Source organism: Brugia malayi, assembly GCF_000002995.4.
Source record: "Brugia malayi strain FR3 genome assembly, contig: Bm_v4_Chr4_scaffold_001, whole genome shotgun sequence".
NCBI classification, from domain to species: domain Eukaryota; kingdom Metazoa; phylum Nematoda; class Chromadorea; order Rhabditida; family Onchocercidae; genus Brugia; species Brugia malayi.
Genome location: NW_025062478.1, coordinates 13,163,116 through 13,235,204, shown reverse-complemented (window position 1 = coordinate 13,235,204; position 72,089 = coordinate 13,163,116). Strand labels below are relative to the sequence as shown.

General features: G+C 20.9%; 3 protein-coding genes and 1 further gene across 6 annotated transcripts; 3 read left to right on the top strand and 1 right to left on the bottom strand.

The window, feature by feature from the left end:
• Nucleotides 1–20,911: 20,911 nt before the first annotated feature.
• On the top strand, nucleotides 20,912–21,478 carry Bm13016 (putative 33.0 kDa protein EEED8.11 in chromosome II precursor, putative; the record flags this gene model as incomplete). The annotated part of the gene is made up of 2 exons (XM_001895988.1): nucleotides 20,912–20,998; nucleotides 21,338–21,478. The coding sequence occupies 2 exons, from the start codon at nucleotides 20,912–20,914 to the stop codon at nucleotides 21,476–21,478; spliced, it is 228 nt and encodes a 75-aa protein (XP_001896023.1).
• A 9,098-nt stretch (nucleotides 21,479–30,576) lies between these two features.
• Nucleotides 30,577–32,088, top strand: Bm17854 (Uncharacterized protein; the record flags this gene model as incomplete). Its single annotated transcript, XM_043082603.1, has 2 exons — nucleotides 30,577–30,643; nucleotides 32,033–32,088. 2 exons carry the CDS (start codon nucleotides 30,577–30,579, stop codon nucleotides 32,086–32,088), a joined length of 123 nt encoding a protein of 40 aa, XP_042938537.1.
• Nucleotides 32,089–35,891: 3,803 nt separating this feature from the next.
• On the bottom strand, nucleotides 35,892–65,921 carry Bma-kcnl-1 (Uncharacterized protein; the record flags this gene model as incomplete). 3 transcript variants are annotated; one of them, XM_043082600.1, is made up of 17 exons in its annotated part: nucleotides 35,892–36,314; nucleotides 36,805–36,964; nucleotides 37,369–37,517; nucleotides 37,826–37,890; nucleotides 38,247–38,265; nucleotides 38,668–38,725; nucleotides 38,995–39,152; nucleotides 39,544–39,695; nucleotides 40,530–40,644; nucleotides 41,201–41,290; nucleotides 41,560–41,719; nucleotides 48,241–48,367; nucleotides 53,126–53,252; nucleotides 54,758–54,860; nucleotides 55,988–56,089; nucleotides 65,237–65,315; nucleotides 65,735–65,921. In XM_043082600.1, 17 exons carry the CDS (start codon nucleotides 65,919–65,921, stop codon nucleotides 35,892–35,894), a joined length of 2,274 nt encoding a protein of 757 aa, XP_042938534.1. The 3 variants fall into 3 exon arrangements, with proteins under 3 accessions (XP_042938534.1, XP_042938535.1, XP_042938536.1); XM_043082601.1 differs by having other exon boundaries at nucleotides 65,237–65,312; XM_043082602.1 differs by lacking the exons at nucleotides 65,237–65,315; nucleotides 65,735–65,921 and having other exon boundaries at nucleotides 55,988–56,067.
• Nucleotides 65,922–71,445: 5,524 nt separating this feature from the next.
• On the top strand, nucleotides 71,446–71,519 carry Bm15702. Its single transcript, XR_006228027.1, has one exon. The product of XR_006228027.1 is annotated as a pre-microRNA Bm15702 (primary transcript).
• Nucleotides 71,520–72,089: the final 570 nt, after the last annotated feature.

Here is a 72,089-nt window from a genome sequence, read left to right as displayed (position 1 = left end):
CATAAAGGTAATTACTTTTCCCTTTTAAAAACAATATAGAAATTATTAAATAAATTATTTAAAATATTAAAAATGCAAAAAAATAAGGTTAAATTAAATTTTAATTTTCCACCCTATAATAATTCAAATAATTAATGAACTATTTAAATTTAAAAAAGTATCGAAAATAAATAAATATCACATTTCTGTTCGACTTTTATATTAAAATATGTAAACGAAAATTCGGGCAAAAAAAGAAAAAAGTATATCTAAATTTTCACAAATTTTTCCTGCTAAAATAATATATAATTTTTTAAATAAATTATTTAAATTATTAAAATTGAAAGGAAAAAAAAAAGCGAAAAATTAGTTAATAACTAATAGTATTATATATTTACAAATGATAATATATTCATAATAATCTTTTAATTTAATCACTATAACAATAATAATAATTATTTTTTTTTTTGGTATATTGTAAAAAAAATGAAAAATAAACTTTAAAAATGACAAAATTAATTAATTAATTATCATATGAAAAGTGTGTTACTATAAATGAAATAAAAATGAAATGAAAGCAAAGAAAGAATAAAATCAAAGTACCAAGCGATGTTAGTTACTACTGATAGCATCAGTGAAAATTTCATTTTATAATGTTTATGATAGCGATAATGATTGATTGATTGATTGATTGATCGATTGATTGCTTTCGCTATTTCATTCAGATAATAAATTTTCTTTCAAAAAGACAAAAGGAAAAAATAATAGTAATAAAAGAATAATTTAATTTAAATTTTAAATCTGAAACATTTTAATTTATTTATGCAAATTTTTGAAATCAACAAATTAAAAAATGAATGGATTAATTTATGATAATAAAAATTTTAAATTGAATAAATTATTATTTTTAATAATATATAAGATTTCAGTTTATGTAGCAAAAAAAAAATTTCATAAAATTATTAAAAAAATTTTTTTAAAATATATTTTATTTTATGCATAGAAATTATACCATTTAAAATCGATTATATTTGAGATTTTATTTGAATTATGCATTGTACTAATGATTTCATAGCATTTATAGCATTAGAATTGTTTAAAATACCAAAGATCAATTTGATAATTTATTTTCAGTTCATTGCAATTTAAATATTTGTTAAAAAAGTTTACAAAAGTTTATATATAAATTTTTGTAAAGTGGCTTACATTAGCAAATTATATAAATGTTTAACTTTTATCATATCAAAGTCATATAATTAAAAAGTTAATTAAAAAAAAAAAAAGAAAAAAAACTGTTCCAACAATTGGAATTATTGATAATATGTTGGAAGTATATAAATGATATTTCTACAAATAACCATTTCTAATCAAAATTATTTTTTTTTTAAAAAAAATAATAGCAAATTATTTTTCATATTTCTCCACATTTATACATTTATAGCTAAAATTTTGTTGTAAATTCTTTAAATTTTTAAAATTAAAAATTTACAAACATTTTTACTTTTTTTTTAAAAATAAATTTAAAAAAAAAAATTATGTCGATTTTAAACATAATTTCATTTTATTTCTCTCAATGAATTAATTTTCATTATCTCATAAAATATTTTCTAATGCATAATTTTATTGCAATATTTTAAAGATGGAAAAAAAAAATTTTTTTTTTTCAATTTTAATTATGAAATCTTTTATTCTTTTTTTTTTTTTTTTTTAAAAAAAATAAAGAATTAAAAAAAAAAAGAAATGCGGAAAAAATTTTATAAAAAACATTAAAAAATCTATCTTTGAAAGGATTGCAATGAAAATGTACAAAAATTTGCAATTATTAATTAATTAAAATTTTTCTAACACTCTTACAAGTATAATTCTATTCATTCATAGATTCCATTTCTTCTTTTTTAAAAAATAAAAAAAATAAAAACAAAGTAATAATCCATTTCTGTCTCACATTATCATTGAAATTAATAAGCATAATTTAAATTAAAAACAAAATGTGTTCAAAACGAAATTGAAATAATAATTTAATTGAATTAGAAATACATATAATATCAATTTTATACTAACTACTATCTCACTTCCAATCCATCAACACTAATAGCAAATATTTAATATATAACAATTTGCATTAGCAAATGCTATTAGAGAATTTGAAATATTGCTTTTAAATAAAATGAATGAAATTTGCATTAATAATATAGAAATTGTATTTTTATATATGCTAATTATTGAATATAATATTAGAATAACTTAATGACTTAATATAATTAATTAAAATAACTAATATTATTAGAGATTCTCACATTACTCTAATAATATTAGAATAAATTAGTAAATAAAAAACAAGTATAGTAGTCAATAATTTAAAATTTAATTGTTAATATTACTAGTAAGTCCAGTGATAAAGAAAAAAAAAAGAGATTTTTGTCTAAAGAGAGATTTTTATTTTTTGAGGGAGAGACAGGGAGGGAGAGAGGGAGAGAGGGAAGGAGAAAAAAGCCTATTCAGATTTATGATAAGTAAATTAAAACTAATTGTATTCTATCAATATCAATATTTTATCAATATTTATTATCATTTATGAAAAATTAGTACTCAATTTTAATTTAATTTTTACGTAAACAAAAAAAAAAATATAAATTCTTTTTTTTTTTCCTTTTTCAAAATATTATCACTTAATTTTATTTTTATCTAAGATTTATTGATTAATTGCTATAAAATAATAGTTAAATCATATAATCAATAATGTATACATGAATATACATAAAAAGAAAAAAATTAAATAATAAACAAATAAGTATTTATTTCCTTTTTTTAATAATTAATTTAATTCCGTTTGCATAAAACATAATTAAATTTATTTATAATTTTCTTTATATCTTTAATTAAAAAATAAAAAAAAGGAAAAAATAATAGAAATATAAAAAATAAGAAGAAAGAGAGTATAATAATAATAATAATACAATATTTGAAATGAAATACTTAATAGTAAAAGCTAACAATAATATTTAAATATTTGAAATGAAATATTTAATAGTAAAAGCTAACAATAATAGAATATTTGAAATGAAATACTTAATAGTAAAAGCTAACAATAATACTTGAATATTTGAAATGAAATAGTTAATAGTAAAAGTCTTATAACAGAATTTATCAAGTGAGATGAAATGATAAGCATACAAATAAATGTCATTTTTGTGCTATCAAAATGATAAGTGATGACGGATAGATCTAACAGAGAGGTGTAATAAATCGTTTCCATTTGCTTTTTACATTAAAATATACTTTTGAAAATGATGATTTTATATGAAATGAAATGAAATTTAATAGAAGAAAAAAAAATTTTTATTTATTGTATTTTTTCATTTTTTTGATAGCTATTAAAATTATCTTTATGATATAATGAATATATTTAATACATTAAAATGTAAATTATTTTGATATCACTCATTTGATTGAATTTATTTATTAAATTTTATAAAATTTAAAATTTCATATTTCTCCCTTTTTTCTTCGTTTTATTTTTGTTTTATTTTTCCTAGTGTATATGGCAAAAAAAAAAGATTAAATAAAAAACATTTATGTTAATTGTATAAATGATTGAAATATTCAATGATAATTTATATAAAATTTTCAACAATTTTAAAATTGCATTTTTTCCTTTTTTTAATATACACATTAATATTTAATTTATATTTATTTATTTATTTACATCACTAGTTAGGAATGACTGCCACATTCTCAAAGATAGATTAAATGAAAATTTGATAAATTTGAAGTTTCAATTATTCTCACATTTTTAAATATATCTAAAATTTATTTATATGTTTCAAAAATCTTTAGCATAAATACTAAAAAAGATAAAAAAGGTAAATCTGTACCGATAAGAAAAAAAAATAAATTAGCATTATAATAGTGAGACTCTTTCCCCTTTTTTTTGATTATTACTGAATGATTTTTCAAGAATGAAAAAAAAATGGAAAAAAGAGAAAAGAATAGAGAAATGGATAATAGAAAAGGTAGAGAAAGACTAAAAAAAAAGAGAAGGAAAAAAAATGGAAAAAAATTTCCGATTCTTTGACATTTAAATAAATGATATAATATATATATTCTAAGTGTGTTTGTTTTATTTGTTCAAGCAAAATGAATGAAATGAAAAAGAATGGAATAAAATAAAATGAAATGAAAATGGAAATAAAATGAAATGGAATAAAATAAAATGAAATGAAAATGGAAATGAATAGAGAACAAAAGAAAAATTTATACAATAAAAATAAATGAAAGAAGGAAGGAAAAAAATAATTATTATTTCATTTCATAGTTTTATTAATTATACTTATAACTGTTATTTGAGAAAATTTATTAAGCTAATGCTATTCGACAAATTTTATTATAATTATCTTAAAATTTCTACATTATTATTCATTTCCTTCTCATATAAAAGTATTAAACTATTTCAAATTATTAAATTATTTTTTTCTAATTTATTTATCAAATTTAACATAAACAATAATTATAACAGTAATAAACAATAATAAAATGATTAATTTTTCGATTATAATTAACAAGCATATGTTATTGATTGGATATTTAAGTTCTGTGTGTAATTTAGTTTTGCTAGCATAAATATAAATAAGTAATTAAGTAAGTCTAATAATTAATTTAGACCACCATCATAATAATTAATAATTCTGAACAATCAATTATTAGCTTTTTTGTTTTTCTCTTTTTGCAAAATTATATTCGAATTATACAAATAATTATCTGCACTAGTTTAAATGATACAAGTAATTATAATTTCTGCTCATAGTTATAATTATAAATAAAATCTATCACTGTTATTATCATTATCATCATCACTATCATCATCATTATCACTATAAATATTTTCAAATTACAATAATTTATTTGCAAGCAAGCATAAAATGCAAAAAGGATGATAAGAATATCTGTTATATGCAAAATGATAGAGCAATTCATCAATTCTTGCTACTAAATTCAAATATTCAAAAAATTATATTATTTATAAATTTAGCAATGATTAAATAAATCGTTAAGTTATTTAGTAAGTGATAATTTTTAATAATTTAATTTTAGCTTAGGAAAAATAAAATTTTTTTTTTTTGAATTGATTAAATAAGTAATATTAACAAGTATTATTTTACAGCTGAGCATCTGATTATAAATTTTTAAATCATAATTAATCATTTTTACAAATGACTAATTGATTAATTAAAAATGTTTTAGGCTAAAATTTTCATAACCCTATTAATTACATCCAAAATGATAATTTTAAAGTTCAAAATGATTAAACATAAATTAAATATTTCATTTAAGTATCATTGGAATTTGTAAAATGAGAGGAAAAAAAAACGAGGAAAAAATAAAATGAAGAAATGAGAAATGTAAATGGGTGAGTGGAAAAATTACAATTTTTTTTTTTTTTTCAGTGAGATGAAAAATTTTGACGAGTAAACCAGTTTTGCTTTAAAATTTCTTTCTAAAAAAAAAAAAAAACATACATTTATTGTTCGAGAATATTAAAGGTAGCATTTAGTGTTGTCCGAATTATTATTATTATTTTTAGTGCAGCAGAAACTGGCAAATAAATTTTTGATTACTGTATGATTAATTTTAAGTATAAAAAAAAAGCAAAGTAAGCATTGATAAAGTTTATGAAAAGAAAAAATTGCAAAAACTATAAAAAAAAAAAAGTAAAATAAGCAAATTATAAAAATTTTTTCTCTGAGATTATTTCCTCATTTTACTTTTTATGAAATATTTACCATTATTTTGTGTATTATATTATATTATTAATTGCAAATTTAATTCAAATATTAATGAAAAGAAACTTTTGAAAAAAAAAATAAATAAACAAAAAATTGAGATAAAAATAAAAAAGAAAAAAAATAACTAATATAAATAGTAAACAATCATTGGATGTCGAATATATTTAATATGATTCAGATTGTGGGTCAACCAAAAGGTCAAGGTTATTGCGTAATACAAGGATTATTATTATCATCGTCCATTCATTTATTTATTATCATTATAACTGCATCCATTTGCTAATTAAATAATGATGAATTTGATGATAGTAATGAGAATAAATAATGAATCGTAGAATTCATTTTTAAAATAATAGCGATAAATGATAATAATAATAATAATAATAATAATAATAATAATAATAATAATAATAATAACATGCCGACAAATCTATATTTACCAGCACTGGTAATTGTAATCGTTTGAATGATAACAAACGATAATCACTTTAGTCATTAGCAAAACGATATCAGTAGTTAGACTGATACTAAATATGATAAAAATTCCATACACAAATACATTTAATTCATATATGTATTAATAAATAAATATATACTTTGGCCGTCCAAATAATATGTTAACGATTTTACTGATAATAGCAATGTTGATGATAATAAAGGAAATAATGATAACAGTTAGCTATATTTATAAAGTGAAGAATTAATTAAATGCAGGCAAACAATTACTTTATTGATCTGTGACTCTTATTCTGTGCAAGAATTTGATGAATAATGTCTCGAGATTTTGATTTAACTTGTTAATTATTAATAATTAATAATGCTACATAAATAATAACAATAACAATAGTGATAATAATAATAGCAATAATAATAATAATCATAATAATAATAATAATAATAATAATAATAATAAATAAAATAAATGAATAAATGCTTAGCAAATTCATTTTTTGACACACATTATTTATCCATCTAATAAATTGCTTAAATTAAGTAAAAATCGAGAAATGCAAATGATAGTGAGAGAGAGAGAGAGGGAGAGAGAGAGAGAAGAAGAGAAAGAGGGAACTATTAAGAGAGAGAAAAAAAAAGCAAAAACTGACATTTTAACCTGAAATAAGAATGCTGACATGCTGCTTCAATTATTTGTAAACTAAAAAATTTCTAACTAAACAGCTGTATGTCTCTCTTTTCTAAAAAGTTAAAAAAATTTGAAAACTTCCATCTCTCTCTCTTTTTTTCTTTTCTCTCTTTTCATCTTTTCATCTTTTCTATCCATCTGAATTTATAAGCAAAAAAAAAATAGTTACTTCATGATTAGCTCATTAGCTCACTAGCTTATTAGCTCATTAGCTCATTAGCTCTAAACTATTGTCAATAAGGTAATGTGTTTAGCCAAGAAAAGAAAAAAAAAAAACTTTTACTTTTTTTTTTCAAATAGTAGTTAATAGAATATTTACAGGAATTTCTCTCTCATTTTTTTTCTTATTTTATTTTCTTGTTTTTATCTGATATAATATTTTTAAAATATTGAAAAAAATTAGTGTAGTTTGATTGATAATTTTAGTAGCATAAAAGAAATTAAGAAAATAAAACAGCATTAAAATTTATTCTCGCATAATAGTAAAAGTAAAATTTGAGATTTAACATTATATATATTTTAAAAGAATATAATCAAATGCTAGTTTATATTTTAAATATATTATATTGAATAGAAATGAAAAGAAAAAAGAGAGAAGAGAAGAAATGAAAGAAATTTCTGTAAATAATTATTATTTGAAAAATTTTAAATGAAACTTTTTTCCCATATTTATATCAAATAAAAATAACGAAAGAAAAAAAAAAAAAAAAAAAAACGTAGTATGTTTGTTAACAAATAATGAAAACTAATAAATGGATGTAAATTTGGAATAAAATTATGCAACTGTAAAATATCTATAATTAAAATAAATATACACAAAGAAGAATATATATATAATATTTCGAATTTTTTAAAGTTTTCAAAAAAGAAATAAAAATTTTTAAAAACGATTCCTTTTACAAAAAAAAAAAAAAAAAAATGGTACATAGTAATTAAATGTATTATATAATAATACCTACAATATTTTTTTAGACTTATTTTTTCAATTTGATAGTTTTAAATTTTCTTCCTTCTCATTCACTTACCTGTGCAATATAAAAATTTAAATTCACCATATTTTTTCAATTTTAAAATATTTTTGAAAGCTTTTTTTGCTAACTTGTTAGCTATTTATTTCAATCGTATGCAAAAATTACTTCTTTTTCATAAATTAAGCAAAATATTTGTAAATTTAATTATTTGTTTTTTCAATGTTTATTTTTATCCTTCTTTCACTATTATAACAGATATGTAAACAAGTTTAATGATAAACTAAATAAGTTTAATAGTAAACAAGTTTAAAATTTAAATATCAAATAAGTTTAAAGTAAATAAGTTTAATGATAAGATTTAATGAAGTAAAATTTTAATGATAAAATTATCGCTTTCAAGTCGAATATAATTACAATATTTAAAATAATATTGGACAAAAAAAAAAATAAGAAACTTTCTAAACGTTTTTAAAAAGAACTGATGAACTTTTCATTAAACATTTAATTAATTATATTTACAAAGTGAAAAAACAAGGAATTTTGTCTCTTTTTTTTTGAAAAAAAAAAAAAAAGAAAAATTAGGTAATGTAATTAATGTATAAAATATTTTAAAGAAAAAAAAAAAAAGAAACGATGAAAAGGCATAAAATTTTTGTATGAAATATGAAAGAGAAAAGGTGGTAAAAAGAAAAAAAAAGGAAACGAAATGATACTGAAATAATGGTATCATCAAATGTAAATGGATCACTGCGATAATTATTTCAGCTTTTTTTTTTTTTTTTACAAACAAAAAATGTAAATATAATATTTTGCTTTTTTTTTTCTTTTTATATTAATAAGAAAAAAAAAAGAGATAAATAAGAATAGTAAAAATTTCAAAAAAAAAGTTATATTTATATAATTTTCCTCATTTTAAAATATTATATTAAAATTTTGAAATAAATTTATAATTTTCTATTTTGTTTTTTTTTTTTCTTTAAAAAATATCGAAAAGAAAAATAAAAAAAAAAAAAAAAAGGAAAATGACTAAATTTTTTTTTTTTAAAAAAAAATAATTTTCTTTTTCTACTAAAAATATTATTTCATTTTGCATGTGAAAAAGAAAGAAAACATAAATATTTTATTGAAATTGTTGTAAATATATACATATTTTTTTAAGAAAAAAACTTTTTAAAAATATCAAAGAAAAAAAAAATTGATAAAGCACTGTTAAAAAATAAAGTTAATCATTTCGTCTTTTTTTGTTGTTCCGGAAAACTTATTTTAATAGATGATATTATCAGTTATAAGCTTCACTTATATGCTAATATCAGCTAAATGAATTATTTCATTTTTATTTTAAGATAAAATGAAGCGAAAAATAGTGTGAAAAATAGTGAGAATTTATTTATTGAAAAATAGTGAGAATTTATTTATTTAACAGATGGTTTTCCTCTCAATGATTCATTTGAGGAGACAAAAAAAAAAAAAAAAAGTAAATCTGATGCTTGAAACATTTAAAAAAAAAAAGAGAAAAAGCTGAAATATTTTGTAAATGAAATAATACTGATTCAGCTAGTTGAATGATAAATGAATGAAAGAAAATAAAAAAGTAAGTAAAAATTTGTTTATTTTATTATTTTTTGTTGTTCTTTTTTTATGAAATGAAAAGAAAAACAAATTAATGAATTAACTGAAATAATTAAATAATGAAATGAGTAAACAATAAAGGATGTAATTATATAAATAATTAAGCAAATGTTTTAAGTAATAATTAAATGATTACGCAAAAAACAGCAGAAAGAAAATACCTTTTTGTATATTAATTAATGAATAATTCAATTCATTATTCGATAAATTATTTTCTTTAATTTTATTTAATTTCATATTGTATACTAATTGCTGATAAAATTAAATGCATTGCAAAATTCAAAAATTTTTTTCACTTTCTTATCACTGTGGCATCCTTATTATATCAATTATTGTATTTGTAGATGTTATAATAAAAAAAAAAAAAAAAAAAATGAAAAATGAAAATTGTAAATTATTTATTTTGCTAAAATTAAAATAATTTACTTATTGTATAAATTTGATAAATCTCATTGCTCTATTTTATATCTATCAGACATTTTTAAAAAATATTTTCAATTAAAAATCGATAACACTTGATAAAATATGTAGAAAGTTGATACTATCGATTTATTATTATTGATTATTATAATTAATATCAATTATTTCTATAAATATTGATCATTTTGTTCTTTTTTTTTTCTTTCTTTTTTCTTCTGTTCTTTTTTTTTTGTTAAATTTTAATTTCTTTCTTTTCAATATTTTTTAATAAATTAAAATTTTGAGGAAATATTGACGGAAAAAAAGCAAAAGAAAAACAAAATTAATTAATGTATTTTTTGTTAGACTAAAATGTATATCTTTTATTGTGATCAAAAGGAAAAAGAGAAATTAAAATTTAACAAAAAAAAAAAAAAAAAAAAAACAAGAAAAAAAAGCTTTTAAATAAACTAATTAGCAATGATTTGATGTTTTTTTTTTTTTAAATTTAAATTATTATAAACAAATCAAGAAATTATCATCGTATTCTTAAGTATTTGTTAATTATCTTAAATGTTTAATAAACTATTAAAGTTTATTAAGCGGAATATTTTGATGACAAACATTCTAAATTATTTCTTCTTTTCACTTCTAATAAGCATCAAATATAATTTTATTTATGCTATAATTAATGCTTAATTACCTAGTAATAATGTTTTTATTTCTTTGCTTTAAAAAAAAAAAAAAAATTACCTAACAATTATTTCAATTCATTTCAGTCAACAATCATAAATTCTCTCTTTTTTTTTAAAAAAGAAAATTATTTAAATGAAAAATAATTTATTTCTTAAAAATATAATACATCGAATTTGATTGACTATTTATTAAAGTTAAAAGTAGCAATAATGCTAGTAAATATAATTTGTTATGAATTTAAAATAAGTCAAAAGATATACTAAATACTGATTGATGATAAGGAAAGAAATTAGAACAGAAAGGAATGAAAAAAAGAAAAATTAAAAATTGGAAATAAATAAATGAAATGAATTGAATTGAAAAAAGGAAATGGTTAATCTTTTATTCTTTTTTTCCTTTCTTTTATAATTTTCATTTCATTTTTTATCATTTAAAAATAGCATAACGTCATTGAGATATTATTAATGCATTTCTCTTCATTAGTCATCAAATTCAATTTTGCAGCATAGAATAATAAAAAAAAAGAAAAAGAATCGAATTAAAATTTAGCAAAGTTAATTTATTAAAAAAAAGAAATGGGTAATGAATAGAAGGAAAGTTGAAATAGAAAATATGATTAATTATTATGCAAAATATTGTACATAAATATTTTTTTTTATGTAAATAATATAAATATGGGATTGTAAAAGTTTTGAAAAAACTGTAATGAATCTTTAATAATCTTTCCTTCCTTTCTTCTTTTTTCATTTTTAATTATTTCTTTTTGAAATTAAAAAAAAAAAAAAAAGAATAATCGATCATTTGACAAGACTCGTGGTAATTCTTTTAATTTAAATTTATATTTATTCCATTTTTCTATTTTTTTCTTTTTTTTTCAACTAAAATATTTCTAAAGAAAAAAAAAATGAAAAATTTTCAATAAGAATTTCTGATTTTTATCTAAAATAAAAAAAAAAAAGCAAAAAATTAAAAAAAAAAAAAAAAAACATAAGTGCAATTTATTTTTCCCTAAAACTTCTTTACATATAAATAGATTTTTCACCTTTTTTATTTTCAAAAGTGATGTTAAGTGAAAAATAAAATGAACAAATAAATGGAAATTCAATTAAACAAAAAATCTCTAATTTTCTTGATCAATGATGTTAAGTTATCAACAAAATGCAATTTTTAGTTTGTAATTTACAAACGAAATAATTATTATTATTACTGTTATTATTATTATTATCACTATTACTGCCATCATCATTATTACTTATTATCATTATTGATGTTGTTGTTATTACTATTATTATTACTGTTATTACTATCATTGTTGTTATTACTGTTATTAATATTACTATTATTATTATTATTATTATTATTATTATTATTATTATTATTATTATTATTATTATTATTATTATTGCTGCTGCTGCTGCCATCATTATTATCACTATTTTTATTATTATTGTTAATTAGCAAAATATAAAATTGGCATGTAAATAAATTTTTTAAAAATTAAAATTAAAAACACTACGAGTAATTTTAGCGCAAATAATAAGAATTTAGGAATAGTTGATTTCATTTAAAAATATCAAATAATTGTATGAAATATATAATTTATCAAAAGATTTTTTTTTTTTCTTCAAATATTCCATTCCTATCTTTTTCGCTACTCATTACTATCTCTTTCTTATGAAAAGATTGATAATCCGATTTTCGTATAAATCCGGAAAAAAGGAAATTTTAACAGCGAAAAATTTTGAATTAAACAAATAATCTTTGAACTTTTGTTATAAAATGGTTATCTAATAATTGCTATCCAACAATCTCATTTATTTCAATTCTTTCATTTCTATTCAATTATAACTCAAAATTTTACTTCATAAAAATGCTATCGATTTTGTGCATTTATTCATTTCAATAATTCTTACTAATTAAATTTCAAAAATGAAATGAAATGAAATGGAATAAAATGGAATGCAATTGGAATTTTTAAGCAAAAAAAGAAAAAAAAAAGAGAAAAAGACTTAATCTATGTCCAATGCATTTTACAAACAATTTTGACCTAATTTCTTTTCTTTTTTTTTCTTAGTAAAGATGAAATTTAGCAACCTTGTCCTAAATGATAATCATATTTTCATTTGGCAAATGAAAAGTGAAAAAAATTTTTCAAATCAAATTAACAAATATTTATTCAAATACAAAGTTAAATGATATATTTTTCATTAATTTTTTATTTTTTGTTACCTGGTTAATAAAAGTAAACTTAATGAAATTTTATTATTCATCATAAAATTTCAAAAATTTTTTTTGCGAAAAATAAGAGAATAAATGCTTTTATTAGCATAAAATTTATGAATATAAAATAAGAAATGATTTATTTTGAGATCAGTTTAGATATTGTTAATTATATAATAATAATAATAAAATATTGTTAATTATATTCACTTATTCAATTACTAAAAAATTGCTCCAATTAAATGAATTATGGTTTTTGAATTTGTCCCTTTCCTTTCTTTTAAATTTATAACTAATTTAATAAAATAAGAAAATTATTGCATAATGTATGCAAGATGTAAATATACATGCACTTTATTGATATTCTTTACAATTTAACTATCAATTTCGATATATTAATTAATTAATTTAATATTATCAGTTAAAACTTTAATCATACTCAATCACTATTATTAATTATCACATCAAATAAAATAGTATTTAACAAATTTCGTATATAAAAAATTCAAAAAAATTGAATAGATTTAAAATTAAGAGAATTTTATTGAAAAAGTAAACTATTTATCAAGTGAAAAAAAAAAAAAAAGAAGAAACAGGGTAAATTCATAGGATAGTGCATTTTAAAGATCAATAATGATTAATTAATATGCCATCTTATTTTATTTGTTACCATTTCAAATTTTATTTTATTTTTTTTTCAAGAAAAAAAGAAAATGAAAAAATTTCATTAAAAAATTTGAAACTACCTATTAATTTTTCTAATTGAAGCAAGTTTTAAAATATATTTATGCAATCATTTCATTAAATTTATCAATCAAAGATTTAAATAAAGCAGAAAAAAGTTTAGTTTAAAAATTCAACAAGATATCAATAAAAAAACGCTCCAAAATGAAAATAAAAATCAATAAAAAAAAAGGAAGAATAGAGGTCCTTATTTTAATATTTATGAATTCAAAAATGACACCAATATTGCATCACTTTTTCAAAATCATAATATCATCAGTGTTAATAGAAATTTTCAAAATTCAAATTTAAGTATTATATTAACCCGAAAAAACAAAAAGTATTTTTCCAATAGTAACTTAAAATTTAGTTTGCAAAAAACAAAATAAAATCATCCATTTTTTTTTTTTATAATCAATTTAGTCATACATAATTTATTGTTTGATGAATAAAATTTACTAAGTCTTGGACTGAAAATATACGACTAAAAATGGAATATTCCATTTAACAAAAGTTTTAGTTTAATTAAACAAATTGCTTCTTTTACTTTTTAAACCTTTTTTTTTTTAGTTTGAAATATAAGATTAGTTAGCTAGAATTAATTAAGAATTTTTAATTATTATTATCAAATGGAAAATATGAAATATTTTTTTCAAGCATTTTCTAGATTATTATAAATAAAGCGATCAAATTGATCAAATTTTTGAAGATGCAAATAAATCTACCAATTTTGCTCAAATAATAATTGCTGCTCAAATAATAATATGATCAAATAATAATTGCTGCTTATTTGTTTATTATTTCTTTTATTATTACTTTTTAATTTTTTTTTTTGCTTGAAATTCTTAAATTTTTACACATTTATAGCAATTCCAAATTTAGTTCAACAATATTTCGGAAACCGAATAGCTTTGACGTTTTCTGTTATTATGGCTAGGTGCTGAGATTATTGTTATGAATAATCTAATAATATAATAATAATAATAATAATAATTTAGCAATTAATAACAGCAATAATAATGATAATATTTACTAATCACAATTACAATAAAAATAAAGATGATTAAAAGATAATAGTAATTAGATATATAACATCCTATAATTTGCAACTTCTCAAGAAAACGACTTAAAACATAAAACGATTTTAATTAATATCTCCTGATTATACTGTTTAAACAAGAAATATTAATTAAGTGGAATGAATGATAATTCTCGACTGATAATATCAAATCGATTGCTTACCAATAAGTGAAGTGAAAGAATGCAATAAAATAAGCCTTAGCAAATTATTTCATTTTTCCAACTGACAATAGTAATTAACAAACGATTCCATCTAATTAGTTTTTTTTTTTTTTTTTTTTTTTTTTTTTTTTAAATTTACAGAAAGAAAAAGATTAAAAAAATAAAAAAAAAGCAATTAGCTTAATTAATTAAACTAAAACTTTTGTAATGAGTATAATACGGTAAATTTTTTAAAAAAATATATATTTAAAATTTATACCTTTTGCATAGCAAAGGAAAAAAAAAGCAAAATTTCCATAATCTAAATCAATTTGAAATTGGTTACACAAGTAATGACTGCGACAAGTGCAATAAATAGAAATTATTCTGATCATCGATGATGACGACGGTGATGATGACAGTAATGATGATAATGATGATAATAATGACTTTGATGATGATGACAATGATGCTAGTGACATGATGATGATAATGACGTTGATTATGATAATGATGATGATAATAACAATAACATTGATGATGCATTATGCTGATAATATGATGATGATAATAATAATAGTGGCGTCGATGATGATAATGATGATGTTGGTGACATGATGACGATAATAATGACGCTGATAATGTATCATATGATGGTGATGATAATAGTGATAATAACAATGATGATAGTGGTAATGATAGCGATGCACTGTTTGCATAAAACGAACTGCATGAACACATTGTATTCGGTCATGGATTTGATGAATATTTGCAACAAATCATTCATTTACACTTATACACCCATATGTATCTCTTATTTATCAATAATTTATAAAAAAAAAAAAAAAAAAAAAAAACAAAAAAAATAATATAAATTTGAGTTTGAAATTGTTTAAATAATAACTGTTGTTCAAATAATTTCAATCATTCCTAACTAAAATTGTTGATTATTAATTATAGTGTAAATTAAAATTCTTTTCAATCAATTAAAAAGACGATTTTTTTTTGTTTTATTGATAAATGTATATACTACACTGTTTATATTTCACTATTTAATATCCGTATTTACAAAAAAGAGTTAAAATGAATTGATAATAAAATAATTGAGGACAATCAGAGAGGAAATGTTGAATGAAGGATGAAAAGGAAAAGAGGAAGAAAAAAAGGAGGAGCAAAAAGAGATGAAAGAGGAGGAGGAGAAGGAGGTGGAGGAAGAAGAGGAGGAAGAGGTGAATGAAAAAGAGGAAAGGTGAAATGAAGAAGGGAGGAAGAGGAAAGGTGAAATGAAGAAGGGAGGAAGAGGAAAGGTGAAATGAAGAAGGGAGGAAGAGGAAAGGTGAAATGAAGAAGGGAGGAAGAGGAAAGGTGAAATGAAGAAGGGAGGAAGAGGAGGAAGAGGTGAAGGAATCTTGTCGAGTGACTACTATTTACTAAATGGATGGGGATGCCTTATTGAAAAAAATATAAACATCTGGTGTAAAGGGAAAAAGTATTATTATTATTTCTTTCTTTGATATTTTCTCTTAAAAATTTCATTCGGTAATGACCTTTTCAGATTATATATAATAAATAATTTGCAGAAATAAAAATTTAAATTTACTCTTTTTTTTTTATGTATTAGAAAAATTAGCTTAACGTAAATGAGAATTAATAAAGAATAGCACCTGATAAGTTAGTAATGAGAAAAATTAGCACCAATTAAATTTAACTCTATTAAAAATAAAATAATTACCGATTACATAGTCGAGAAAATTTTTTTAAATTTTCATTTAAAAGAAAAGAGGAAAAAAAAAACATTCTTCTATAGTAATAGGAATGAAAAAGTTTTAGAAATATAAGAAAAAAAAATTTTTTTTAGAACTACATTTGAAAAAAAAAAAACAATTTAACAATTTTCCTAACAAAAAAAAAATTCAAAGAACTTTATTGTTGATCTTTCCATTATATGAGAAAAAAATTTTAGGGAAAAAAATTTGAAAAATTTTTTTTACTAAAAAATTTTCAAATAAAAAGCAAAGTTTTTTTTCAAAAAAAAAAAAAAAAAAAACACTTAAAAAAAAATTAATTCCATCTCATGTGGAGTTTTTCTTTTTTTTTCTACACATTTAATTTATCGATCAAAATTTTAATTTAATTTTGATATCATAAAAATCCACTCTAAAACTTGAATAACTTAAATTTACACCTATTACACTAGTGGATGAAAAAAATAATATATCCATTATCCTAAAATAAATTATCCAATTTATATCTGTTAAATAAAATCCTGTATATTTTAAAATTGTAATTATAATAAATATCTAATGATACTTTCGTATTAAACATTTAACGATTATTTTATTTTACATAAATGATTTTCAAATGTTAATTTACTATAACAAACAGAAATGTGAAGCAAAAATAAACAAACAAAATAAAATAAATAAATTACTAAGTAATTTATCAGTGAGAATGGAAGAGTAAAAAAAAAAGTAATAGAAATTATTGCTTTTTTTAATTTAAAGCAAAAAAGAAAAAAAATTCTCTCTAAGAGCTAAATTACTTAAAGTATGTAAATATTAGCTAAGAGTTGAAAAACTAAATAAATTAATTAAAGAAGAGATAATAACTTTATTAATTAAATTTTTGATTGCAAAAAAAAAAAAAAAAGAAAAATTCATTGACATATAATACTAAAATATCAAATAAATAAATAATAAAATTTGTAATGAAAAAAAAAAAAACGAAAATTTCTTTTTTCTTTTGAAATCTTTTAAAACTAACCAAATTATTGATGAAAATTTATTTGAATTATTAAAATTATTTTATTTTGAATTTTTTTTCTTTTATTCCAACGTTTTTTTTTTTTTAAATTGTTGTCATGTCAACCTAAAAAAAAAGAAAAAAAGATCCATCAAGATGAAACAGTTGGCCTTTTGAATATTGTTGAGGGAACATTGTAGTTTTATTTCTCACGGCAATAAATTTGACTGTCAATTTGCTATAATATATAGATTTGGTTAAGTACCGGTTTGAACAGGATTTTCTCCTTTTCCGGAATTATTTCAATATGAATTTTCTGTTAATTTTAATTTTTAAATGATAATAAGTTAAGTGCAATATGTCAATTTATATGCTAATTATTTATATTAATTAATAGTTAGCTAATAAATTTTCAAGTTAATACTTAATATAATAAATTTATCTAAAACATAGCAAAAAAAAAAATTAATTGCATACTTGAAAAAAAAGAAAAAAAAAACTATTTGAAATTTAATTAATTTCAAAAATGCTAATGCTTTAAATTTAATAATTTATTGAATAGATTATTAATTGTTTTTAAAAGTTATTGCAATGCTCATTTTTCATTCTTTTCTTCATTCATTCCATATTAATTTGTTCAATTAGTGAATGCAATTTGTTGACTAAATCAAAAATGATAATCAAAGAAATGTAAAATTTATTTAATTAATTATTGAGTATTTAGTTAAATTAATGTGAAAAAAAATTTTTCTTTTTGAAAAACTTATATAAAACAAAAGATTTGTGCAAAGTTTTCTAAATTTATGTGCTTACTTTTCTTTTTTTTCCTTTCAAAAATGTTAATTAATTAAATCATCACCTGTCCTTTTGAAAGAGGTAAAGAGGGTACCCTTTACCTCTTTCTTTCTTCTTTTTTGATCTTTTGAAAAATATCACTCAATTTTTTGGAAATTCGAAATGACTGACAAAAATACATTCAACATTTTTCATTTCTCATCTTCTTTCTTTTTTATAAATAAGCAAAAATTTTTAATCATCAAAAATTCTCAAAAATCAAGCAAGCATTTATGATTTTTTCATTTTATTTTTTTCAAAAATTATTTCTAATTTTTTTCATACAAAAAAAAAATTACAATTAATACAAAAAAAAAAAAAAAAAAATTGTAGAATGAAAAATGAATGAAATGAAAAGGAAGAAATATTGGAGACACAATGACAGAAAATGATATTAAAATAATTTTTATTTCATTTCTAAGCAATACTTGCATGTTTTTTTTTTTTTGTTTTCATTAAAAAAGAAAAAAAAAATTTAACCATTATTTATGACTTTTAAAAACAGAAAATGCAATTATTGCTTAAAAATTTATTTGAAAATCATTGATTTGATTTGATTTGATTGACTGATTGAATGTTACTTTAAATTTTAATAAATAAATGGCAATGTATAAAAATTAATTGCATTATTCCAAAAATAAAAGTAAATCTGTATAATTAAAATTAACATTTAAAGGCACAAATAATTAAATTCTAAAATAAAAAAAAAAAATTTAAGTAACATTCAAACAATCCTAACTTACTATCATTGTTAGATAATTTATTTAGTAAAGAATTTAATGTATTAAGAGGAATTGCAAAATTATATACTCATATACTAATAAATAAAATTATACATATTTTGATGTAAAATAAGTTTATCGGTTGAATTCTACTTGAAAAAAAAAAGAGAGGATGAATAAGTAAATAATCAAAATCAAAATTAACATTTAAGACTAGCAAATATTCTGAAAAAAAAAAAACAAAATTGAACTAACATTCAAGCAATCCCAATTTATTACTGTTAATTTGTTTAGTAAAAAATTTAATGTAAAAATAATTCATTTAGTAAAATATAAGTAAATAAGAAATGAAAATTGTTGCATAAATAAAAACTGAACAAATCCTTCCCTTCAATAATAATACAAAATTAGAGGAAAAACTATCGAAAAACAAATTTAATAAATCAATCAATGAACGAATCAAATGAATAAATCCATTTTTTTTTTATCGTTTCGAATAAACATTGAAGGATTGTTAAATTCTTTTTTGGTTTATAATTAAATTATTGGTAATCATGTTAATTAGTAAATTAAATTAATTAGTAAACTGAATTATTAGCAACTATGTTAATTAGCAAATTAAATTATTAGTAATCATGGTCTAAGACAATGAAATAATACAAATAGTTAATAAATTTTAGTATCTTTTATTTAAATTAAATGAATGTGACGTTTAGATAAAGCATACATAGTTTTTCAAGAAAAAAAAATAAAAAAAAAACTTTTTTGTCACAATTTAAAAAAGGTGAAACCGAATGAATCAGCGTAAAAAGTAACTCAAAATTTTACTATTAAATTTAGTAATTTATTCAGATTTTTTTTTTCAGGGAAAAAATTACAATTGGTGAAATTTAATGCAAATTGTTTACCAAATATCTTGAAGTGCATCAGAGTTTGTTTAGCATTTAATTTAGCTAATACTTTAAAAGCATTCTGTAGTAATACCTTGTAATAAGTTAAATTCAATATCAAAGATATCATAATTAATTCGATGAGTAATTCTTAATTTTCTCAATCAATCAACTAATAAATCTTAATGAATGAAATAATAATAGAGAAATTAGTAAGAATAGAAAAGGAAAAAATGTTTAATTAATTTAGTATTATTTTAAAGTTAGCATTTCATAATCAATAATTCAATTACTACCTCAATTTCCAGCCTTTTTTTTTTTTTTTTCAGTTAAATATTAATAATATCTATCTCATCTAAGTATATTTTTTCTTAACATATTTGTCAGACTAAAACCAATAAGCAGTTTTATTCGAAATAGAAAAAATATTGATAACAAATTATTATTATTTTTTTAATATTTCAAAAGTTTCATGCATTTTACTTCATTTATGCTTATGTTAGCTGTTGATAAAATATAGCTTCTTTCTACCTGGTTTTTTCTTTTCTACTTAACATTTTCAAATATGGTAAATGACAATTAACAAAGTTTACAGTTATAGAAATTCCTTTTTTCTTGCCTTGGAAAATTTTGAAAAAAAAAAGAACTAATACATAACTTTCACAATTCAAAAATTCAAATTTTCCACATATACTTACGCGATTTGGTACGAATGTAAACAAACATTTGTTTAAAAGAAAAGTTATAATTAAAAAACTACTTCAGGTAGAATGTTTTCCGTAGAATTTTACCTCTTTGTAAGAGGTAAAAAGTGAAAATAACATTTTGTAATAATGGCAATGAGAACTTCGTAATAAAAAATAAAATAAAATAAATTTAAATATTGCTCTAATTCCTTTTTTTTCTGCTTATTAAAGAAAATATTGCTGATTTCTTTTTTCTTTTTTTTAACTTAGAAATTATGGATGAATGCAAGGGTCAGAGATATAAAAATAGCAAAGATCAAAGGTTAAAAAATAATTTCCAGAAGAAAATTTGCATTGCAAAGGTTTGTCAGAAATTAATTTAGTAAGTAGGATGAAATTATCATTTGCTGTTATAGCATTACGTTGCTTACGGTTACGTTACTTACGCTAACACATAAAATTAGCATTACTATTCTAAAATAAGCTAGCAATGAAGAGATGATATTAAAAATTAAATATTCATTAAACTCTTACAAACAATCAATTTTTGAATTTACTGAAAATTTATTAGAAATAATTTCTGAGTATTTGCTACTTTAATTTTTAGGATGAAATTTGATATGAATAAAAAGAAATTCGATACAAATGATATATTTAAAATACTATTTTAGACTAAAAAAGGACAGTAAGACTAAAAAAAGATAGTAACAACAACAATAACAACAACGACAACAACAACAACAACAACAACAACAACAACAACAACAGCAACAACCACAACGATAACAACGACGATAACAACAACAATAACAGCAATAAGAATAACAAATAACAGCTCTTAGCCACAGATAACTGCTAACGGAAATTGTTTAGTTATTTAAAAGAGAGAAATAAATTTGCTGCGTCAAAGAAAAAAAAAAGAAAAGGAAATTAGAATTATCGATTGCATGATAAATGTTAACGTACCAATTTTATTTGCTAAAAATAATTCTTATTTTATCTTTTTGTTCCGCAAAAAATTTTTAACAATTTTCAATAAAATTTTTTTCAAATGAGCTTAAACTAAGACTAAAAATCGTAAATGATGAAAAAAAATTCTTTTTTGAGAACGAAAGAAAAGTGATAAATTCAATTACTAAATTATATACAAAATCAAAAGAGAAAAAAAAATTTACTAATTTTAGGAGAAATTTTCAACATAAATTTTGTTTAGGACAAAAAAGAAAAAAAAAATTATTAGATATTATTTTTTGATAAAAAATAAAAACTCAAAATTTGAAAATAAAATTTTTAAATAGCAAATTAATAATTTTTATAATTTTCTAATTAACAAATATTTTTATTCTTTTCATATAAAATATAATTATAAGAAAACTTTCTGCAAATGTAAAACTTTTCATTACGGTAAAACAGAATATTTAGACAAATATTCGGGAAAATTTTCACGAAAATCGATTTTATCACAGCGAAAATCTCAAAAGAAACAGAAACCTTTCATTATCTATTCGATGTGAAATATTTTGGTAATTTGTTTATTCGATTAACACACCAATTCACTACAATAATACATGAAAAGGTGACGGAGAGAGAGAGAGGGAGAGACGGAGGGATAGAGAGAGAGAGAGAGAGAGGGACAGAGAGGGAGAGGGAAAGGTAGAAAGAGGAGGAAGGGACAGTTATAGGATATGATTGAGATATAAAAGAGAAGCCGTCGTTCTGCTACTATTGCTAATATTGCTGCTACTGCTATTACTGCTACTATTTACTACTACTGCTGCTGCTAATGCTACACTGATACTACTACTGCTGCTGCCATTGCTGCTGCAGCGCTGCATTATCACTAATATTGGCGCTATCGGATCAATTTTTCGTTACAAATGCTAATTGTGGTGCTCACATACATACATTTTCAAGCAAACGATCTCCGGTCTTTGGCATTTTTCCTTTAATCGCAAGTGTCTTCCATTCTTTTCCTTTTCCCTCTCTCTCCTTTTTTCCTTCCTTCTTTCTACTTCCTTCCCTTCTTCGTCCTATCTCTCCTTCTCCCTTCCAAACATACAATTTTTTTGCGTCATCGACCTCAGTCCTTTCTTTTCCGGTTAAATAAGGAATGGAAGGAAAGTTGGGGGAGAAAAGCGGAAAAAAGAAAAAAGATTCGGGTGAATGGTCACATAAACGTAAACAAAAGAATTAATGACTTCTGCTAAGCTCATTGGCCAACAGTATCACCATGACATTTCATTGTTAGCCAACAACAGTATCACCATGACATTTCATTGTTAGCCAACAACAGTATCACCATGACATTTCATTGTTAGCCAACAACAGTATCACCATGACATTTCATTGTTAGCCAACAACAGTATCACTGTGACATTTCATTGTTAGCCAACAACAGTATCACCATGACATTTCATTGTTAGCCAACAACAGTATCACTGTGACATTTCATTGTTAGCCAACAACAGTATCACCATGACATTTCATTGTTAGCCAACAACAGTATCACTGTGACATTTCATTGTTAGCCAACAACAGTATCACTGTGACATTTCATTGTTAGCCAACAACAGTATCACCATGACATTTCATTGTTAGCCAACAACAGTATCACTGTGACATTTCATTGTTAGCCAACAACAGTATCACTGTGACATTTCATTGTTAGCCAACAACAGTATCACCATGACATTTCATTGTTAGCCAACAACAGTATCACTGTGACATTTCATTGTTAGCCAACAACAGTATCACTGTGACATTTCATTGTTAGCCAACAACAGTATCACTGTGACATTTCATTGTTAGCCAACAACAGTATCACCATGACATTTCATTGTTAGCCAACAACAGTATCACCATGACATTTCATTGTTAGCCAACAACAGTATCACTGTGACATTTCATTGTTAGCCAACAACAGTATCACAGTATCACCATGACATTTCATTGTTAGCCAACAACAGTATCACTGTGACATTTCATTGTTAGCCAACAACAGTATCACTGTGACATTTCATTGTTAGCCAACAACAGTATCACTGTGACATTTCATTGTTAGCCAACAACAGTATCACTGTGACATTTCATTGTTAGCCAACAACAGTATCACTGTGACATTTCATTGTTAGCCAACAACAGTATCACTGTGACATTTCATTGTTAGCCAACAACAGTATCACTGTGACATTTCATTGTTAGCCAACAACAGTATCACTGTGACATTTCATGTTAGCCAACAACAGTATCACTGTGACATTTCATTGTTAGCCAACAACAGTATCACTGTGACATTTCATTGTTAGCCAACAACAGTATCACCATGACATTTCATTGTTAGCCAACAACAGTATCACCATGACATTTCATTGTTAGCCAACAACAGTATCACCATTTCATTGTTAGCCAACAACAGTATCACTGTGACATTGTTAGCCAACAACAGTATCACCATGACATTTCATTGTTAGCCAACAACAGTATCACCATGACATTTCATTGTTAGCCAACAACAGTATCACCATGACATTTCATTGTTAGCCAACAACAGTATCACTGTGACATTTCATTGTTAGCCAACAACAGTATCACTGTGACATTCATTGTTAGCCAACAACAGTATCCATGACATTTCATTGTTAGCCAACAACAGTATCACCTGTGACATTTCATTGTTAGCCAACAACAGTATCACCCATGACATTTCATTGTTAGCCAACAACAGTATCACCATGTGACATTTCATTGTTAGCCAACAACAGTATCACCATGACATTTCATTGTTAGCCAACAACAGTATCACCATTGACATTTCATTGTTAGCCAACAACAGTATCCACCTATGACATTTCATTGTTAGCCAACAACAGTATCACATGACATTTCATTGTTAGCCAACAACAGTATCACTGTGACATTTCATTGTTAGCCAACAACAGTATCACCATGACATTTCATTGTTAGCCAACAACAGTATCACCATGACATTTCATTGTTAGCCAACAACAGTATCACCATGACATTTCATTGTTAGCCAACAACAGTATCACTGCCATGACATTTCATTGTTAGCCAACAACAGTATCACTGTGACGACATTTCATTGTTAGCCAACAACAGTATCACCATGACATTTCATTGTTAGCCAACAACAGTATCAACCATGTGACATTTCATTGTTAGCCAACAACAGTATCACCATGACATTTCATTGTTAGCCAACAACAGTATCATCACAGTGACATTTCATTGTTAGCCAACAACAGTATCACTGTGACATTTCATTGTTAGCCAACAACAGTATCACCATGACATTTCATTGTTAGCCAACAACAGTATCACTGTGACATTTCATTGTTAGCCAACAACAGTTATCACCATGACATTTCATTGTTAGCCAACAAACAGTATCACCATGACATTTCATTGTTAGCCAACAACAGTATCACCATGACATTTCATTGTTAGCCAACAACAGTATCACCATGACATTTCATTGTTAGCCAACAACAGTATCACCATGACATTTCATTGTTAGCCAACAACAGTATCACCATGACATTTCATTGTTAGCCAACAACAGTATCACCATGACATTTCATTGTTAGCCAAAAACAGTATCACCATGACATTTCATTGTTAGCCAACAACAGTATCACCATGACATTTCATTTGTTAGCCAACAACAGTATCACCATGACATTTCATTGTTAGCCAACAACAGTATCACTGTGACATTTCATTGTTAGCAACAACAGTATCACCATGACATTTCATTGTTAGCCAACAACAGTATCACCATGACATTTTCATTGTTAGCCAACAACAGTATCACCATGACATTTCATTGTTAGCCAACAACAGTAATCACCATGACATTTCATTGTTAAGCCAACAACAGTATCACCATGACATTTCATTGTTAGCCAACAACAGTATCACCATGACATTTCATTGTTAGCCAACAACAGTATCACCATGACATTTCATTGTTAGCCAACAACAGTATCACCATGACATTTCATTGTTAGCCAACAACAACAGTATCACCATGACATTTCATTGTTAGCCAACAACAGTATCACCAATGACATTTCATTTGTTAGCCAACAACAGTATCACCATGACATTTCATTGTTAGCCAACAACAGTATCACCATGGACATTTCATTGTTAAGCCAACAACAGTATCACCATGACATTTCATTGTTATAGCCAACAACAGTATCACCATGACATTTCATTGTTAGCCAACAACAGTATCACTGTGACATTTCATTGTTAGCCAACAACAGTATCACCATGACATTTCATTGTTAGCCAACACAGTATCACCATGACATTTCATTGTTAGCCAACAACAGTATCACCATGACATTTCATTGTTAGCCAACAACAGTATCACCATGACATTTCATTGTTAGCCAACAACAGTATCACCATGACATTTCATTGTTAGCCAACAACAGTATCACCATGACATTTCATTGTTAGCCAACAACAGTATCACTGTGACATTTCATTGTTAGCCAACAACAGTATCACTGTGACATTTCATTGTTAGCCAACAACAGTATCACCATGACATTTCATTGTTAGCCAACAACAGTATCACCATGACATTTCATTGTTAGCCAACAACAGTATCACCATGACATTTCATTGTTAGCCAACAACAGTATCACCATGACATTTCATTGTTAGCCAACAACAGTATCACTGTGACATTTCATTGTTAGCCAACAACAGTATCACCATGACATTTCATTGTTAGCCAACAACAGTATCACCATGACATTTCATTGTTAGCCAACAACAGTATCACCATGACATTTCATTGTTAGCCAACAACAGTATCACTGTGACATTTCATTGTTAGCCAACAACAGTATCACTGTGACATTTCATTGTTAGCCAACAACAGTATCACCATGACATTTCATTGTTAGCCAACAACAGTATCACTATATATCGGCCAAGGGTATCATCTTGTAATCCAGAAATTGAACTGAAGCAAAACTAATATCATTTCTATAATAATAACATCTACATAACATGTAAAACTACCAATCTTATTTTCCATATTTTAAAATAAAAAAAGAGAAAGAGAGCAAATGTATCATTTGAAAAAAAAAAAAAAAAAAAAAAAAGAAAAGAAAACATAAATATTGCATTTTTTACAAAATTTTACCTGTGAATACGAAATGTAGTAGTAATAAAAATTTTGTTTTTTTTGGACAAAAAGTAACACACAAAAAAGAATTTATTAGAAAAAAAAAAAAAAATAAAAATGATTAATTATTGAAGACGAACAGGAGGAGCAGTTTTTATGATAAAAATGAACAAATAAATGAGTTATAAATAGTAAGTTGTAATTTATATTTTAAAAAATATAAGTAATTCGTACATTGTTTGTTTGATTTATTTTTTAATATATTGATGAATTTTTTCTTTTATCTTTTTATAATATTTTTAAGAAAAAAAGGTTTTTTTTCTTTAATGTTGAATACATAATTTTATTTTTAGAAGTTTCAATTTATTTGAAAGATGAAAGGACGAAGAACTGAAACTATTTGAAATTTCAATTTGTATTCAAACAAAAACTTGTATGGAAAAATATTAAAAAATATAGAAAATTAGTCAAAACTTACTTCCTTACAGACAACAATTTTCAATGCATAAATTTTGCTCACATTGATCATTCAATTTGGAGAAGTTACCAGAATATATTGATTGCTTAATCTTTTCTGATTGATTAAATATGGAATAATGATCTAGCAACTGATCACTCACCAATATCTAAAAATACATTATATTGATAGGTACTTCATCATATTTAATTAATATTCCTGGCCTAGTTTCAAATGATTTGAAATAATCTAAATCAATAATCGAAGTAATCAAACTTATTTGTTGCGAATGTTTCATTCCTTCTTTTTTTTTTTTTTTCGATCTTTAGCTAATTGCTATGTTTTGCTATACCAATGCAATGAAAAATGTTCCTCCGAGTCAAATTTCATTGGTACATTTACTTCTTCTACAAATTTGAAATGAAATAAATTTTTCGAGAAGAAAAAGAAAAAGAAAAGAGAAAGAAATTTCGCAGTAAAAATTGTCATATTGTCATTTTCGATGAATCATTTATGCATTGTTTGAATGCATAAAAAAAATCCGCTCATCTGAAAATTTCAATAATCAAAAATGAAAAAAAAAAAAGGAAAAGGAAAAAGAAATGAAAATAAAAATATTGAGGAAAAGAGGGAATATTGAAAAATTAAAATTTTAGGAATAAAATAATTTGTTGAAAGATTTTAGCACTTTTGATTTTTACTTTATTTATGTTTTTTTTTTTTTTTTTCACACTTATATTTTATATTTTAAGCAATCATAAAATTATATTTATAAAGTATACATACGTTTAATTGTATGTTTCAATCCTTTACGTCTATTTGTATATTTTTCACTTAACTTACACTTACTCATATATTTCAAACTTTTAAATGTTTTTTTTTAACTGTATTGTAACTTAATTGAAATTTTAAAAAACAAAATATATTTTGAAATTTTGGACAATTTTTCACATCTAAAACTCAATCATTTACTAAAAGAACGAAAGAGGGAGAGCGAAAGAGAGAGTGAGAGAGAGAGAGAGAGAGGGGAAGAGAAAGAAAGTGGAGAAGGATAACCTTTAATTTTGACATAAATTTCAAACAAGTGCAATCATTTTAAACATGATACGGTTCATTTCATCTATCACGTCACATTTCGATTCCTTTTAAAATATCGATCGCATTTTTCTTGCCATAATTAATTGCACTATTAATGGTTAATTAATTAATTATTTCCACAAAAAGATACCAATTTCATTTGCTATTAATTGTGGTATAGTTAATTCTTTCTTTCTTTTGTTCTTTTTTTTTGCACAAAATAAAGAATTTAAAAAATATTCCATTGAAGTTAATTAATTGCAATGAAATTTTTGGTAATGACAATTTATAAAAATTATTTCATTGAAGCTAATCAAAATAAATTTTTTTAGTAATGCATGTTTAACACTTTGCATATGGTTATAAAGCAAAGTTTATTAATTCATTTCTGTATTAGAATTGATTATATCAAAAAAATAATTGAACATTTTATTCAATTCAGTCATATAAAACTATGAAATCTATTTTTTTTTTTTTTAAAAAAAAAATTCTTTACTTTTAGAAAGAATTATCGTTGGCTTAAATATTTAAAACTTATTCTATTAAATTCATTTCACTAAGTTATTCCATTAAATCTACATTTGTTATATGTTAATAATTTGAATCATTTAGCTTAATATTTAATTAAAAATTTCCAACAACATATTCATAAATTTATCTTGAAAATTTTTAAAGAGTAAATATTGTTTCGATTGTAATTTTACTAAATCATTGCTGTATTAAAATTGAATATATTGGATTTTGGAGAAAATAATTGAGTATTTTATTCAGTAATGTCATGGAAAACTGTTAAATCTATTTAAAAAAAAAAAAAAAAAAAAAATGAAGAATTAATATTTAAAACTTAATAATATAAGCAATAAGAAGATGAAAATGATCATATAATGATTCTGTCAAATTCGTCATCATCAAATATTATGATATTTGTAAATTTTATCGATAACATTAAGCTAATATTAATAATTAATTTAACATTAGCTATCATATTGAGTGTCAGTATCAGTTGGAGTTAGTCTAAAAGCTTTCCCGAGATATTTTTCTCGAGATATGTCAAATACTTTTGATTACTATCAATGTATAAATTATATTATGTAATGAAGTGATTTTAGCTATTTGGTAAATAATTTTAATTTATTGTATCAACAACTAATATAGAGAATTTTTCTTTTTTGTTGGCAAGAAAAAGAAATATAAATAAATATTTAAGTAAAAAAAAAAAAAAAAGAAACATTTACTATGATTTTAGAAACTAAATAAATATGTTGGTTACCCATAGCAACAAAATATATGGTTGAAGTAAAAAAAAAAAAAAAGAAGAAAAAAGGAAAAAAAAACAAAAGTTGCATTTTCAACAATGTTTGGAATAAATAAAATGGCGAATAGAAGTATATATTGAAAACTGGAATAGAATGATACAATGTTTTTCAGTTTTATTTTATTTTATTTTACATTTTCAGCATAAATTTTACTAATATTTAACCATAAATTTAAACAATTATTTTCATTTTGTTAGAATTGAGAATGGGAGAAAAAAAATTGTGATAATTTTGATTTAATACATAATTATACATTATCTATGCTTTGTTGAAAAATCAATTAATTATGATTAAAAAGTAATTTAAAATTTGGAAGAATTTTTTTTTCGTTTTTGTAATTCTTATTTAAATAATTTGAATAGAAAGAAAGCCTAAAGTGTTTGTTATGAAAGCTTAAAATATCAGTAATTGAAAATAATCACATAAATGATGGATTAGCTTAGAATGATGGATGATAAAGTAAAAATTGTGATTGTTTCAGTTTGAATAAGAATTTTGTTCACTTTTTCTTTCCTTTCTTCTTTCACTTATCAGAAAATATGATTACATCTAATTGTTTCCTATTTCTAATAAACTTAAAAATATAGCAGATAGACAAAATAAAATAATTGAGAAAAAAAAACATACAAAAATTGAATATGACAAATAATTAAATCATATTTTCTTTTACTAATAATCATACATTATGCAAATTTTGCTGAAAAATACAAAAAAAAAAGTTTAAAATTTCTCGAAAATTTTAATCATTTTGATTAAAAAAAATGTACACAAAGAAATGAGAAAAAGAAAGAGAAAAAGGAAAAGAGATTGAGGATTAGAATAGAAAATGTAGAAATAATGGAAATTGAGCACTTTGAAAAAGGAAAATAAAAAATGACAAATTGGAAAATTTTTGCTCGGCAGTGACGAGAGCAGTTGATGATGATGATGATGATGATAATGATGGATAATGACAATGATAGTACCAATAATGATGACGACAATGGTTAGTAATTAATAATGATGGTGATAGTAATAATAATGATAATAATAGTAATTAATAGTGTATGATGGTAGTGATGGTGATAGTGCAAATAATGATGATGATTATGGTAAATTAATTGGTAATGATGATAATAATGGTAACTGATGATGGTAGTGATGGTGATAATACAAATAATGATCATGATAATGGCAAATAATTGATGATGATGATAGAAAGTAATTATTAGTGTATAATGGTAGTAGTACAAATGATGATGATGATGATAATGATAAGTAGATGGTAGTTGGTGATGATGATGATGAGTAGATGTTAGTTAGTGATGATGATGATGAGTAGATGATAGTTAGTGATGATGATGATGAGTAGATGATAGTTAGTGATGATGGTGATGATGATGAGTAGATGATAGTTAGTGATGATGGTGATGATGATGAGTAGATGATAGTTAGTGATGATGATGATGATGATGAGTAGATGATAGTTAGTGATGATGGTGATGATAAATAGATAATAGTTAGTGATAATAATTCAGTTTTGCTAGGAAATATTGTGGAAGAGTTGAATGAATGTTAGGACAGAATGACATAATATATTTTATATGGAAAAGAGAAAAAGTTATTGGCAAAGGCGACGACAATATATGTTTGTCGTTAAATAAAAGGCTAAAAAAGAAAAGGAAGGAAAGTTATTAAACTAATGTGCAATGTTATTTTTCTATTCGTTTTAAAAATTTTTAGTCGAGAATTGGGCTAACAATTTGTCACTTTTGATATTAGTGGTGAAAAAATTTTAATGAAAAACAAAGTGAATGAATGAACGAATAAATAAATAAGAAAAAAAAATCAATTAGTATAAATAAACAAATATATATGATTAATATTTTAAATAAATAATTACTGAAAAATAATTTTGCACTAAACTAACCGCACATAACATGTAATAGTAATTTATCAAAAATTATTGAAAAATTTTGACAAATGGATCAATCATTTATTTTTGATTGATTAATTAAAGGAAAGCAATCATCATCGGAACTAAAAAAAAAAAAAAAAAAAAAAAAAATGATAAAATATTATCGACGGTAAAGTAAACAGATTAAAATGACGAGAATTTTGATAAATGATTTTTGTTTTTTTTTTATTTCTTATCAATTTTAACAACTCTTTCATTATTAACACCATAATATTAATGAATAATAATAATAAATAAATAAACGAATAAATTTACATTTATTATTTCGAGAGGAATGGAAAAATTTACAGTTAAATTTTAATAATATTTCAAAACAAATATGTTTTTTTTTTTGAAGTTTAAAATTTGAATGAAATTTCTATTAAAATATATATAGCAGATAGAGAGACATATGTGATGTCTAATGACATGTTGCAGACACGGTGATGGATGAGGTTAAGATAGTGGAAAAATTGGATGAACGAAGATGGTGAGTGGAAAATTCTGCATCTCATCATTTATTGTCAATACCAGTTTTTGCATTCAATACTATTTCGGGATTTGATGTATCCGGGAAACAGGTGAAATGATGGTTGAACCGTTTACCCGGCTGATATATTGTATGATATGTTCATGATGATAATAATTTAGTGATATTAGCTGATCACCGAAGATAAATTAATGAGGAAGGAAATGATAAAACAAAATGTTAGGTTAAAAAAAAGGTGATAAAAAGAATAAAATAATTATTGGATGAAATTATTTCTAATGATATTTTGTATGATCAAATTTTTCATCAATGTTTTTGCCATTGTTTGATTTTATCATCAAATATATTTCAAGTGTTTCGTTTTGTCCAGCAGTTAAATTGAGTTAAAGGAAAAGATAGATGCAAAGGGAAGAAACAAATTTTAAAAATAAAAATCATTTTGAATGAATTATTATTTCATACATAATTTACTAGATTATTCTGGAAGCAAAAAAAAAATTTATTAAAAAAAAACTTACAAAATAAAATTGTTATTATTCCTTTGAAGCATACATAATTCAAATTTGTATCAAATAGGAAATTTTCTATTTGGCTGTGTTTTTTTTTTTTTTGCTTTTTCATACCAAAAATTTCAATGATGTCGTTTAACATTCAACTTTAACCTTTGAATTCATTTCTTTTCTCGAATAAAATAGGATAAAAATTTATAATCAAAAATTTATAATTGGAATAGGAAAAAAGTTCATAAATTAACACTATTAATATTTGTTAAACTACAAATTAATCATTTATTCAAAGCATTGGTGATTATAAAATGCACAAAAATATGCTTCTTTTTTTTATCAATCATTCGTTATCTTATCAACATCCTTATCATCATTATTAATATTAATATTGATAAATCGAAATTATCTCCGAATGTAATTATTAATTTTGTTTGCTTCATTTCATTTCTTTGATGTGACATTCATTCATTCATTCATTCTTGTCAGTCAATAATTGGCTAATTTTGTTCATATTTATTGACATGTATGAAATAATAGTCGTATTTTTATAAGAAACAAAAGTTTTTTTTTTTAATTTTCTAAAAAGTTTTTCTTTTTTTTTTTTGTTCTTATCAAAATACGAAATATTATTTCATAAATGTTAATAAAGTATGAAAAATTAACTGCAAAAAACAGAAAAATATACGAAACAAAAAAAAAATCAATTTTCAATTTTTATTCATTTCTTTCGTTTTTTTTTAAAGTTACAAACAATTTGAGTTATTCTTGAAAGTATTTAATCAAACAAGTCTACTGAATAATTTCTCTTTTTTTTTTTTTATTTTTTTGTTAATATTTCTTTTCTTGATGAATGCTATAGCAATCATTTCTTTAGCTGATTCATAAATTTATAACTTTTTTTTTTGGACGAATATTTTAATTTCTTTTTGACAGAAAATTTTTGAATCATTACAAAACGAAAGAGAGCGGCAAATAGAATGAAATAAGAAGATTTGATCGATTGATTGATTGATTGGCTGATTGATCGATTTAAAAAGATATTAGTTGCGTGTATTTCCATGAATAATGATCATGCAAATATTTCAGTTAAATTTTCTTTTATCCGTGAATTCTATTCATAAGTGACTGAGTTGTAATGTTTGCAAAGTATTCAAAAAAAAAAAAAAAAAAAAGAAAAGTTTAATTTGAATTAGAAATTTTTCATGAAAATTTCATAAAGTATCGATGAGTCATAAAATACATTTATATATATATAATATTGCAATCATTACGATAGGATAATGAAAAAACAATTAATGGATTAAATAAAATTTTGCAAAATTGAAAGAAGAAAGAAAACAAAGCTAAATTATGAAAAAAAATTGTGAATTTAAAAATTGTAAATTGAAAAATATGAATTGAAAATTATGGAGTTTAAATTTTGAAAATAATAATTGATAGGGAGAGAGAAGAGAGAGAGAAGGAAATGATGATGATGATAAAAATGTTTATAGATATCAAATAATATGAATGTAAGGAGTACTAAAATAGAAAAATAGTTTTGAAAGCATTAAATTATTTAAATTATAACTCAGAAAAAAAAAGTCCTAGGAATTAGGTCAATCTGTAAATTGTCTCCTTGAGACTTATTTCTTTTGATCTTGTCCTTGTTTTGTTGTGCGGTTTTTTTTTTTTTTTTTTTTTTTTTTTATTGAATTTTCGATCTTTTTTCATATTTTTTTTTAAAGAATAACTAGAAATAAAATTTGAATTTAAATCAAATTTTTGTGCCTTAGTTTTATCTATGGCTTTCCTAACTTTTCAAATTTTTATCCAATTAAAATTTTGTTCATAAATTATTCATACTTTTTTTTTCCACTGCAAAAGAAAATTAATAGTATCGCAGATGTTTCAATTTGAGAAAGTAAAGTAAAATGAATTATAAATATTTATTTATTATCTGTTTATCATTTTAATAAAAAAAAAGAAATTTAGTAGTAGGGAAACAAATTCAACAGAAATCAAAACAAATAAACCAGTATATTCTAAATAAATAAAAATAAGTAATGTAAAAATAAAATAAACGAATAAATAAATAAATAAATACATATATGAGATAGCAAAAAAGATTGAAATTTTATTTCAAATAAAAATAAAAAATAAGGACAAGTAATAATAATAATAATAATATTTATTCGATTACAATTTTAATCATAATTATATTTAACATACATTTAAATTATATTCCTTCATTTGGTATGATGATGACATAATACATAATATAAGTAATTAATGCAACTTCAATTTTTAAAATTTAATCAAAACTAAAATTAATAGAAAACACAAAAACATTAATCGTTGATCGTTTATTACGGCCAATCTTAAAAAAAAAGAAGAAAACAATCACAGCTAATGTGAACAAAAAAAAAAAAAAAAAAAAAAAAAAAGAAAACAAATTATAATTAAAAATAAAATAACAAATTTTGTTAAAAGAATTCGTTTTTTTTTTTTTTTTTGTATTCAAATATTTAAAAAAAGATAAAATGAAAAGGAAAAAACACTGAGATACATCTGTTTATTGTTTTCTTCTGATGAATATTTCTTTTTTTTTTTTTTTTTTTTGATTACTAAAATAAATAAATTTTATTTAGTGCTAATTTTTCCATTCAATGACATATTTACTACTTCATAATTTAAAAAAAAATATGACACTTTTTGTTTTGCTTTTTTTGAGTGAGTAAATAAACCTTTTATAATTTTCTTTTTTTTTTAGACAGTAACTAACTCTTAAGCAAATATCAATGTATTAAAAATAATTTTATTTATAAATGTAATTTTTTTAAAAATTTATTTTCATTCATTTTCAATAGTTAAACGAGCGATTTCTCTGACTACTGTAGGACACTTTTTTTTTTTAACAAAATGGTTTCAAATATTTTAAATTGAATCATTTCAACAGTTTATTGTAATCATTTTAGTACAATTAATTATGTTAAACTGTAATATCTCTGATTACTTTCAACTTTTTTTTTGATAAAGTAAAAAAAATTATAACCGTTTAGTTACTTTTTTTTTTTGCATTTTTCATATGTGCATTAGAGTAGAACTTAATAATCAAATAAATGATGAAAATAATATGTCAATTTAAATACAAAAAAAAAAAAAAGAAAAACCAGTATTTGAATTTCCTGTAAAATGTTATTACAAAAAAAATTTTGTTCAAATTAAATCAATAACGATTTATTCATATCACAATACAATCATTAATCTCTCTTCCTTTTTTTTTTTTTTTTTTTTAAATTTAAATTTAAAAATTTATGTATTATAACCTAATATATTCATTATCTGAACGAATCCATTGTACATCACTACTTGAAGGTATATCAACATCAATAACATCTGTAGATGCAATTATACTTTGTACTGGTAGTGAAGAGTCTAACGAATTGATATTACCCTCTGAAGAGGGTAACATCGATAATGCTGATACTAATGCTGGTTGTTCAAATTCAGCATCATCAATACTCGATATCTGATGCTGATCTGGTTGTTGATATGAAGAGCATTGTTGTTGTTGTTGTAGATGTTGATATTGTTGTTGTTGATATTGTTGTTGTTGATGTTGCTGTTGTTTTAAGGCAAATTGAAGTTCGACAATTTTTTCCGTTAATAAATTCATTTGTGTGATAAATTGATTTTGGGTACGATGCATTTCCCATAATGTTTCATGCATATCATTATGTAACTGAAAAGAAAAAACAAAAAAGAAAAATAAAATAAAATAACAAATTATAGAAGGCAAATTGATAGTTGAAAATGTCCTATGAATAAAAAAAAAAAAAAAAAACTGTTAAAAAAAAATATTTATTTAACTATCAAAATATCTATGCTAGTATTTGAAAATATTTTCTATCCATCATTTTTCCTAAATTTTTAAAAATTATATTAAATTACTATTATTTAAATAATCATTTTTAGTTTTCTTCTTTTCTTGTAACAGCACAATTGTTAATTTAAATTTGACTTTTAAATTGATTTTATGAATTTTTCCATCCTTTTTTCTCGTGCATTTATAAACATTTACAACAATTCAACGCTGTATTTTATGTTTTTTTTCATTTATTAAATATGCATATTATTTCATTTTCATTGAATTCAAATATGTGTAAGTAATATTAAACTTTTCCATGTTATTAATTCCATTAAATATCAATCAATCAATCAATAATTCTAACCTTCCCGAAATCTAATAACAAATTTCCACGTTCTTGTAATTTTCTTTGATCCCATTTGATTCGTCTAAATTCATAAATAGCTTGTAAGAATCGCCTCTGATGATGCCTCAATCGTAATTCATCACCTTTATTGCATGAATTCTTGTATTTATGAATAAACCTAAAAATATTATCCAATTGAAATGAAATAAAATAGATAATAATGGTGATAAAAAATTCTAATAAATATATGATATACAATTTAAAAAATATTTCATTTGAAACTTCAAAATGAATTCTTAAAAAAAAAAAAAATCTTTCCAATTTTCATATTTCTAAATAATTTTTCCTTTTTTTTCTACAATAAAATTTTAATTTTTAATTTTATTTTAATTTTAATTTATTTCTTTTTTTTATTTTAATTTATTTTCTATTTTCCTCATCTTTCTCATTCTTTCTCTTTTCCTTAACTATTCCTGATTTTTTTTTTTTAAATAAATATTTTGAAATGATTTCGTGCATATAAATTTTAATTAGAAAAAGAAAAATTGCTTAAAAAAAAAGAAAAAGTCCTCATAAACTGGCCATGTTTGTTGAAGTACTAAAGCAGCTGCATTCTTTCGCTGATTGGTAAGTTTTGAATCAGCCATAAAATTATTGACATGTTTTTCAGCTCGACTTAACTCTAATTTTCGTGATATGACAGCGATTAGAGCTGATGATACTCCAGCACCCTATAGGTAAGAACTTTTAATGAAATGTTGCTTTATTATAATATTAATAAAAAAAGAGATAAGCTTAAAGGTTTAAATGTTTAATTATTTATTTAAGTATTTGTTTTAATTATTTATTTAATTATTTTTATTTAACTATCTTCGTTACTCCTCCAAAGTAAACATCAATTTGTCTGTCATTTGAGCCGAAAAGTCAGTAGAGCAAATAATCTATCTGAGTGAATTATCAATAAAATTCTAAAGTATATGATATGAAGAAATAAGAGAATTCACTAAATTTTATCATATAATATTAAAATAAAACATACTACAATGCCGGTTGTTACTGCTAATGTTCGACCACAATATGTATTTGGCACAATGTCACCATAACCTAGAAAATTTCAATAAATGTCAAAAAATTAAAAAGAAAAAAAATGAATAAATAGAAAGAAATTATTGGACATGCTGTGAATTTAATAATATACTATTAATAATCGTTTTTAAATTAATTTTAAATTTAGTTAATTAAAAATTTCCACAAAATTTTCATTTTTTAATTTTAAAAAATTTTATTTTTCCTATACATAAATGAGAATTATTTTTTAAATACAGAAATTTATTAATAATCGATTAATCACACACAAAATTAATACATTATTGCAAAAAAAAAAAAAAAAAAAAAAAATTATAATAAAAATTACATCAATGCAATTTACAAAATTTAACACACATATATTTATAACTTACCAACTGACATAAATGTAACCTGAAATTATATATTTTAGTTTTATGCATTTTAATAAAAAGTAAAAGTAAAAACATTTCAAAGCAAAGAATAAAATATTTTATCAAAATAATTCAATAATACAACATTCTATTTTATTATAATTTAGATTGCAATTTATTTCATATCAGAATGAAATTAACTAAAATTTATCTCAGAAATTTTTTTTTTTTCTTTTCAAAATTGTTTTATGCTTAATTAATTTTTGCCTAAAATTTATGATTTTTCATTTTCTGCACTGTTTTACTTCTACACTTCTTATTTCCATGAAAATTTTTTATCAAATTATCAAAATTAAGATTTGATAATTTAAATTAAAAAAAATTTTTTCATTAAATTAAGCGAAAAAGAAAAAAAGTATTGAGAAGATAAACTTTTTCTTACTATAATAAACCATAGTGAATTAAGATAGTAATGTTTCGCTGATAACTGTCCATCATATCTGTAAAAATTGATTGCTTATGAAAATATTAAAATTTTTTCATTAATTTCAAAAAATAATATTCAGTGTTTTTTATACAAATTTTAACAAATATTTGTTAGAAAACTTTAAATTAAAAGATTAAAAAATTCAAAGGAAAAAAAAAGGAAATTAGAATTTTTTAAAGCAAAATATATTAGCAACAAAAAAGCCAATGAAAAATAAATGAAAATTTCAAATTATCATGGAATTAAAAAACAAACAAACAAACAAACAACAACAGAACATACCGTTCGCATTGTGTAAACATCCATGACATACAAATCCAAAATGATACAGTAAATACAATTAGTACCCTGAGAGGATGATCAGCCATCATTGTTTTGATCACAAATCGAAAATCCATCGATATTCGATTTAGAGCAGCAATTGAACGTGTTGCTGCATCCTGTAAACTGTTTTTAAAAATATTGAATGATTAACATAATTCAATTTTTTTGTTTTGTTTTGTAGATAAATTATTTCTCAGAAAAAATATGATAAATCCTTTAACAAAAATTTTAATAATTAAATAAAAGAACTTAAAATTTTTTTAAACAAATTTTTTTTTTTTGAAAATAAATGTTAAATTTTTAATAAGCTTAATGAATCATATCTATGCGTTTGCATGCAAAAAAAAAAATAGTTTTTCATTAATAATATTAGTTAATTAGAGGTTAAAGAGTAATGATAATAAAGATATAACTACTTTTCAATGTTCATTAGCTTATTGCAGTAAGCTATGATAAGAGATGGAGGGACGAAAAGAAAGAAAAATACTGAAATAACCGGAAATTAACCTGAAATTGTTTACTATGCAGTACCATAAATCTACAAAGAAGGTATGCACGAAGAAACATTGGTACTGATAGTATAACGTCAACAGGTACATCAACCATTGTAGCTTTCCGGCTATCAGGATGAATGTATGACCATTGCATTATTCCTGTACCTTTAAAAGGAGAGAAATTTAATAAAGTTAATTAAAAAGTTAAATTAAAAAATTAAATATTACTTAAGAGGTATGTGTCATCAAAAAATGAAGCCATTTAAATTACCAATTCTTGTTTTGCATTCATGGAAACCGGTTTCCGGTTTGAAAAATTAGTTCTGCTATATAAATTAATCAACCTTCCCTACTAGTTATTATTTATTCTATATTCTTGGATATATATATATTTTTCCTTATTTATTATATATTTTCCTTTTTGATATTTTGTTTTTTTTTATTTAGTTTTTTTACATTTTCTTTTATATATATATTTTATTTTATTTTTATTTTTTTAATATTTTTCTTATAATTATATTATATCCTTTATAAAGCTACCCGTTGCGTGTTGATATAATCTTCATTTTTGTGTTAAGGTTGATTTGTAGGATTTAATTACCCAAGTTTGGGGCAAATAAGATATCTAGCAGTCATGACAATATACAAATAAGCAAATTGAATAAGTTGGTAAATAAGCAAAATAATACTAGTAATAGCTTATGTTGTCCATTTTAATTATAAAATCTTAAAAAAAACTGCATATAGTTATATATAGTGAGAGATGTATGTAAAATAAACTTAAATTGCTAATTCAATAATACAATAACAATAATCAATAGAATATCAGTAATCAGATCAATTGAAATTAAATTAGTAAGTATCAAATAATAGCTCTTTTTTAAAATTTACTTTGTTATACATTAATTTTCTGCATTCTGTAATAAAGAAAATATAAATTTAAAATTTCATTCGATATTAAAAAAAAATAAAAAATTAATGAAATAATTCAAAGAAAACCTGGAAATGGACAAATAGCACAAACAATTAATTCAATAGCTAATTTAATAGCTCGTTCAGTTGTAAGTGCTACTCTCCAGTCATCTGCACCACTATCTATTAATGCCATTTTTACCTAAAAATTTCTGTTATAATTTTATAAAAGTTAAATTTCTTTATTTACTTATTATAATAATTTAACTAGAATTAAAAAAAATTTTTTTTTAGATAAAACCAATTAAAAAAATGATTTAATAATTTAATTCAAAAAAAAAATTAATGATTTTGAACAAAATTAATAATTTAATTTGGAAATTAAGAAAAGAATTAGTAAAACTAGAGTTAAAATTAATTGTTGCGAAAAATTTTCAAATATGCATAACAAATTATTGTAATTTATTTTTCATAATTGTACTAAAAATTTACGGTTGAATGTAATTTTATCTTTATCATACCAAAATTATTATTTCAAATCATTTTTATTACTTATTACTTAAATTTTAATACTTATTACTTAAATTTAAGATTGACAATTTATGCATTTAGTTTCTTTATTTTTTGATATAATATCATTCATTTTTTATAATTTTTTTATTTTCAAATATAATTTCTTTATTTTTTGATATGATTTAGCTTTTGAAAATTATTATCAAAAAAAAAATTTTTCATTATCAAAATAAACAAACACATACTTCAATAGAATGATAATGAACTAAACTAGCCATCAATGCAATTGTACATAATACACATAATGTTCGAAGTAATAATGAAATTGGATGTGTCTGAAATCAAAAAACAAAGTTTCAAGTTTTCGTAATTAAATTATCAATTATTAAGCTAAATATAGAAATTGAATTATTTTTAGATTAAAATGAAATATTTTTAAAATAATTAATAAAAAAAACATTGTTTATTTATTTGTTTATTTTTGCATAATTTACATAAATTTATTTATATAAATAAATATTCTATGACAACAACAACAACAACAACAACAACAACAATATTATCGATTAATTTTCGATGATATAAAAATTTTAACCGATTTTACCTTATTGAAATCACTATCACCGGTTGTAGCGGTAATTTCGGAATCGATAATAATAAAAATAAGTCCAGCTAAGCCAAATGCTAATGAAATTTCACAAATTTTATTCCGTTTAATAAAAAGTTGTTTCCGTAATCGACAGCGCATTTTAGCTGTGCTATCGCTGAAAGCAATCGAATGTTTTTATTATAGAACTAAAAATATAACGAATAATTAACTTTAATTTCAAATATATAAAAAAATTGAATAAAAATAAAATAAAAAAAAAAATGTAAATTAAAAACTTTTGCTGAAGTTTATATTAAATATTCAAATAATTAAGCAAAAAATATTGTAGGAGAAGGGGAAAAAAATGAACAAATTAAACATATGGTATAATATGAATTTTAAGAAAATAAATGGAAAAATGAAAAAAAAAAAATAATTGAGAAAAATTAAATAAATTAGGTAAAAGTAAGAAAAAAAGAATGAAAATATAAATTAGATAGAAAAAGCAAGAAAGAAAGGAAAAAAAAATATTATGAAAATTAGATGAAAGCAAAGTAAACCAACCAAAATGGATATTTATATATTAATAAAAGTTTCATTATAAAATTGATGAAAATTTTAACCATTTAACAAGTAAAAAATGTAGAGAGAGGGAAGAAAAAGAAAGGAAAGAAAAAAATTTTTAATATTGTTAATGGTGATGATGATAATGATAATGATAATGTTAAGCATGATTATAATTATGAGTACTTACGGTAATTGTTATGGTTATATATATATCAAAATTTTCTAATGATAACATATTAATGATAATAATGATAAAAGTATTAGCAATAATAGCGTTTATGCTAGCAATAATAAATCATAGGCAAAAAGATAACTTCTGATATTTTATTTTTATTAATATATAATAAAATTTATATTTCGAGATTTTAAAATATTACGGATTTTTTTTTCCTGATAATACTGAAAATATTATTGCATTGTAAATCTTTCCTCATTTTTACTTTTAAATCATCGAACTGAAAAAATTATAATCAGCAAATCATTTTATCAGAAGTGATTATCATAGAGCAGTAACAAATTCTAAATGTTAAAATAAGGCCTTTTTAAAAATTCTAAATGTTATTATTTTTACTCAAAGTAATAACTATTATATTATTTTGAAAATATTTTTATTTCTAAGTTTTCATTTGAAAATGTACAAGCTGGAAAATGAAAATAAGTAAAGCTTTTAATAATTAAAATCATTTATAAATTTATTCATTGAATAGCTCAGTGTTAATGGAAAATCATTTTTAAAAATATTATAATTATTAAATAACAATAGTTAAAAATTAGTATTAAAATAATACAATCAAAAAGTTTTAGTTCATTTAAAATAATAAACATAATATTTTATTTTCAATACAAAGACTAAAATAAAATAAAATTGAAAAATATTATTAAATGGACTAAATATTTGATGATTAATAAGATTTATTCAAAAAGAAAAAAAAAATTTATATTTAAATATGATACCATGGTATGATACTATAGGAAATCATAATTTTTTTTTCTTTTCCCTTCTTTTTCCTCTCTTTTTCTCTTTTTTTTTGTTTTGTTGTTGTTGTTGTTGTTGTTTTTTCTTTGTTGTCGTTTTTTTTTTTTTTTTTTTTTCAGAAGATTAAAAGGATGTTTGTTGTTGAAATTGAATCGAAGAGTTGTAATAAGACGTCAAAATTTGTTGCTTTCTGATCGATAATTTATACAAAATATCAAAAATCACAGCAAATACTTTTCGATAGCTTTCATTTCATTATTAGCTTTCATTTCAAATATATCTGTGAAAATTTCAACATTTTAAAAATGCAAATTAAACATTTAAATAATTATGTAATTAATTAAATTTATTCACGTTTTATCTAAAAGCAAAGGAAAATTTTAAACTGAATTAAAAGAATGACAGAACAGAGAGGTTACATTAATGTTTAATGTTATAAGAAAAAAAAAGAAAAAAAAAATTTTGAAGATTGTTGACGTTTTACGTTGAAATAGAAAAAACTTAGCAATGTTTACATTTCAGAAAAATTGAGATTGTTCACGTTTTTATGTAAGAATTTAAAAAAAAATTTTTTGGTATGTTGACGTTTCACGTTAGAGTAAAAAGAAAGTCAAAATAGCTTCACGTTTTTTTGTATGAAGAAAAATTTTTGATATTATATTATTCATTATATTATAATTATTTTTTCTATCATTAAGTAATGAATTAAGAAACGAAAGTAAATTTTGAGAAATTATTTGGTAATTTAAAAATTTTCCATGTCTTTCTTAACTTATATTATACTGTCTAAAATTGCAGAAAAAAAAAAAAACAATCTTAGAAGTTTATTTATATTTTCATTTTTAATTATTCAAAACTATTAAATGGTAACAATTAAATCATTGTTATACGATTTTTTTTTTTAAAAAAAAAAGAAAAAACAAATCAAAAATAAAGCAAAATGACAAAAATTAAACTGATAAATTTAAAAATTTTTGAAAAATTCTTTAATACTTATATAAATAATTTTCTAAAAAATAATTTTAGCAAAATATTTCAATGTTTACTTCTTTGTAAATTATTTCTATTCAAAAATTCACAAAATTCAAAAACATTACCATTTGAATTTTAAAAGTTTGTTAAAAATTATTGAATGAAAGAGAGAAGGAATTTATTTAATGAATCCTCTCTCTCTCCCTCTCTCTCTCCCTCTCCCTCCCTCGCTCTCTCCCTGTCATTCTTCATTTCTTACTTTATACTCTAAATATCAAATATTATAAACTAATTATTTAGAAAAACACAATATCGATACATTCATATTTCTAGAAAATTTCGATTATTCTATGAAAATTGAAATTTGAAGCGTTGTTTATTTACAATTAATTAGCACACTATGTTTACTCAAATATATGCTTAAATTTCATAATTAAACTATGAATTTTTTGATTTTAATACTAATTATTGAATTAAAATTACGCAAATTATTGGTACAAAAAAAAAAAAAAAATTTCGTTAATACATAAGCAATCAATAAACAATAGTAAGTATTATGAAAATAATATTTTTTTAAATAATTACATCAAATAAAATACACTGTTTGCGCTTAATTAATTACACAAAATGATAATGTAAATTACTAAAAAGCAATTACTAAAAAATTTCCTCTAAATTAATTTTCTAAAAAAAAAAATAAAAAAGATAAGAATTCAAAAAAAAAAAAACAAAACAAAACAAAATCGAAGTAAAATGAAAATGAACAAAAATGCTGTCGCAATGGTACTTTTGCATTAAGGTTAAAATTTTTTTAAAGGCTTATATAAAGTTAAAATAAAATTGACAAATTAATTTGTACTTCGATTCTATTTTTCTTGTTTTCTTTTTTTTTTTGTTTTAATTTTAAAATTATAATATTGTTTAATACTTAAATCTATAATCTTTCATTTCCTTTTTTTTCACGATGTTTTGTCGAAATAAATTTTTTATTTTAAGCTAAATTTTACTCTTATATTATTGATTACATGATAACATTTCTAATTCACTAATTTATGTATAAATTTTATGTAAATGAATTAAGGAAATTTTTTTTTCAATAAAATTTCTTTTTATTTTTTGTTAAAATAATGAGAAAAAAAAAGATGGAAAAATGTAATTTTTTTTTTTAATTTATTTAATTTTATTCATATTCTTTACATTAACAAAATTTACATTAAAATAAGTCTAAATTTTATTCCTTTCTCTATTTTTTAAAAAAAAAAAATTTTTTTTAAAGCATATTTTATATTCAATGAAATAATTAATTGTCATTTAAAGAAAGAAAATTCGTTTTACTAAGGAATGCAATGAATAAATACTACAAAATATGGAATTTTTTTCATTTGCATTTCAAATTAATTTTAAATAATATAAGTTTGTAAAGTTGTTTCTATGACAATTAATTGTATTTATTCGTCATTTATGAGCAAATAAACTTAGCTAATTTTGAATTGAAAGCAAAAAAAAAAAAAATGGAAAAATGATGTAAAAGAGAGAGAAAGGAAAATGTGATGATATATTCTTTGTTTAAATCAGTAAAATATATATATATATATATTTTTTTTTTGGTTGAATTATTTGGAAGAAAAAGAGAGAAAGAGGTAGAGAAAAAGAAAAAAGAGAGAAAATAAAATTAAAAAAAAAAAAAATTACCTCTGAAATAAGTTAGAAAAATAATCAATAATTTAAAAAAAAAACTTGAGATTTTTCATTTCTAATAAAAGTTACAAAATATTTAAAGGAAAAGAAAATATAATTTAAAATTATTGATTTAGTACAAAATTATTTCTTTACTACTGTATTTTTAGCTCTTTCATAAATTTAGTTATGACTTTTACTATCGAAGAAAAAAAAAAATTATTTTATTTTAAAAATTAATTTTAATTGATTACTTTTGTTTTTTTTTCGAGCGATTTTCTAAAAATAACACTTAGTATATTATCAATGAAATGATATAATAAATCACAAGTTTTATTGATAAAATTTGATAAATAGTAGTAAGAGAGAAAAAAAGAAATTGGTTAAGAAAGATTAAAAAGTAATTCAATCTAAATTATCAAAAATAAGATTTCGAATTCAACATTTACACTCAGGTATCATATGAAAAATGAAAAAAAAAAAAAAAATGATAAACAATAAAATGAATATATGCCACTATAAGAGATGAATCAATTTCAACTCTCGAGATCATCAAGAAATAATCACGAAAATAACAACAAACTGAAAATTGATGAAAATCAAATGAAATGTTTTTGCAATTCATTATTTCAAATTTCATATACTTTAGAATATTTGAAAGTTTTCTTTTTCTTCTTGTTGCTTTCTTTTTTTGTACTTTTTTCATTTATTAGTTTTATTTAAAAGTGAAAAAAATTTTAACTTTAACAATTAGAAATGTGAAAAAAAATTTAATTTAAAACAAAATTTATTTTTTTTTTCTTTTTTTTCACAGCAAGATATTTAAATCAATATTGAAATTTTGTTTTGAACATTGATAAAAATGCATTACTAATCAAAGTGATGTAAACTGAATATGTCCAATCAAAGTGATGCAAACTAAGTATGTTCATATTATGTCACTAAGAAAAGAAAAAAGTTTGATTATATTAAATTATACATTAAAAGAATGTAAAATATAAGCAAAAAAAGAAAGGAAAAAGGAAAAGTAATATCTATTTGTACTTAAAAAGTAAAAAAAAAAAAAAAAAATGAAATGTTTGATACGAAAATGCCTTAGATATATCTTCCTAAGATATGTTTTCGTTTCATTACTTCCAGAATACGTACATTTAATTAGCATAAATAATAAAATAATGAAGTAGTAAAAAGAAATGTAAAATTATGTACTAAATTTTAACTTTAACACATTTCAAATTCAATTAAATTTCATATTTTTTTTAAAATATGATGTGAATTTTAAACAGTTAAGAAAAATAAGCAATGCTTATGGTTTATTCATTTATAAATTTATAAATAACAAAATATTAAAGTTACTTCTTTTTTTTTTTTTTGTATTGACAAGGAAATATTATGCATTTTTAAGTAAGCTTAAAGAAGTAACAAAAATAGAATTGCAAATTTAGCTTATAAATTTAAAATTTTAAAATTACAGAAACATTTTTATTCATTCATTATGTTTTTTTACAAAAGTCTTAGTTTTAAAAATTTTTAAAGAGTTTATATTAAATGAAATGAACATTGTCAGTTTCCTTGAAAAAATTTTTTTTTGCATTCATTTTTTTTTGATACCAAACAAATATGCAAATTATTTGTTTTCTAAAACATAATTTTAGTGTCCCTAAAAAAAATTTGAACTATTTATATAGAGCAGATTAAATGACAAATTTATGAATCATAAATGAATCAATAAAATTGAAATTAAATTTAAATTTCGAATCATTTTATTTGACATTAAATATTAATAGATGAAACTGCAGCATAAGAGATAACAAAGATGATGATTTAATAAATTTTTTTTTCACTTATGTTTTTCTACAAAATCATTATTATCATTATCATTATCATCATCAATAACATTATCACTAATAACAGCAACGTCATTATCAGTAGTAATTATCATTATCAATCATTGTGTAGCTATTATTATTATTGGTCAAATATTCAAATTACTATAATTTTCAATTATTATTATTATCGTTAATTGCTATCGTTATCATACCAATATAAAAAAAGTGATGATATCATTATGTTTATTTTTTTTATTGCTATTAATATTACCGTTATTATTATTATTATTATTATTATTATTATTATTATTATTATTATTATTATTATTATTATTATTATTATTATTATTATTATTATTATACATCGTCGTCATTACGACCATAATTCCATCATTTTTATCATCATTATCATCATTTTTTATCATCATTTTTACCATAATCATTATTGTTATTACTTTTTTGTTATTTGATAAAAAGAGAAGAATGGCGAAAAATAATATTGAAACAAACACAGTTATTTATTATGAAAATTATTATTATCAACTAATGCTTTCATACTATCTCTTATATAGTATTTCAAATAATTTCATCAATTTTATTTACTTTTTTTCAACTTTTATTATTATTATTAAATTCTTTATTATTATCATTATTATCATCATTAAACTATATTACCTGCTGATAGCAATTCCGTAACCACTTCGACGTCTCCTTATCACACGCACTGTTGTACTCGTTCTACGTTTTGAATCCTGTTTTTCAACGGTTGCATCAAAACGTATACCACCATTTCGATATTCATCTGAAAAAACAAAAGCAAACAAAATTATCGCTGACGTAGAGTAAAGTTAAATATAATTTAAACTTTCTCTTTTTTCTCTGAAATACCTTTAAATTCATAAATATTAGGTTTTTGAATTATTTATTATTTATTTTAATATATTCTTATTCATTCTTTACTTAAACATTGTATCATTTTGTTGACTTTTGAAAGTATTTTGTTTGTTTTATTATTAATTATTATTTGTCAATTATAAATTCCACAAATGATGTGTATTTATATTAAAAAATTCAACAATTCTGTTTAAATTTTGGATATTATACAATTCAGTATGCACATTAAAATATTTATTTGTTATTTTACTCATTTTTCTTTTTTTTTATTTTCATTTTCAGTTTTTTTTTTTTTTTTTTTTTATATTTTTATTATTTGAATAAACAATGTTTTCTAAACAATTTTTGTTAGAGCAATAAATAATCGACGATTTCATATAGATCACATGAATTAGATATGACTTATGATAAACTGTGATTTAACTAGATCATAATTAGATCGAATCGATTTACTTATTAAATCATACAATAATTAATTAATTTCACATCCGAGATGTGTAAATGCTAGTAATTAATGTTTCTTAGTGCAATAAATCATTGATAAAAGATGAATTTGTCAAATTATTTTTTATTTTTTAATATCACAAAACAAAACAAAAAAAGAAGAGTAAGATAAATTCAATCATTGCTTTTTGTTTTGTTTTATTAATTTCCTCAAAATTTGCATAATTTATTTTTGTTAACAAAATCAAAAGCTAACAAAAAAAAAAAAAATTAAATAAAATATATGGATGAGAAATTTCATCATAGCAATATTTCTAATTTATTAATTAGCGTTGAGAAAATAAAGGACTAAAATTAGAAGAAACAAAAAAGATCAAAAATTATTATTAACGAAGAGAATAATATAAATAGTTTATTATTTAAATTCATATTAAATTTAAATTTGAAATAATCTAAAAAAAAATAATGTATGCATCATATAAGCATTTCATATATATTTCAAAATTATTACGATTGATTTTTAAATAAAATTAATATTAATAAATGATATAAACAAAAACTTCCATTGAATAAATATTTTCATTTTTTTTTTTTATTTGTTTTAGCATAGCAAAATTTAAAGCTCGAAAACATGAAGGAAAAGGAAGAAGAAAGGAATTAAAAAGAATGAATATTTGGTATTTATAAATTTTATAAATATGTACCAAAAAACTAAAATTATTAAACAAAGAGAAAAATATAAGAAAGAAAAGCGAAAAAGCGGAAGAAAGAAAGAAAATTATATCAATAAATTGTTAAAATAATTTAAAAAAGAAACAATAATAAAATTGATTGTTATATAATTTAGAATGAAATATTTACATTTCATTTCATTTCAAAAAAACGACATGAAAAATAAGATGGAAATTTCATTTTTTGGTATATAATTAGCAATCATAAAATATTTCAATTTTTTTTTTTCAAAAAAAAAAAAAATAAAATTTTCTTTCATATCAGAAAAGAATTTTTTTTTTTGTTTTTAATATTTGCTAGGAAAGAAGAAAAATTCTTTTTTTATGTATTCAAAAATTGAAACCTTTTAGAAACCTCAAAAAATTAATTTTTAAAATATTTTTCGTTCGTCTTCGTTTTTTTTTTTTTCACTTTTTATTTATTCATATCAAAATTTCAATTTATATGAAAAAATTTTATTGGAAATATTAATAGAATACTTATTATTATTTAAGCATATCAGTTAAACAAATTTTCGGTAATTTATTTTTTTTTTTTTTTTTGATTTACATTTTAAATGAAAAACAATTGCTTTTATATGATTTCATTTCTTAGCCATTCTTTGAAAGAGTAAATTTTCAAAAATTTTATCAGTTAGTAATGATAAGAAAAATTAGAAATATGTCATGAAACATATATAATCATAAGTATTAATTCAAGTTAAACTTGAATAATTTCAATTAAACTGATATTAATTTAAGCATTAATAAATTTGATTTGTAAAAAAAATTAAATAAAATATAAATAGAAGAAAAAAAACGACAAAATAATAAATTTTTATTTAAATAGAAAAATTAATATCAACAATTTAATATTTTTTTACGAACTTTTCTTTTTCATTTTTTTTTTAATTTTTTTTTCCAACTGTAACAAAAAATTTAATAAAAAAAAAAATTAATATAAAATTGTTCTTTTCGCTGTTTTCTTTTTTCTTTTTTCTTTTTTTTTTTTTTTTTTCATGTTTTACTTTCGAAAAAGATAAAAAGATGATGAAAAGGTATGATTATATAACAATCTGATATAAACATTAAAATTTATCAGTGATATTTTCTCGTTAGATTAAAATGATTAAATCGAAATCGGTAGCTCTTTTCAAATTTTAATAATTACAATTTTATCCATGTCATTTATAAATTACAATAAACATGCAAATATTTATAAAAAAAAAAAAACGTTAACAAAAATGACGTATGTCTCGTTCACGTCATTCATCTTTCATCGCTTCGTCCTCCTTTTTTTTTTATTTTTTTTATTCAAATTTTTTTAAAACATTTTTTATGTTTACAATTTTTCCCTCAAAAATAGAGCAGAATGTTTTGCCAATAATTACATTTTAGCATAGATCAATATGATTAACACTAATAAACATAGATTAATTAATTTGAGATATTTGATATTCGATAATTTTATCATTAATCAAATATCAATTTCATATATATCTTTAATCAAATTCATAACTTTCAACCAAACCATTAATCATTTTATCATTTAATGAAAGAAAAAAAGAAAATTTATAATAAATTTCAATTCATTTGTGAAAAATGCTAGACACATATGTTCTGAAATAGCAATTATTTAAAAAAATTTGAAGAAAATAAAAAAGACAAAAAAAAGAAAAGGAAAGAAAAGAAAGAAAAGAGACCAAAAAAAAAAAAAAGTTAAAATTGAGGAAATAAAAAAAGAAAAGAAAAATGATATAATCGTGATTAAATGTAATTTTACTACCCTGTGAATTAACAAAAAAGAAGAAAAAAAAAAAAAAAACTTTAAAAAATGAAACTATTCAATCATACTTAGATTCTTCTAAAAATGGTAACATTTCCCTTTTTTTGCAAAAAAAAAAAGTGAAAAAAAATGGAAGAAATTGTTTTATAATATATACTTTTTAATGATAATGAAAACTATTATTATTATTGTTTTAGAAACAATTACTTTATAAATAAATTATTATTGCAAATAAAAGCTTTGCAAATATATCACAAAATATTTTATGTTATTGTTTATTATTATTATTAGTATTATCTGTAAATATATCACAAGTAAATATTTTATATTATTGTTAAATATTATTGTTTTCGTTACTGCCATATAAATAAATTATTAATGCTATTGTTACTACCGACAATAACGAAATACAATACAAACGAATAAATATCTTAAAAACATATCATTATTATCATTAAATTTATTTATCAACAAGAAAATATCCTTATCACCATAAATAATAAAAAATAAATAATATAAATGATAATTATTTATAAAATCCAATGATATCAAAGCATAGAGATCGATTCTGGATAGCATAAATATTTATAATTTTATTATAAATCGTAGAAAAAATAAATAAATAAACAAACATTGCATTGAAGATACCAAAAGCTTCCGAAAGGTAATATTTGACGAATAGATAAAAATGAAGGTAAAAGATAATTAATTATATAATGATTAATTAGTGATTAATTAATGTAAATTCGTTTGCATCTGTAGTTTATTAATAAATGTAATAATGTTTTGATATTTATGCTAATAGTTATTAAATTTCAACCTTCTATCATTTAAAATTTAAAAATAAATATATTAAAGCTTAAAAATTACATCAAATCAAAATTGGGAATTTATATTCAAATTATTTTTATGGCAGCTAGAAGTATCACATTTTCTCAATTTAATATTTTTCTTTTTTTTTATTTCTTTTCTTCTACTAACAAAATATTAAATGAAGTAGTATACAGGATTTTTTTTTTTTTTTTGATAACTTTAATAAAACAATTGATTATTGAATGATTATGTATAAATATATAATCGTTGAGGTGATTAATTAATTAATTATTTTTTTTTTTTGCCCAAATAAAGTCAAATTAAATACCATTTGAGTAATTTTTGTTTTGAAGAAAAAATTTTGACAAATATTTATAAGAAAAACTTTAAAATTTTTCAAAATTAAAAATAATATGGGAAATAGTATGAATAAAACAATAAACTTACATAAACACCATAAAATAAAATAAAAATTGATTGTGATAAATGTTAATTTTACTTTTTCAATATAAAATAAAAAATTCAACTTTGTCGACTTTACTAATTCAAACAAACGTATCTTTAAAACGGTTAAGGATGGTTAAAATAATCAAAAAATTGAAGTACATACTTCCCATTTTATTAGGTAAAACAGCTTTAGCTTTAATTTGTTTACTATTAATTCTCCCTTTTTTTTTTTTTTTTCCAGTTGCAATTTAAATTTATTTACACATTTGTCCATTTTGAATATGAGCAGAAGTACTTTTGCAAAGTTCCAAAACTGCCTAATTAAAATAATTCCGCATTGAATGAATACAATTTAAATGCATTCAAAAAGTTCATAAAGATAAAAATTTCTAAATTTAAAAGAAATTTTTTTCTCTTTTTATTCCTTTTTAAAAAAAAATGAGAAATGAAATAATTAAATTTTAACCTTTATCTTCATCCAGTTCCTGTAGAAGTGCGCCAGGTCCGGATTCTCGCCGCAATGCTGACCTTGATGTTAGTAATGATTTAAATTGATTTGTATACCCGCTGATGCGTAAAATATCTGAACTGACCTAAAATTTACTTTTTCTTTTTGTAAAATCAATCTTGATGAATTTAATAAAAGAATTTTCCAATTTGGAAACCGAAAATGTTTATAGAGCATATCCTTCAGCTTATGTTTATACTTTACATTTTTACAGAACTTTTTTTTTTTTATAAATTTTTATATTTATACTGTAAATCCCTTGTATCTATACTGTAAATCCTTTGTCTTATGCTTATACTGTAATTCCTCGTATTTATACTGTGAATCCTTCGTTTTATGCTTATACTGTAAATCCCTTGTATCTATACTGTAAAATCTTTGCTTTATGCTCATACTTTTATGCTGTAAATTCTTTGTTTTATGCTTATACTGTAGTTCCTCGTATTCATACTGTAAATCTTTTGTTTTATATTCATACTGTAAAATCTTTATACATTGCTTTCAGTAATATTTAAGGTACTTTTGTTTTCAATTTTATGTTTCTACCACCTTTTATATATTGTTTCCTATTTGATGTTTACAACTCAAATTACCTCTACGCCCATGAAATGGATTATTTTAATGTAAAAATTTAAGTTTGACAACAATAAGCATTTAAATATTTGCTTAAATCTCTAATTCTGGTTAAACATATATTTAAAAGGTATGAAAAAATTTAATAACTCCAATCTTTCAATTAAATTAGTTAATTACTCCTATAAAGATATAATAAATATTTAGGAAAATAAGCTTTTTCATTTTTCAAATTTGCCACTAAATTTCATTCTTTTTCTTTATCTAACAAAGTATCTTTATTTTTAAAATTGAAAGAATTTGGTAAGATAAGGAAATTACGAGGATAATAATTGCATTTGATTAACAATTGAATTCATTACTACGCCAGGTATACCATCAATAATTTATGATATAAAACGTTTTTCATTGGTTTTGATAAAAAATTTTATCAGATAATCGAGATACTTAAAATAAGTTAAATTTGTAATTGTTAATTTAAATAAACAGTTTTTAAAATATTTTAAAAGATATGAAATGAAAAATATTTTTAGATAATTTTTTTTTGTGTGACTTTTTTCACTCTTCTATTTTTTTTTGTTTTGTCAAGTAAACTTAATGAGATTTGATTGGTTTGTAAATAAAAGTACGAGATTTAATTTGTTTGCTAAAAAATGATTATGTTGTTTGTTTATTATTGAACAAATAATAATTATGAATGCAGTTAATAATTTAATGGTCAACTTTTTCAAATTGTAATCGATTTTTTTTTTTTTTTTCGAGAATATATTTTCAAATAGTTTCTCAACAAATCTTTCTATTTTCATTCATCATTTTTTTTTCGTTTCTATTGTTGAAATGATTAACTTTTTTTTTCTTAAAATAATATTGAAAAAATTTTTTAAATTTTTTAGTTTCATATTTGAAAATTTTTTATACCTTAAAAAAATATTTAATGTGACACATTTTTTTTTTCATTTGTTTAATTCATTGTAAAATTTAATTCCAAAAAATTAAATTTTCATTTTTGATTGAAACCTGAGCAATAGGATTGTTGAATAAACGCATTTCATCGGTGTGTGGTTTTATCAGAAAATCACAACTTCGTCCGAAACGTTTATCCAATTGACTAATTTCGTTACTGAAAATTACAAAAAAAAAAAAGGAGTGAAATAAATTATAATATTTGTAAAAATAAAGAAAAAAAATTCATAAATTTTATAATTTTGTAATAAAAAAAAAAATATTTTTAGGCAAAACTATAAATTTCAGAATTAGTTTTGAAAAAATAAATAAATTCAATAATAAATTTCAGAAAAAAAAATCAACAAAAAAATTATTTTATATTATTTTTTACGGTAAATATTAAAAATTATGCATAAAATTTAAATATAAAATTATTGATTAATTTTTGAAAATTTTTGCTCGTATTAATGCTAACTTTTATATATAATCGTATTTTTTTTTTTTGGTAAGAATTTTTTACTTTATATTATTATTATTATATATCGGTTTTTTAAATAATTAAATAATACATCAATATATGAGTTATTAATTTTATTTAACTGTTTTTTTTTTTTTTTTTTTTCCATTTTTGTTTTTTATTTAAAAGGAAATCATAGAACGAAATGTAGTTGGTAGGAAAATTTTCGAACAAATACATTTCTAGATAATAATAATTAAAGGAACAAAGTTATAACTTTAATTTGAAATAATTCTTATCAGTATACGTACATATATGTATCACATAAGCATAGAAGGAAGATAATAGAAATGATAATGGATTAAAAAATATAAAAATAACTAAAAAAAACTTTTTTTTGTTTTTTTTTTTTAAAAAAAAAGATATAATATTAAAGAAATTGAGAAGTTTTCAGACATTAAAATATTTTTTTTTTTTTTGAATAACAAAATAAAATAAGACAAATGAAATAGAAAAAATTAGATTTATATGTAATATAAATATGAAAAAAAAAAAACTTTAACAAAAATTTGTGCATAAAATGCTGCAAAAAAAAAAAGGAAAAACAAAAAGCAAATAAATAAACAAAATAAATTAAATAAGTGCATTTAATTACTTTTTTATTCTACTTTTTTTGAAATAATTTTTTCTTGAAATTATCAAAAAAAAAAAAAAAAAAAAAACTATATAAAATTTTAAACCAATGTAATTAATAAAAATTGAAAAAATATTTAATTGTATATTTCAAAATTTCTTTTTTTTTTTTTTATTTCTAGAAATGTATTAATTAGTATTAATAAGCCTACATGGTACTATTCCGTGGTGATGAATTTGTTACCGTTGCACCTTTCTGTAGTGTTCGACCGTCCGGTCCACATACAGGCATCGTTGATATCCCCTGTTGCACCCTACAATTCTTTTCTTTCTCTCTTTTCCTCTCTCTCTCTTTTTTCGTTTCTTGAATTATGAGATTAAAAATAAATTTGATAATTTATTGAAATGAATCATAAAATTTTATTCCATTTCATTATGATAAGCTTATAGCAGTACAAAATTAGATTAAAATATATTATGATACGGTAGTTTCTTATGAATTATTTTCAATAAAATATGAGATCTTTTTTAGTTTAATATATGTTATATCATTCATTATTTATCATTTGATCACTTATCATTTGTCATTTGTTATTATCATTATTATAGGAAAATTATTTTTAATGTATAAAATAATAATTAATATCATATGAAATATTTTTATACTATAATATTTTCTTTTCAGCTTTTATTAATCATACTAATCAGTTAAATTTTTAGTTGTAATAACTGATCAAAGTTTAATTATAAAATAATACTTTGACAAATAATCAAAATGAAACGCAACAATAAAGTGACGTTTTATAAAAAAAAAAAAAAAAAAATAAGTTACGTGTTTCGTGCAAAAACATGCATGTGAGAATACGTATATTATACATGAATTTTATGCAAAATATAAAAATTTTAAAAGGGAATAAGAAATGAAATGAAATGATTGAATGAATTATTGCTTAGTAAACATAACAACCACAGTAAATTTCATTAAAAATTTAAAAATATTAAGTGCTTTTTTTTTTGAGAACTTTTAGATTTTACTATTTGTTTGATTGACAAAATAAAAATAATTATTATAGCTTATACAGTCAAATTTTTTTAAAACAAAATTGGTGAAAATAAAATTTTGATATTTTAGAAAGGTTAGAGGTCAGCAAAAAACAAGAAAGAAGGGAAAAGAACTGTAGTAGAAATTTAAAAATTAAAAAAATTGCAAACAAAAAAGAAAAATGAAGTAATTAGTAAAAAATAGTTTATGTAAAATTTTTTTATCCTTTTACTTTTACTAAATTATATGTTATTAGCCTAGCAATATAAAAAGGAAAATAGTATTAATTAAAAACTAATTGCGTTGTATTTGTTTTTAAGATTGCTTACAATTTGATATTAGCATAATTTTATTTTATCTAACAATAATTGAAAAATAATATTATTCATTTTTTCGTTTTTTTTTTTTGGATTGGAAATAAATTTTCATTAAATATAATAAAAAATATTAGGTATGCTAGAAATAAGATTTCAAAATTAAAATTGTAATATTTAATGATAAATTCAAATTATAAACTTGTTTACTGCATGATAAAACAACTGACGATAACTCAATGATTTATTGATTACTTATCAAATATGATTATTAAAAAAAAATCCTTCTTTTTTTAATAAAACTAAAACTAAATTTCCATATGCTATTGCAATTCCAATGTTTAAAATTTCAAAATACTTCAAAAATAGGATATTAATGTATTATAATCATTTTCTTTTCTTTTTTTTTTTTTTTTACAAATATATTTTAACATTTTATAAAGAGTTATTTTATTTTAACTCATTTTTTTTTCAAAGTGATAATTATAGTTAAAATGATATATGATAAGAATTATCACGTTTTCTCCTCCTTTTCTCAAATACATTTGATTGAAAAATTGCAATAGAAATTTTTGATCGAAATATTGAATTAATTGTATACTTAAAGAATCGAATTATAATAGATTTAATAATTTTTAAAGGCTATAAAATTTAACACCTAAAAATTTGAAAAGTTTCATAAAAAAATTTCAAATCAAAATATTCATTTATTTATTTGAATTATTAATGTACAAATTTTATAAATATTAATAAATGCAAACTAAAAATTGTAGCTTATTTTATAAACTTAAATACAAAGAATAAACTAATATTTAATGGATTATAAATGAATGCTGTGGGAAAAAGATAAAATTAATTTAAATTCATTGAGCTGAAATTTACATTTTCACATTAGCTATTATTAAAAAGCTTATTTATTGGTCTGACTAATTAATTATGCTAATCAATCGTTTAAAAATTGTGAATAAAAAAAAAAAAATTTTTTTTTCTTTTTTGAATCGATTTGATAATGAATTTAGCAAATTCTAAAAAAAAATTAGAAAAAAATAGCTTAAATTTTTGCAAATTAAATAACAGAAACAAATTGTACATAATTTTAGCATACAAAAAAAAAAAAAGAAATAAATAAATCAAAAATAGATTTCTATAATTTAATGATTTTGGTTCAATAAAAATTTAATTTTGAAGTAAGAAAAAAAAAAGAAAAGAGGAAAATTTCTTTTCATTTTATACAAAAATGAAATAAAATCATTTTTTGATCTGATTTTTGAAACATTTATTTTTCATTTTTTTTCCGTTCCTTTCTTTTTTTTTTCTTTTTTTTATTCAAAAATGACAAATTTTTATGAAACTAAAAATCATAAAAAATATTATCCAAATTCTGACAATTTTTACTTTAACTTTTTATCATAAATTCTTGTAAAAGTATCACTTACTTATTCTAAAGTAACGATTTTCATTTTTACTAAAGCAAAACTAAAGTAAAACGACAATACAATTAATTAGTTAAAAATTATCTTTTGAAGTAATAATTTTTTTTTGATTGCAATTTAAATCTAAAAGGTTAAAGTAAATATAGAAAGAAAGTATAAAACTAGGAAAGAAAAGAAAATAAATTAAAAACAAAAATTGTTTTAATATCAATAACTTTTTAAAGTTTTACAAAAAATTGTAAAAAAAAGGAACGAAAGAAATTTTGAAATTTTAAAAAATTTTCAATTTTTATCACAGAAAAAATTATTAAAAAGATGAAAGTATTACTGATTGAATGATGTGATTAAATGAAATAATCGAAACAATCAAAATAAAAAAAAAAATAAAATATGAAATATAAATTATTATACAAATTCTTTATATGCTTATCATTTTTTTTTCGATTAATTTTTTTATTTCTCTTTTTTTTTTTTGGAAAGAATGTTTAAAAAAAAAAAAAAAATGAAAATATTTTGTTAAAAAATTCAACAAATTGATTGCATACAAGAAAATATTATAGCAATTTTGAATGAATAATATTAAAAGTATCACAGCAATACTTTCTAACCAATTAAATTTTTTGAATTATAGAAAAATCATTTCACTCAGTGCTTTCTTTCTTTTTTCTTTTTTTTATTTACAATTAAATGAGTGTTAATTTATAAATTAAATTTTCAAAATTGTTAGAATTGAAAAGTAAGCGTTTTCTCTTTCATTTTTCTCTCTTATTTGAAAAAGAAAAGAAAAAAGAGAATTTTTGTTCATTTATAAAATAATTTTTTCTTTTTTTTTTTTTTGGAATTCCGACATTTCTTTTTTTTTTTTTTTTTTTAACATCTGTTATGCACTTTAGAGGTTGAAATTGAATTAAATATGATGATTGAAAATTTTTTCTATTATGCGTCATTTTTTTAAAATGATATTTTACCTATATCTCAGCACACACTAGTTTATGCTAATGTAATATTAAAAAAATTACTGAGTAATTTCAATGAAATTTAAAGTTTTTTAAGTATTACACAATTTATTATATTTCTTTTATCAACACATTATAGCATTTTATAATAAAGGACGATTTTAAATAAGTAGCAACAACAATAATAATAATAATAATAATAATAATAATAATAGTAATAATAATAATAATAATAATAATAATAATAATAATAATAATAATAGTAATAATAATAGAAATAATAGTAAGCATATTAATAACTAATAATAGCAATTGTAATAAGAATGATAATAATAGTAATAATAACTACTAGTAACAGTGGTAATAAGACTGATAATAATAATAATAAAAACGGAAGAAAGAAATTGATTTATAAAAATTATCAATAAAATATTAATGAAATAATCATCAGAGCTGCTCGTTGCTTGTAAAAAATAGGAAAAAAAAGATTTAATTATCATTTCTTGGCTAATTTTTTTTTTTTCTTTTTCACAGCTAATCATTTTACATATTCGTAATCAGTTAATATCTTATTGAAAAAGATTTTTTTTTTTTTAATAACAATCAATTATTTAAATGCATTGAAATTAATCAGTACTACTAAATAAAAAAATTTTTTTTTCTCTTTTAATTTTAATTTTTTTTTTTTTTTTTGATGGTAAAAAAAGGAGAGAGGGATTTATTCTAGTCAGTTGTTCATAAACATAAAAATAAATTGAAAAAAAAAAAAAAGAAAAATTGAATTAAAATACGATTGATGAGAGTGCTTTTGCATTATAACTTTATACAATATTATTTTTATTTGCTAATTTATGCTTTTCTTTAATGATAATAATTTAAAAAAAAAAAACAAAAGGAAAAATTTTTTAGCGGAAAAATTTCATAGTAAAAAGACTATTCTCGAAGAAAAAAAAAAAGATTTTTGGCGGAAAAAAAATTAAACATTTCAGTGAAAAAAAACACACAAACACAAACACAAATGAAATGTTACATTAAAAAAAAAAAAAAAATGTAAGAATGTTTTAAAAATTAATAATTAAAAAACTTTTTACAATTTTAAAATCTATTATATCGCTATAAATGTTAATTGTTTTTGCTTTCTAATCTATTTCCCACATTTAACCCGCGGGGCAATTCCTAAAAAGTGCTCTTTTTACGTCATTCAAAGTGTGATTTTTGATCCAAAATGAAATGAACAAAAACATTTAGCATTTTCATTTTATCATTTCTAAAATATTTTTTGTATAATTTGATTTTATTAAATTAATATTATTAGATAATGAATTTCACTTAAATTTAGATGATATATTTGCAATTTTTTCCTACCTTATGTAATTTTATAAATTCCTTTCATTACCTAAATTAAAAAAAATTTTTTTTTTAAAAAAAACCAAAATTGAATATATTAAATAATTTTGAATAAATAAATTTTTGCGACATTAAACATATGATGCTACATTATATTTGCATATAAATTAGAATTAATTATCAATAGCTTAAAGTACTTCTAACAAAAAATTAAAAAAATAAAAATTGAAAAAAAAAAAAATATAAAATTATAGCTTAAAGGCAAATAAGCTAAACTGGTGGAAATAGAATAAATACAAAACTAAAAAGTTTATATTTTTCAAAATTCTTAAATAATTATTAATATCATTAAAATTCATTCATTATTCGAAATAAGCAAATATATTAGAATTTGATTCAAATAAATTGTTAACAAACAACTGATTTTAGAATTTTTTTTGCTATCTAAATATTTATTTAAAAAAATTCTTTTTCTCTTTCTAATGCATTATTATTGACTAATTTTTATTTTATTTGTTTTTTTTTCTTAAATAAAAAAAAAAAATTTAATTTTTTTTTTGTTTTCTGCATTTTTTCTTTTTTTTTCTTTTTTGTTCTAAAAATAAATTATGTGAATTTATTCAAAACGACTCCATCCATTAAATATGATCAAAGTTATATTGGCAATGAAATGTTTACATTTGAAATGATGCTTTAAGTTAAGAGTCAAAGATTGAAATACTTTATTTTCAAATACTTTTTACTTTATTTTCTTATTCACATACACATACACACACACACACACACATACACACACACATACATACATACACACATACATACATACATGCCATGCACAGAGCTATTAATACTCTCCAATTTTGCTACTTTAATTTACTTTTAATAGCATTGATTACGATGATAGATAAAATGATAGATTTATTATACAATTTTTTTTTTTTTTTGTTTAGAAATATACTTTTAACATTTATTTAATAATTTTTCTAATGCATGCATGGCATGCAATACACATTTATGCATGCAAAAAAGAATGCAACATATTGTGCAATAATAGTTTATAATTGCTAAAGTTAAGTAATAAACAATTATTATTATTATTAATAGCATATATGCATTCAGTTCGTGTATGGTTAATAATAATTAGCAATATTAATGAATGATAATCAAATTTTAATTAATAAATAAGCAAAGAAAAAGTGAAAAAGGGGAAAAGTGGAAGTAATTTTAAATGGAAGTAATTTTTTCAATCTATTTTAAAATGTAAAACTGTAAAATTAGCAAAAAAAAAAGTATAAATTCAATTGCTTCAGTTAAAAATGCAAAATTTTTGGTCGGTAAATAAATCAATTAAAAGATAAAAAGAAAAATAAAAGTAATTTTTTAGAATTTATTATAGAATTGCAAATTTTACTAGAATTTGCTCGAACAAAAAAGAGAAAAAAGAAAAAACAGAAATTTTTGATCAATAAAGAAGTGAAGATGAAATAATGCGTAAATAAAAAAAAGTAAATTTATTAATTATTGATTATATTTTATAAAATTATTTTCTATTTTATTTCAAATCAATCAAAAAATAAAAAATTTTTACAATGAAATAAGTATGTAAATAAGAATTGTATATGATTAATATATCATGGAATATATGTTTAGTAAATCTTACTTATATCTCATTATTTCCTAATAATATAAAAATATTAGAAATGACAATTAGAAATTAAAAAAACGAAAAACGAAAATGAAAATTTAGTATGAAACAAAGACAATCGTAGCAAACAATTGAAAGTAATAAAAATGCTACAACGAATGAAAATTTCAAAAATATTATTTTGCACAGCTAAAGTACATTTAACTTAGTGTATTTTCTAAAACTTTTATTTTATTTTTTTCTTTGCAATGATTCAATCGTTAAATAAAAAAAAAAAGTGATTGACACTTAAATAAATGAGACAAAAAAAAAGAAAGAAGAAAAATGGATGGAAAGAAATTATTGTTTGATTGATGGAGAAATTAAACAAAAAAAAAAAAAAATTGAAAAAAAAAGAAAATAAAAGAAAAAGTAAACAAAAAAAAAAAACTTTTTGTGTAAAAAAAAAACACACACACACAGAGAGAGAGAAAAGAAAGAGAAAATGAAATTTGTTGACTTTTTAAGATATTTCCGCTCAACAATTTATAAATTATTTAACAGATAAGAAAGTGACAAATTTTTTAATTTCTCATTTTTGTTAAATTATAACTTATGTAAACATGAAATAAAACTGAAATAATTAATAGGAAAAAAAGATACAAAAAAAAAAAGAAAACTAAATTGACTTTAAAGAAACTCTCTTCACTTTTACTTTTTCAATTACTTTCAACGAAGAGTCAAAAAAAAAAAGAAAGAATAAAAAAAGGAAGGAGGAAAAAATAAAAATTGTAAATATTACGACTACTTTTTTTTTTAAGAAAAAACTTTTTTAAAACTTTTTTTTTAAAAAAAAGTAGGAATGAATGGTTTTTTGTTAGCGATAGAAAATACAACAAAAATGCAATTTTCTCTTTTTTTTTTTTCTTTTAAAAAAAAGCTGTAGCATTAATTTGAATTGTTTAATTGTTAGAGAAAAAATTAACAATGATTTAATTGTTGGAGAAAAATTAATCAAACAATTAAAAAAAAAAAATGATAGTATGTAGAGAATTGAATTTTATTTCACTGAAAAGATAAATATTATTTATGCAAACATTAGTGCAAAATGGAAATTAGATATTAAATGCTTGAAATTTGATAAATATTTTCCAATACTTTCCGACTGTATTGATTTTATTTCATTTTATAAAATATTAATTTAAAGGCATAATTTCACATCACTTCTTTTTTTTTCTTTTTGTTCATCATAAATTTTAGCATAACAAAATTTTAGCTTAAATTAGAGAATATGAAAAAAGAAAAAGAAAAAAACAAAGAGTTTTGTTATGTAAACAACGAGTAATCGATTAATAATTAATTAATTGAAAAATTTAGATTGATGCTTTACATTTAAAATTCATTTATAAATTCCTTTTTTTTTTCTTTTTTTTTGCACAAAAAGAAGAGAAAAGTTTTCAATTATATTTTAATGTATCAATTACGCGTCCATTTTTTTCCCACTTAATATATTTTAATTATAAAAAAAAATCTTTAATTATATTTTCACTTCATAGTATTTTTTTTCTGTTTGTAAAAGTTTGAAATTTTAAAAGTAAAAAAATTTTAGAAAAATTAAATGATTAATAGGAATGTCTTAATTGCTTTTTTTTTCTTCATTTATGAATAATTTTACCATATTTTCAAATTTTGATGTAAATAATTAATCATTTAAAAAGTGTTAAATGAAATATAATGAAATTAAGTGAAAATGAAATGATTAAATTAGCATAAAGTATGTGAAATTTGTAAAAACTTATTCAATACTAAAATGCTAATTATGCAATGAAAAGCATTCAGAAATGAATGTAATAATATTTTAATGAATGAATGAATGAATGAATGAATGAATGACTGAATGACTGAATGAATGAATGAATGAATGAATCAATCAATTTTACGTAAATAAAATGAAAAGGTATAATTGAGAATTTGTTTATTGAAATATTAATTAACTTGAAATGATTTCGCTACTATCTATAATCGTTTCTAAGCAACAATGAGCAAGCAATAATATTTTCTTCAAATCATTAATTAAACATTTTTTTCTTTTTCTATCTTATTTTTCAATCTACTTTTTTTTTTTTTTTTTTTTAAAATAATTATTACAAATTCTTTGAAACAAGAAAACAACAATATTTCATTTTGTTCAAATTAAAAATTAAAAAAAGAGGTGCAAAAAAAAAAACAAATTAAAAATTAAAAAATTAAAAAAAAAGAGGTGCAAAAAAAAAAAAAAAAAACTGAAAGAAAAGCAGAATTTTAAATTAAACATATAAAAAGAAAGAAATTAAAGGAAATAGTAAATTTTTAAATATCAAATGCATAATAATAAACTGAAAATGAAAGATATATTTTTGAATTATACTTAAATAATATAATATGCTTCATTGAATTATACACATTTATTGTTTCCCTCTCCCTCTCCCTCTCTCTTTTCAAGAATTCTTATCAAACTCATTCAATTTGTCATTTTTTATTCTTATTTTGCATAATTTTAAGTGCTCTACTCTAACAAATTTGCATTAAATTATAAGTAAAATTTGTGCAAAACTTTTGGCAATATAAATGTTACCTTTTTATTTCTTTTTTTTTAAAAAATATAAAACATATAATTAGATAAATAAAAAATTTAATAAAGAATAAATCAAATGATTGATTGAGAAAATTATTTTATAAATAATGAAAAAAGAGAGAAGAACTAACCTTCGATGAAATGAACATGGTGAAGCTGATAATCTTGATAATGATGATGATAATGGTCGACTTTTAATATCTGGATCTGCTAAAATTTTAAATAGAAAAAAAAATTTTAATTTTTTAGTTAGATATTAAACAAAAAAAAAAAATTAGTTGTATATAATATCTAATTATTTATTTATTCATTCATGTATTTATTATACTTTTAATCTATTTATTCATTTCATATATGTATTTATTCAATTCTTATATCTATTTTGTGCATTTATTTATTTCGTCTTTTTTTTTAATTCCTATTTAATTATATATATATATATATACTATCAAAAAAATTATTTTTTCCATTGTAGTAATTTCTTTCTTTCTTTTCTCTTTCTTGCTTTTTTTTTTTTTTTTGAAAATTTAGTTTAATTTAAAATATTTAACTTCATACTTCTATTCAATTCATATCTCTCATTTTAATTAGTGAATTAATTAATTAATTAATTAATTTCATTAACTTACAGCTAGCAGGACCAAAATCATTAAGTATAACCGATGGTGAATTAAAATGTCGTAAAGTATTTCTGGGAATGCTGGTACTGTGAAGATTTGTTTGATCCATAAATAAATGAGTGAACGGTTTCAAACGTTTATCATTTGGTGACGTTAATGATGACAGCGAAATATGATGCTTTTTATTTTGTTCCATTATAAATAAATTGCAAAAAATTCGAAATAAAATTTTACTGTACCTTAAAATAATTTATAAATTTATTAAAAAATAAAAATAAAAGAAAAGTGCTACGTTAACAATAATTTTCATTGTGTTACATTTTGTTATAAAAATTTGAAATGAGAAATTGTTAAATTAATTTATATTAATTGAAATAATATAATATTAGCGTTTCATTAATTCATACAACAATATGAATATTTTTGGGCATTTATTTATCTATTTCATAAATAATAAATAAAATTCAGTTAATATTTTAAAATTTATTATAATTTATTATAACTTACAGATAATAAATCATTAAAAAGTTCATTGGAATTATTTCTTATTTGCTTTTTTCAATTTAAATTTTGTTCACTAAATTTTGATAATATCAACTTTTTGCTTTCTTTTTCTGTCATCACTAATTTATCATTTGTTTAAATCTATTTTAATCAGCCCATACGATGTTTTCAACCCATTTTTCTATCATTAAAACTTAAAAATTAACCGTTACTATATTTTCATATTAAAAATTAACCCATAATATACTTTCATATTTGATTTCATTAATTAGATATTGAAATTTTTCCATGCATTTTACTAACTTTTCAAAATTGTTAATTTTTTGCTATTATTATCCAACTATTTGCTATTATTAAAATGATAATATATTTGAATTGATGATGATAGATAAAATGAATTTCTCTCATTGCTATATCAAAAAATGTCCTATTTAAAATATCCCTTAGGATTTTATTCAATCAATTTTTTTTTTAAATTAATAAATTATCTTTTCTCATCTACTTCCTCTTCTAATAAAACAATCAACACACACATACACACAAAAAAAGCTAAACAAAACTTTCAAACATTTATTATTCAAAACAAAGAAAAGAATTAAAAATTAAAAAAAAAAAATTGAATAGAAATAGAAAATGAAGCGAAACTTTCACAAATTACTTTTTTGTATAATTTATTCAATTGATCGATTAAAAGTTTTTAGCAATGTAACAATCTTATTTATTCATTTAAATGATAAATAAATGATTAAAAAAAAAGTCAATGAAGTTTTTTTTTCCGTTTTATTTTGTAAAAATAGAGCGGAGAATATATAAAAATATTAAAAAAAAAAAAATTTAAACAAATATTGCTTTTAATTAACAAAAATTAATATTTAAAAAAAAAAGACGAAAAAAATTAAAGGATTTTAGCTACTAAATCATAAATTTGAAAATAGTTTGTGAAGAAAATGTTGCCCAAGCATATATTGTTTAATTTTTTTTTTACTCTTTAATAAATCAATTATTTTTGCAAAAAAAGGCGAACATTTTTTTTTTTTTTTTTGAAAAATAAGGAACAAAAAAAAATTGGAAACTTATTTACTTTTTCATTTTTACTTTCAAATATATTTGGAAACAAGTAGTATTTAGAAGTAATCGTAAATTTTTGATAGTAATTACTCTTAAAGAGTTAGAATATATAATTCATACAAGATTACATTTATATATCATTTTTCATACCTTAACTTAACTTAAAGAACATATGATTTTTTTTGTTTTTTATTTAAAAGTAAAATTACGAAAAAACAAAAAATGAAACTTTCAAAATAGTTTTATAAATAATAATCAGCTTGTTTTGGATTCATAACTTATAAATGTTGTAGAATTATTTTAAAATTATAACAAAAAAAAAAAAAAAAAAGATAAAATAAAATGAAACAAAAAGGAAAAAATAGAGCTTTAAAAAATGATTAAAATTCATTTTTTAGAAAAAAAAAATGTAATAGTGTGACAGAAAAGAGCTAAATATTAAAAAAAATTTTTTTTTGTTAAATAGTTTTACAAGTTTTGCAATAATTTGGACAGTTTTTTTTTTAAATTTTTGTTCATTTTTTTTGATAAAGCAATATTAATTATTTTAACAAATTTATTTTAAAATAATGTTCAATTATTTTAAAATAAATTTGATATAAATTCTAATCTTTCATCTATGAAATATATATATGCCATATATGATTTATTATTATTTCTGCATCATTTTGTTTTTGTCACTTAAATTTCAATTTAAATTTTAATCTTTTAGCTACGACACATACATATGCACGTATCAGATATGATAAGATTTATTATTATTCTTGCAATATTCTTGTTTTATTGTTTAAATTTGATATAAATTTCTAATCTTTCAACAATCACATTTATCAGATGTTATAAGATTTATTACAATCAATAGAATTATTTTATTTTATCATTTAAATCTAATATAAATTCCATTCTCTTAACTATAATACATTTATCAAGTATGATAAAATGATAAAAATTATCATTATCTTTTGCAACCATTTTATTTTATCAATAAAAGCAAAAAGAAAAAGAAACAAACAACAAAAATAAAAATAAAAAATGCACATGTATAATTTGGATAAGAAATAAATAATTCAATTATCATCCCATTATTTGTGGCACTCTTGCAAAAATTGATAGTTAGAAAATTAAAACAAAAAAAAAAAGAGAAAAAAAAGTTTGGGAAATAAAAAAGATTCAAAATTTTTTTTTTTCATCAAATTTTGATAATCTTTTGTTATAATTTTTACTTTTTGTAGCTACTCTAAGCAATGTCATTGTCTTTCTGCAAAACTCTAATTCAATAACAAGAAACTTTAACATTTATCTAGGATTGCAAAAAGAAATTGAAGTTAATTTAATCGGATATTCATTAAATGATGAGGGAATGAATGTTGATCAATCAAGAAAAGTATTTCGTCTTTATAAATCCCATCTCATTGCCATTTTATTATAACATAATGAGCATTTCTCAGCCATTTTATTATATGCTAATTAATTCAATAAAAAATTAGTATTAATAGAATAAATTGATTCGAATTATTGAGATTGTAAATAATAAATGATAAAATGATGTTAATTTCATAAAATGCCAGAAGAAAAAAAAAAAAATGTTACATTAATAAATATTAGTGAAAAGAAGGAAAAAAAATCGTTTTATAAATCAATCAAATAGAATCTTGAAAAGTGAATCAAAATTTAAAAAAAAAAAAAAAATCAATGATAAATTTTTTCATTTTAACTTTCTCAATTAATCTTTTCCATCATTCAATACGAAATAACTCAACATGCTTAAATTTATTATTTTTGCTTAAATATATCCATGCTTCTTTTGTAATAAACATTCATTTTTTACGAGGAAAGGAAAAAATTCATTCCTGATATATACCGGAGAAAAAAAAATTCATTCCTGATATTTACGAGAAGAAAAAAATCAATTCCTGATATTGGAAGAAAAAAAAATTCATTCCTAGTAATGCAGGAAAGAAAGAGAAAAATTCTTTGATCTTTCATCTCAATCTGTAAATACTCAAAAAAAAAATTCCGCTTTTGATTTGTAGAGCAAATATAATTTTCATTATTAGAAAATATTGAGAAAAAAAAAGTTTGCAGTTGTAAATAATAAAAAAAAACGCATGAATAAATCAATAAATCAATCAGTCAACAATTAATGAATGAATAAAAACTGTAACAATTTATCATTCATCATTATTTTTATATTTTATAGACTTCACAGAATGTTTAATAAGTAAAATGATGTATGTTTCCAAATAAAATTTTTGAATAAAATTGAAATTGAGGATGAGAATGTAAGAGGAAGCAAATAGCATACTATATAATTTAATTTATTTCTCTTTTTTTTATCCACAACAAATTCTATTTTCAGCTAAATTTTTATCTATGTCATCTATTACTTTCTATCTCTATTTCAAAAACCACTTTAATTTTGAATAAACATGAACCAATGCAAAATGATAATATGTTGCATCATTTGCATGCTATTTCATGCATGTCAATAAACAACTAGGCTCATTTATACTTGTCACATTTATTCAAATGATGATGGAAAGGATATCTTTTTGAAGAAAGCTTAAGATTATATTCATCGATCCATTTGATAAACTTGTTTTTCTTTCTTTTTTTTTGTTAATCTTTTTTTTAAAAAAAAATTATTTCTAGATATCTAAGGATTTACAAAAAAAAAAAAAAAAGCACAACTCATTATTATTATTAATTATATCATTATTGCTATGAATTTTATTCGGTTCAGAATAAAAGCTTATAAATGTTTTGATTATCAAAATTTTCCAATGTTTGTTTCTTGAAATATTTTATCAAATAATCTTAATTCTATTTTAAAGAAAGAAAGAAATCGCCTATGACATAAATAGCAATAAGGTAAAGCCTTATCCTAATCTGTTGATTGATTAAACAAACATACACTTGATCAATCTTCGATCATTTCCAATACCACTTTATCATGATATTTTTTTAAGCATTAATAAGGATGAAGTTAAATTAGGATAAATTTGATAATAGAAATAGAATTTGAATAAGTGAAACTTAAAACTAACTTAAAACTTTTTATAACTTAAATATTAAATTTTATAACAAAATCAAAATATTATACAGCTTCAAAATATTAAAAAAGGAAACTAAAAAGTCAGAAAAAAACTAAAAATTTAGAAGGATAAAATTCTAAAAAACGAAAAGAAAAAAGTTAAAAAAACATGAAGGATCAAATTCATTTTAATTATTAGCCACTTATTATAACATCTTACATTTCATTTTGCTAATAAAAAAATAAGTAAATAAAAATGAAGCAATAAAATATTTTATAGTTTATTACATCTTAAGCCAACAAAAAAAAAGTCAAAGCATCAAAAAAAAGGAAGAAGAAAAGACGAGAAAAATGAATTTAGAACGAACCATTTGTTAAGTACATATGCTATCATTGCTAATTTCATGTATTTTCTAATTTCACAAAATAATATTTCTTAGTTTAGAACGTAAAAAATGATTTTACTTCTTCTTGATTTTGTCTTTTTTTTTTTGCATTAAAATCATAATTACTTGAAAATTAATTTAGAGTAATATCCTAATAGTATCAACTGATCATTATAGTTAGTAATGCGTAATATAAAAAGAACAATAATTAAGCAATTTATTCAGTCAAAAATATATTAGGTTAAAATTCTTTGCAAAAAACAAAAAAGAAAAAAAAAATCTAATTCTTTATTTTGCTTCACTTTATTTCAGTTTATCTTTTTTTACTTAATATTAAACATTTATTTTCATACCATTATATTCATTTAAAATATATTGAGAATATATGAAAAGATAAAAAGGAAGAAAAAAAGATTGATGAGAAAAATTGAATAATAAATTAAATAGCAAATTACTTTTTAATATTCATTGCTATTTTTTTTTTCTCATAGTTATTCCTTCTTTAGAATGAAAATTTTATAAGAGAATATGAATAAAGTGAAGAATAGTTGTGAAAAATTCAGAAAATCGAGAGATAATAAAATGAAATATGAATGAACTTTAATGGCAAATTATCAAATGAAATTTTCTTCTTATAACTACATTTTTCTTTTTCATTTCATCAAAAAAAATATTTCACCAACTAAATTATTTTATATATATTGAACAAAAAAAAAAAAAAATTTGGATATAACAGCGGGTATACTGTATGCAACATACAGTATACCCACTGTATATTGCATACAGTGTGCATACTGTATTGAGTATACCGTATACAATGGCTGCGCATAATGTACATCACACAACGATTAAGTGTACCGTGCATTGTATATGATTGTAAATGTGCTGTATATTATGTACTAATTAGTTTTAATTAAATGATTGTTTGCTAACAAATATTATGATATGATAAGGAATGCATGCATAATCTGCTTTATATATAATAAAAGTTAATAACATATTGTTACGTTACAAATGTAGGTAAAATAATACTAAAAGTATACTAATATGTCAAGAATTTACTTCAAAGATACTAACGTTTAATACAAATATATTAAAATGCTAAAAATATACCGATATACCAAAAATATAATGAAATTTTAACACTGGATGTAAGAGATGTATTGATAGACTAAAAATATCTGATATCTGAATACTCATATACTTGATTTAGATTCAAATAAAAATTATGATTTAAGCTGTAGTTTAAACAAGAATGATATGTCAACCCTTGAATTTAAAATTTGAAGAAAAAATTGCTGAAATTTGCAGTCGCAATAAAGAAAAAAATATGGCTAAATTTAAAATTGAAATAAAAATTGTAGCTAAATTT